General features: G+C 36.1%; 5 protein-coding genes and 1 long non-coding RNA gene across 10 annotated transcripts; 4 read left to right on the top strand and 2 right to left on the bottom strand.

Moving 5' to 3' along the window:
• The first annotated feature begins 5,374 nt into the window (after positions 1-5,374).
• LOC138128651 (putative sodium-coupled neutral amino acid transporter 11) lies at positions 5,375-14,387 on the top strand. 2 transcript variants are annotated; one of them, XM_069044862.1, is made up of 8 exons: positions 5,375-5,854; positions 5,906-5,962; positions 6,013-6,304; positions 9,154-9,406; positions 9,456-9,526; positions 9,570-9,731; positions 13,105-13,374; positions 13,427-14,387. In XM_069044862.1, exons 1-8 carry the CDS (start codon positions 5,786-5,788, stop codon positions 13,618-13,620), a joined length of 1,368 nt encoding a protein of 455 aa, XP_068900963.1. In that variant the 5' UTR covers positions 5,375-5,785; the 3' UTR covers positions 13,621-14,387. The 2 variants fall into 2 exon arrangements, with proteins under 2 accessions (XP_068900963.1, XP_068900962.1); XM_069044861.1 differs by having other exon boundaries at positions 5,379-5,854; positions 13,118-13,374.
• A 9,249-nt stretch (positions 14,388-23,636) lies between these two features.
• LOC138128530 (facilitated trehalose transporter Tret1-like) lies at positions 23,637-34,299 on the top strand. Of its 2 annotated transcripts, none has more exons than XM_069044730.1 (4): positions 23,637-23,948; positions 27,759-27,891; positions 32,778-32,963; positions 33,012-34,299. In XM_069044730.1, the coding sequence occupies exons 1-4, from the start codon at positions 23,886-23,888 to the stop codon at positions 34,100-34,102; spliced, it is 1,473 nt and encodes a 490-aa protein (XP_068900831.1). In that variant the 5' UTR covers positions 23,637-23,885; the 3' UTR covers positions 34,103-34,299. The 2 variants fall into 2 exon arrangements, with proteins under 2 accessions (XP_068900831.1, XP_068900832.1); XM_069044731.1 differs by having other exon boundaries at positions 23,638-23,942.
• Positions 34,300-39,964: 5,665 nt separating this feature from the next.
• Positions 39,965-43,734, bottom strand: LOC138128067 (endoglucanase E-4-like). 3 transcript variants are annotated; one of them, XM_069044269.1, is made up of 8 exons: positions 43,347-43,442; positions 43,231-43,286; positions 42,286-42,616; positions 41,847-42,207; positions 41,637-41,799; positions 40,514-40,678; positions 40,324-40,466; positions 39,965-40,274 (listed from the first exon to the last, which is right to left on the bottom strand). In XM_069044269.1, the coding sequence occupies exons 3-8, from the start codon at positions 42,614-42,616 to the stop codon at positions 40,046-40,048; spliced, it is 1,392 nt and encodes a 463-aa protein (XP_068900370.1). In that variant the 5' UTR covers positions 43,231-43,286; positions 43,347-43,442; the 3' UTR covers positions 39,965-40,045. The 3 variants fall into 3 exon arrangements, with proteins under 3 accessions (XP_068900370.1, XP_068900369.1, XP_068900371.1); XM_069044268.1 differs by lacking the exons at positions 43,231-43,286; positions 43,347-43,442 and adding an exon at positions 43,515-43,734; XM_069044270.1 differs by lacking the exon at positions 43,347-43,442 and having other exon boundaries at positions 43,231-43,333.
• On the top strand, positions 40,674-42,817 carry LOC138128070 (uncharacterized). The gene is made up of 2 exons (XR_011158518.1): positions 40,674-41,382; positions 41,458-42,817. It is a non-coding gene; the product is annotated as an uncharacterized lncRNA (long non-coding RNA).
• Positions 43,735-49,473: 5,739 nt separating the features above from the next.
• LOC138128069 (alpha-tocopherol transfer protein-like) lies at positions 49,474-54,966 on the bottom strand. Its single transcript, XM_069044271.1, has 5 exons — positions 54,807-54,966; positions 50,931-51,079; positions 50,416-50,575; positions 49,896-50,365; positions 49,474-49,838 (listed from the first exon to the last, which is right to left on the bottom strand). The coding sequence occupies exons 2-5, from the start codon at positions 51,070-51,072 to the stop codon at positions 49,687-49,689; spliced, it is 924 nt and encodes a 307-aa protein (XP_068900372.1). The 5' UTR covers positions 51,073-51,079; positions 54,807-54,966; the 3' UTR covers positions 49,474-49,686.
• Positions 54,967-61,743: 6,777 nt separating this feature from the next.
• On the top strand, positions 61,744-70,666 carry Orco (odorant receptor co-receptor). Its single transcript, XM_069045007.1, has 8 exons — positions 61,744-61,832; positions 64,882-65,054; positions 65,101-65,372; positions 66,669-66,832; positions 68,625-68,838; positions 69,177-69,375; positions 69,704-70,064; positions 70,112-70,666. Exons 2-8 carry the CDS (start codon positions 64,882-64,884, stop codon positions 70,160-70,162), a joined length of 1,434 nt encoding a protein of 477 aa, XP_068901108.1. The 5' UTR covers positions 61,744-61,832; the 3' UTR covers positions 70,163-70,666.
• Positions 70,667-70,929: the final 263 nt, after the last annotated feature.

Here is a 70,929-nt window from a genome sequence, read left to right as displayed (position 1 = left end):
CGAGCTACTGGCTTCATGTAGAACTCGGAAAAAATATCTAAATAATTCTATGACAAAAAATAAAATGACATTTATTTTTTGAGCTACAATTTTTTTAAATTGCTGTTAGTTTTCTACGTTGTCCTACAACCTCGTAGGTAAAATTTCGGCACATTTTAAAAATACACCCTGTATGGATAGGTCTACTGGATGTCCTGCAGTAACCACACCAGATATTTTTGAAAAGGACTAGATCGTTCAAAGAAATAAAAACATTTCCGTGCGCAGATCTGAATGAACAATGAACCTTTTTCCTTTTTTCCCCAAAATTAATTGTCTTCAATCTGGGACTTTCCTATGAATCTCTAAGAAAAATCCTAAAGAAAAATTCACATTTACACTCTTACAAAAATTTCATTTTTTTATTGATTAGGCTTGGTTTCACCTTCCCGGTTTTGTTAACTCAGTATTAATATCAGTATCAGTATTATTCATTTACGGATATAATGAATAGAAGATGACTCACAAAGTCTAGTTTTGTAATTTGAAATGTAAAATGTGGTAATTCGAATAAATTAATTATTAATTAAATTAATAAATTAAGGGACCCAGGATTTCCTCACCATACTGTTGACATGACAGAAATAAATGAGACATCACGTGAAAATGTCTATATTAAATCGAAGGAAGTAATTATGAAACAGTCTGTCCTTAAAAAAATACAATTCATGTTATTTTTGAAATGTAGCGTAATGTGATAAAAATCTACACAACAGATTGCACCTGGTACGGTTCAGTGATTCAACGCAACTACGTTTCATTAAAAAATGACATTCAACGTGTAATGAAACGTAAAAATGTAATAAACATGTCATGTAAAGGTTGAGAGTGTTGATTTGTCAAACAGACGCCTCACGCTTCTCTTCTCTAACATCTTGCATTTCCAATCACATTTCTTCTAGGTCTGTTACACAAAACAGACTAACTTACCAATGAATTTTTATCTCTTCCCTCTGGTTATAATCTGCCCCGACTTTTGTTTGCTCTTTTATACGACTAAATCCACAACAAAAAGCTTTTAAGGTTTTCATTTCTCTTTGATTAAACCTCCCTGCTATTTTTAGTTCGCCACAAAACATTGCTCTGTGTTCTGAGAGACCAAATTGGTAAAAATGTTTGTACGTGCCACTTGTATCAAGTTACATAAGAGATTTGCCGTGCATTGATTTCAATGAAGCGGAATAGATAAACATCTTTGCGGATGTTAATGTGTTTGCTGTCGCTCAATTAGTGTTCTCGTCTGACATCTTCACGTTAGACAGACTGTTTAAATTCAAACAGAATCAAACAATTCAGAACTTGCGTTAGAGATACGAGCACCGAATGACAATCAGAGGTGCATACGTGACCTGAACCCAGACTCAGACCTGCGAGAAATAGCAATGTGTTTGTTATTTAATGGCCTAACACGAGATATATCTTGGTAAAAATACGGTTGGGATCCTCGCCTCCGGCTCAGACGCCCAACTTCCGTACTCGCGATTAAATGCACTACTTTGCTCAATTGTACTGAAAATAGCTATTAAATGAAATTGAAGGGTGTTGCGGTTGCCGAATAGATGTTTTGAGTCAGGAATGTACTATGGTATCTGCGAAGAATTTCATGTAATTGTCGCAATTAGGAAACTCTGAATACAAGAGTGTACGTCGGGTTGCATAAACACGCAAAGAAAATTGCAAATTAGTATTTTCTTTGCAAATTTGATTCATTTATTAGCTTCAATGTTCCAAGATTTCGTCGCCGGTATGTTTGCTTCCTGTAAGTGCGTCGTTAAGTAACGATCAAAAAAAAGATTTCGCAATACTTGCACAAAATTGACGACAATCAAATTATTAGATTGTTTTGTTTGTTTAGGAAAGAATAAATGCAATAAAGTGCATGCACGTGGTCAAATTACTGTAATTTCGATTTTGCTGCAGTCACAAAGGTCGTTTTTAATCGCACATGATGTGCAACTAAACTAATAATTTGTGTATTGGGTGGTTGGGGCACAAGTTTGGATTATTTCGAGCATACCAAAGAATTTTCCATAACGATAAAAAGTAAACTTTTGTTTAAAAATGTAGTGAAATCGTTGAAATCTGGTTTTTAGTGAGTTGAGTGTTGAAAGTGCACTGTCAGTAATACAGATTTGTATAATTGCTTGACTATGTAATGCATCATAAATGTTAATTCGTTGGTTTGGTGTTCTAATGATAAGAATATTTTTGTTATTAAAATAATAAAGGGAAAAGTAAGAAGCGTTAGGGCAAAAGGATAAATCCTCCACACTGGTTATGATAATATAAATGAAACAGAGAAGATCGGTAAAGAGTAATGTGAAAATTTTCTTTATTGGCATGCCCAAATGTGAAAATAAGGAAACGTTTTGGAAGATCTGAATTATGTTTAATTTTTTTCTATGACATTTATTTTAATCAAGTCTTTACAACTTGTTCTTTTCGTGAGATTCCAGAAAAAAAATCCGTCTTTCTAAGTAACTACGTAACTGATAAGACAGGTGACAAAAATAATAATAAACATTTATTATTAATTCGCAAATAAAATAATAAAAATATGCAATTCATTTGAAAAAATTCAAGAGAAATAAATTATTAAAGAATGAGCTTCTTTTTCTTTATTGATATTACATCCTGTTTGTGTGAATTAAACCAGGTTTATAGTCATTGTACATTAAATAAATAGGTACACAAAACTCAATAAGGTATAAGCATAACAGAAAAAAAATAAAATGTAGAGAAAAAATAATGGAAAAACAAGGAAAGCAACGAATAACAAGTCATAAGTATCAAGTGAAAATGAAATAAAAAGGGTATTGAGTAGATTTAAAAATAATTATGGGAAAAATTGAAATCTTATATCTACGAAAGAAAATCTAAATTTGAACGGATAAAACACCGATTTCTGTTAGTCCTACGTGAAAATCACTCGAATATTTTTTGTAGCTTATTAAATTCTAAACAAATTTATTCATATGTAAAATTCGGGTAGGACTGATTGATTAAATGGATAATAACAATTAAGGATAAATTAGTGAAATTAAAACTTGCGCCTTCAAATATTCATAAACCAAAATCTTGTGATACCTAATCGTGTTTAACTTGTCTGTAGTAATTTTTAAAAATGGTTTTTATAATCGAAATTATTACATTTTTTAAAAAATATCTAGGTTTGAGTGCTTTTAACTTGCAAGATATTTGACATAATTTATTAATCGTGATTTCAATTCTTAATGGATTCTTGATGCCTTTTTGAATTTGGAGTCGTAACAAAAAATTCCCAGAAAAAAATCTCATAAGGGTGATTTCATGGGACATCATATGTAAGAGTCAATTTTATAAAATATGATATACAAGGGTGTATTTTTAAAATGTGCCGAAATTTTACCTAGGAGGTTGTGGGACAACGTAGAAGACTAAAAGAAATTTAAAAATTTTATTTTTTGGCATAGTTTTTTTTAATATATTTTCCGCGTTCTACATGAAGCCAGAAGCTCGTAGTTAAAATTTTGCAGATCCATTCTGGGTCACTTGTATAAAGTGCAAAAGTAATTTATCTTCTTTGTTTATAGTTTTTATTTATATTTATAGTGGCATTATTAAGTTTAGGGCTTCAGTTATTATTTCGTCAAATTTTGGAAAACATTTTGAAATTTTTAAAACCCATTATTTTAAAAATCTGTCAAAAAGATTGATTATCTTTAAACCGCTAAAATAATGGAAATATTTTATCTTAAAAAATCCATTTCTTTTAAATATCCCATGAAGTTTATCTTAAAAAGTTAATTAAAAAATGAATCAAAATAAAGATAAAATAATTTATAGATAAAGATGATGATTATAAGTCAGTCAAATAACCCAAGACGACGAAAAATTAATTAAATCGATAAGAATTAAATATAATTAGTTGAATGAAATTTTGAGGTATTTAATTTTCATTAATTACAATCATGTAATATCTAATAGGCTATAATTTGTCTGTAGTAATGTTTTTAAAGAGTTTTTTTAATCGAAATTATAATGAAAAATGTATGACGTTATTAATTAATACAAAGACAATTTTTTTTCCATGATCATTGAATTTCAGTGGTCTTTGCTTACTGAAAATAGTGAGCAAAGATGGCAATTGAATCACTAGTGAGGAAAAAATATTTTCTCACTAGTGAGCAAAGTGAATGTTTTGCGAGTTTGTCGATAGAGGGCGCCAAATATGTTCTACTGAAAGTTTTTTTAATCTGTTTTTAAAATACTTTCTGAATATTAATAACTAAAGTTTGTCTTATTTTTTGCTTATTTAAATTTTTAACTAGTTTCTAACTCTCAATTTTTTGATTAAAAAAATGCTTTATTGTCTGTCAACAAGGCTCATTATCTCTAAAATGTTAAAATAATGGAAATATTTCATCTCCAAAAAAATCCATTTCTGCAACTAAGTATTCCATAAAGTTTATCTTAACAAGATAATTAACAAAATGCTCCAAGTTTATATTTTTAAATTTGAATTTTCGTTTTCAAATATGGAGATACATAAAAGACTCACTCAACTGATTTTTCAGTTACTTTTAAAATTCTAGTCAATTTTTAGAATGTCAGCAAATACAAAGTGATCAAAACGAAAACAAATCACAGCAGGCGTTGCAAATTATCGGTTATGTCGTAGCGGAATCCTGTGCAAATAAGCGTTCAATGCATGGGTGTGAACAATTTGTGGTCTCAAACGCTACTTAAGTCATACCTGATGAATTTTCTGATAATGAAGAAAATTTATAAAATAAACAAGAGCACATTTTACATTCGTAAGAATGGGTAACTTACCAGCTTTATTGGCAAACGCGACGCCACTGGTAAGCAGATTTTTCGATGAAATGTCAAAGAAACGTCAGTTTTAAAGCAACGGTGTTGATGTGGCAGATGGGTTTTACCATTGAAGATAAAGCATTAATTATTTAGAATTACTTAATTAATAATAGATTTTTCGAGAACTAGGCAACCAATAAAACGGCTGTGCATAGCAAGTACATATACATATGTGTGCGATTAAGCTAAGACAGACGTTTCGATAAAACAAATGATGAGGTAGTACCTACTCTTGATTTGTTGATTTTGTTGATTTCTTGTTGATTACTCTGTATAACTTACATGATTCCCATTTAGCTTAATAATAAAAATTCAAAAACGATGAGTTATTTCTTTCAGCTCAATTTACCAACTTATCTCATGTATTTAACGATAACGCGAAGAAATATTTACAAAATGTTATCGATATCATAATAAATCACTGCATTGATCTTTAGTCTTTGTTAATTTAAAAACTAAAATAGTCCTCTTGTTGCGCTCAGCTAATTGTTCTGTTGTTTTTTTTTATTTGTGCTTTGTCTATTTTGGGCAAGAATGGTGTGATTAACGACACATTAATTCCCTTTCAGTCCCGGATGATCCCAATGAGGTCATCCCGAATGGTCCGTTTCCTTTTTATGCGTTATAAAATATTAACGAATTTCCTGTTACCAAACAACAAAACTTTTATGGAGGAAAATCTGGTGTGGTCGTAGTGCGCACAATCCCCCTCCAAAAATCGATCTCCACCACCTACGTCAAATCTCCAATTTCATCCAGACAATACTTCCTTCATCCGTCCCTTTATAACATTTACAACCGATTTAACACCGCACGATGCTGGTCCTATCGTCGCCTTAAACCTTTCTCCTTCATTCCGACGATGTGGTGTTAACCGAAATCATCGAAAATGGCCGCGATGGAGAACCTAAACGAAACGAGCTACATTCTGGACAGGCGAACGTACAGCGAAGACAGAGTGAGACCCGTCTCGAACCCTCTTTAAATTGTTTCATTCCTGTTCTTGCAGGGGAGCAGCATTGATTCCAACGAGAATGCCTTCGACGACATGAAGCAACTGATAAACGTGAGTTGACGTGATTTAGAAGGACCATTTGGGGATTTTCTACCTTTCAGGAGGAAGAAAGTGGGAACAAGTCCAGCTTGCCGTGGGCGAGTTTCAATTTCATCAATTCCATCATCGGGAGTGGAGTGATCGGCATTCCGTATGCCTTCCACGAAGCTGGATTTTTTTTCGGTGTCTTTCTCTTGGTCTTTGTCGCTTACATAACGGATTACTCACTGATTCTGATGGTGAAGAGTGGACACATCAGCGGGAAGTTTTCCTACCAAGGGATCATGGAAGCTGCTTTTGGCAGACCGGGGTACATCTTGCTGGGGGTCTTGCAGTTCTTTTATCCCTTCATTGGTGAGTTGGTGCTGAAGTGATGCTTTAAATGTGTTAAAATCCTTGGGCAACAATCATTTTTGTTGTTTTTGTACTGTGGTATGAATTATAGATGTGTAACATTGGACGTAATGTAGAACCTTGAGTGACTCCACGAGCAACAACTGACGGAACCCCGTTCAATGTTAGTCCCTGTGTACTAAAGAATTATTATTGAGAGTCATAAAATATCAAGACCATTAAAGAATAAAACTGTTTAGTGGGTTGTAAATTATGAGAAATATCTAGAATTGATTATTTTATAAACTTCCTTGGCTGGTGTCCATGTCTTGAGAAAATGAAATTTGTCAAAGGCTTGTTTTGGCATTGCGTCAATTTTGAGTGTTCACATAGATCAAACGGTAAATATGTGAACTGTTGTTGGATAAATATTTGAAGAAGATCGTTAATTGGTTCAAACTGGAATTTTTGTTGATCCAGTTGTTTAAATAATTTATCTGTAATAGTTCTAATAGGAGGTATTTAGAACGTCAAATTAGCTTAAAAGTGCAATTTCTTTGAAAACGGTATTGTTGTTAAATTATGAATATATTATTTTAAAATTTAATTTTTTTCCGACGATTTTTGAAAAAAAAATTAATCTGACATCTTGCACATATTTTGACTTTTTTTAAATGAAATGTGTGTCTTGTGATGTTTCTTAAAATTTGTTTCCATTAATGACTAGCTTTTGCCTGCGATTTTGCGAGGCGACCTCACCATACAGCAATATACTGTACTTAACACAGATTTATCATTACTGCGCAGCTCCTTGAGGTCATATCGTGATGAAACCAAGTGTAGGACACAACTGAGAATTTTGTTTTTCTAAAAAACTTTTTTTGAAAAAAATTTGTTTGTTAGTTTTTGAGTTAAGTGGATTCAAACAAACAACCAGATAGACAGGCAATAAATAATTCTAAAAACTGCTTAAATGTCTTCTGTATTAGGTAAGTAACAAAAAAAATTTTGACAATTTGTTTAAATACCGAAATAACAGACAGATAATCGAATTTTCTCCGGAATAGACATTTTTGATTTTAGAACTTTGTTATTTATTATTATTAATAAAATTACACAATTAGTCTTAGTTAATATATTCATTTTTGCCAAGAGCATCTTGTTGATATTTAGATTTTTGTCATTTGATGTTTTTAGTTTGTTAGTAATAAAACATGCTGCAGACATTTTTGAACTTTGATACAATTTTGAATCAAACAGAAACGTCAACAACCAATTTAATTTTTCTAAAAATAAAAAAATCCTCGAGTATTCATTCCTAATTTAGTCCTGGATTATTGAAAAATTATTTTTTTACGTACCTACTTCCAAGCGGACGAAAAGTAACTCTTTTTTGGACGCATTTTTTCGGACGCACTTTTTCGGACGCTAAATTTAATTTTGTCCGAAAAAGTGTGTGTATCGTTTACTTCTGGTGCTTATTTAGTGCATAATAAGAAAGTAAACGTTCATATAATCGATAGCAACAGCGAAAGTGATGAAGAAATGTCTAATAAGCGGCCGCACATCGCAGATGATAATCGCAATAATTGTCTTATTGAATAGTAAATTTCTCGTTTTGTTGACAGCCGAAAAAAGATACTATAAAAAAATTGTTAAAATGTGTTAATAAATGTATCTATTTGAAAAAATTATTTTTTGCCTTATAGTTCGTACGGTCGCTTAAAATTTTAATGTGCACCTCTGCCAAAAAGTGCCTTTTGTCCTCGCCTGTTGCAAGCCTCGGCTGCGCCTCGGCTAGAAAACCCAGACTCGGACAGATATTTCCTAAAGTGTGGTATTTATTACTTAACGCAGAAAAATATAACAAACCTTCGATTTCTTAATGTGATTAAAACAAACAAATTCGTTTCGCTGAAATGAAAAATTACCAAAAATTTCACCCTTCCACAGCCGACCAATAAATTTCTTTCTCATTTTTTAAAACTGGAACAAATTATCTCTTCATCATTCTTATTTTTTATTCCTTAATATAAAAAACTTCAGACAATGAATTTTTAAACCACGTATTGACGTCACACTAATGATCCCCATTTTCCGCTTCGCAACTCTTCTTCACGTAAGCCGAAAGAAAAAATTCCGTTGGCGTCAAATCAGGTGAACATAAAGTCCAATTAAAAGCGAACTGCGTCAAAAATCTGTCTTGGCAACTTCCTTGTGGTTCTGGGCCGTGTGAGCAGTTGCTCCATCCTGTCTCATGACCTTGGTATTTTCGAAAATCTAAAAATTGACGTTCTTTGCTGATATCACGTAAAGTTTCCAAAAAAGTCAAACAAAAATTTAAAAATATTAACACAAAAAAGTTATCAAACACGCAAATAGTGAAGCGATTGATGTAAATGACAAAAATTCAAAAGATGTAAAAATGTGATCAGTTAAAATAATAAAAATAAGAGACAGTCTAGAATCTAGATGCAGTTAATTTAATTATCAAGTTGTTTTTTTATTTTTCGTTTAATTCTTCTCATTATTTTTTTTTATTTTATTTTTATTTTTTACAATATCTATATATTTTTTCCATTTCCATGTTGTCCATATTTTCTTTATTTCCTTCTTTCTGCTGCGATATCCATCCTGTTGCAATATTTTTTCCTACATTTGATTCTTTTCTTTACTTTTCTTTCTTTATTTCTTTATTCTATGGACATATTTCTTCTGTCTTATTTCTGATGCCGTTCTTGAATTCTAAATTTACTTTGCTATCCAAAAACCTCTGTAACCAAAAGCTAATATTTCGCAATTTTTTTTTTTTTTTAAAAGCTCTGTAACCAAAGCTCACATTTCGCCATTTTGTTTTTGTTTTTTTGCAGCAATGGTCTCATACAACGTCGTGGTAGGCGACACCGTAACCAAAGTAATAATAAGACTAACCGGCATTTCCCAAGACTCGGTATTCGCAAAACGCCACATAATCGTCCTGATCGCGACCCTCTTGATCACAGTCCCCCTCTGTCTCTACCGAAAAATTTCGAAATTGGCGAAAATCTCCTTCATCAGTCTCGTCTGCATCGGCTTCATCCTCTTCTCGATCCTCATCCGAATCGGAACGATGAGCGAGATTGTGTAAGTTGCACCATCGCCTCCTCGCCTTGTACCAGTGAAAACATTTCAGGCCCCACCACCCCAACGCTTGGGCATTTTTCAACAAGGACGTCATCCCGGCAATTGGAATCATGGCTTTCGGTGAGTACTCGTTTTCCGGAAATCCCCAAAGACATTTGTTTAGCTTTCATGTGCCACCACAACACCTTCCTCATCTACGGCTCGATGGAAAACGCCACCGAGAAGAGATGGGAGATCGTGACGCACATCTCCATCTTGACCAGCCTCGTGGTGGCCCTCTTGTTCGGCATCGCTGGGTATGCCACCTTTACGGCGTTCTCCCAGGGTGAGTCACCAAACATACCATAAATCCAAGTCCATTCTCGTAAACACTACAAATTCGGGAGAATAACTTTTTGACGAGACCAGACGTGATGGGTTTTGCAACTCTCGAGCAAAGGCGAAGTTGCGTCTTTAATGAATAAATTTAAAGGTTGTTGATTAAAGTGCTTGACGTGCGTGATTGATGGAGGCTGAGTGGTGCCGACCCTCTGGGAAATTAATCGCAATGAGGGAGTGCGCTCTCAATTTTCCGTCAAAGGTTATGAAAAATGAAGTCTAGCTGGCAATTGATAAATTGGCGAGGTTTTTTTTAAACACCGCGTAGGACGTCGCGGTAGAACTCAACGTAAATGAATGTGGGATTCTAGTTGGCGTTGAAAGTTTGCCGACTTTTTCACCAGAAATCGAGGAAGAGACAACAAAACAGGACTTCGAAAGAAGAAATGCGGTTAAGTTGACTTTGTGTTGACAGCTTGTGAATACTTGACAGTTTGCGATTAGTATTTCATGAATTTAAACTAAATTATATTTAAATTCCATCTGCGATCTTACACTCTTTTATAGACAGTCTGCAGAACTGTACAACGTCTCACTCTACAAGTTTGACCTTGAAAGACAGATTATCCACAACATGTATGTCATCCGTACATCGCCCAATAAGATCTTTTCAACTGCATCTACTTCTGGATTACCAAATTGTTTTCAAAAGTTCTCTTGCGCCCACAAAGAGAAACAAATTTTTATTAGAAAGAACCATTCCTGCAGTCTTAAACCATTTGTTGTTGTGGTTATTGTGGCCATCTTTCGGTAGAATCAAACGGTTTAGCTGAAGGTTAATTTAGTATTCATTGAGTGAAAAAAAATGAAAATTTTAAATTTGTGGATTGAATTTAAATAAAACAATTGTTATTGTGTCTTTGTATATTTACATTTAAATTAATAATATAGAAATAACCTTTAGGTGTGGATAAAGGAAACGGACAGCTCCAGTTCGTATTAATTATTAATGAACAGTAATGTATTCGCGAGCGCACCTGTAAAAATCTTAAACAAATTACAAAGTTGTTAAGTGAAACACTTGTATAATTATGTGTTTATTACTTTTGCATTGTTCATTGCCGGTTGCGCAGAAAGTAACTCCACGCATTCTCGACAGGAGAAGGATTTTGTGATTGAACCAATTGATGAATTTAATTTGTTAAATAAATTCAATTGTCATTTGATTAATGTAAGTTAATAGCGACAAACAAAATTAATTAAACGAATTAAGTGTGGAATATTTTGTTGGAAAACAAGTTCTGGACAAAATGAATATATTGTGAGAAACAAATTGGATAAATAATATTGTGTAATGAAATGTGTCTTGAAGTAATTGGTAAAGTGTTAAATCAGTGTCAGAACTTGACGGCAACATTTTGAAAGAACTAGAAAGTGATTCTGGAATGAATGGGACATTTTCATTTTTTTTTATAATGTAGAAACGAGACATTAAGTAGGAAGTGGAACTTCTGAAAAAAAATTTGAAGTTTAAAAAAATGAAATTATGCAAATCCTGCTTCCCGTTTTTGTTCTGAACACTCTGCTCTCTCATTGACCGGCCAATGAGCGGGCTTCGTTTGTGCCGCGTTTGATCCCAACTTTCCGATAAATAGGTGACGCCGGCCGAAATTCGTTCACTTTCGTTCACGCTCTTAACGTGTTCGTTTCGTTCACTCCTCTCTTCTACCTCTACAAAAAAGACTGCAGCTCCGTAAAAGCGAGCTGGACAAAAAGACAATGCTCTTCTTCAAGACCACGTGCAAAGGTTACAAACATTTTAGAGAAAGATAACTCTAACCCCTGCTGTTAACTTGCATGAGAAAACTCCTGGCAACTTTGGGTATTTACAAAACTTGCGGAGTTGTTCCTCAACTCCAAGAGGGCAAAAGACACTCAAAAAATAAACATTTCTATTTTTTTGTAATCTGGAAACGAGGCTTCAAGCTTAATAGAGCGAATAGAATTTTTGGAGAATTTGGACTTTAGAAAAAAATAAAATTAAGCAAATCGGGTTGGACAAAATTTTTGTTTGACACCAAAATCAAAAAACATACAGTTCTATTCATTTTCTCTCTAAAACGAACTCTCCAAATGTGTTTTGGAATTTTTTTGGAAACTTATTTTTCGGAACTCCACCTGTTCCAGCAGGGTAGACTTTTTCCAGCAGCAGTTTCGGCTGTTGTCATTTTCTTAATTTGAAATCTCCAAATCTCCAGCGCTCTCTGTTAACTATCAACAAAGAAATTCTTGTGCCACTTTTTGTGTTACTCTTTGCAACGCAAAAAACTGCATTTCATTTTTTTTTCGATGCTTTGCGACTGCAAAAATATTTTCCGAAAGTGCACCTGTCGCTGCAGCATGTGGGCTTCCTCATTGAAGCTGTTGTCATTTTTCCAATTTGCAATCTGGGTCAAAGCATATGGCAGAGTGTCATTCACAGTCTAGCCTCCGCTTCGATCCGCATTGAATATTTATCGATCGCTTTTTTCCATTTTTCCAAATGAGACCATGAAAGGTGCAAAGAAAATTTTATGCAACAGAAACAAATCAAGCGATGACAAACTGGAAATTTTCTACAAGATGGTGCTTGCTCTCATCGTTATATGAGCTTTGGGGAGCCCTTGCTGGAGATTAATCAATCGCAAAATCACACCGAAAAGACAAACAATAGCTATTTTCAGTACAAGTGAGCAAAGTAGTGCATTTAATCACGAGGACGGAAGTTGGGCGTCCGAGCCGTAGGCGAGGGTCCCAACCGAACAAGTGATTAAATGCTCATGCGTGTTGAATCTGATTTTTCCATGATTTTTCCAGAAGTTTATCCCAAGCAATTTCACGTTTTTTCGTCAGTTGAAATCTTGAATAAATAACAGGTTAAAAATTTAAACAAATAAAAAATAAGACAAGCTTTAGTTATTTATTAATATTCAGAAAGTATTTTAAAAACAGATTAAAAAAAAATTCAGTACACATATTTGGCACCCTCTATCGACAAACTCGCAAAACATTCACTTTGCTCACTAGTGAGAAAATATTTTTTCCTCACTAGTGATTCAATTGCCATCTTTGCTCACTATTTTCATGGAAAAACAAATTTTTCAATTTTCTTCATCGATTAGTACCACAGATACATTTTAACATCTCTTCCAAGAAGATTCAATTTTCAACGCTGCTAACAAAACAAATTTGATTTGGACTAGCGTGTGAACATGTGCCACAAATCGCAATTAGCTTAATTCCATTTGATGATGATGCGCTGCACTTTGTCCACTCGTGACTTCTGTCAACAATGACCTTGCAGTTTTTGGCTTTACGTCACTCTTCCTAGTCTAGTCTAGTTTCTGTTGCCAGGCGACTTACTGGAGAACTACTGCTGGGCCGACGACTTGATGAACTTCAGCCGGCTCCTCTTCAGCGTCCAGATCCTGCTGACCTACCCCATCGAATGCTTCGTGACGCGCGAGGTCATCACCAACTCCTTCCTTCGAAAAGACCCCAACGTACCGATATCCGAACGAACGCACTATCTCATCACTTTGGCCATCGTCGGCACCACCTACTTCATTTCGATATCCACCGACTGCTTGGGGGTGGTCCTCGAACTGAACGTAAGTCCAGGCACCACCTCCGCTCTTATTTCATCACGTTTCGTCCCTCCAGGGTGTCCTGGCAGCCGTGCCTTTGGCTTACGTCCTGCCGGCCGTCAGCTACCTCCAGCTGGAAGAAGGACACGTGCTGTCCGTGAAGAAGCTTCCGGCGTTGGTCGTGGTCCTCTTCGGAATCACCGTCGCGTTCCTGGGGGTGGTCTTCCTCATCGTGGACTTCAACGAAGTGGACACCTGCTCCCACGGTAAAGTAATGGATTATTGCTTTAACAACGTGACGAACACCTCGATCTATTGAGGAGTGGAGCGCGGGGTCGCCCCCCAAACAATCAAAATTTATTAAGGAAATGCAATCAAAAGTTAGGAGAAAATCAGTGAGCTTACATTGTAAAGTGACATTATTTTTAATAAAGTTGTTTTGACGGGGGAAGTCCCGCGACAGCAGGTTCTTCCCCCGAACTTACGAAAATAGAGTTTAATAACTATTGTTGCCAAATATTTTGTGATCTTGCTCTATACTATAATCTATCTCTACTGTAGCTGATATTTGCTGATTTATTGTATAAAGTGAGATAATTAGTAAATAAAGTCAGCCATATTTATTTACTAAGACTTTACGAACGTTCAAGTTTCTAGATCTATTTACCACTGTCGTATACAGAGTGTGCCATTTAATATGGGATCATTTTACGCATGTAACGTTGTGCCAAAAATTAAAAATATTGTTATCGACAGCAGAATCGCTCACTTTCAGTTTGGAGTGAAGTCGACGTCGAACGACTGATCTTGTACGAGGTGCGGGTTTGTGGGAAGTGACGGCAAATTGTTTTGTTAAACCGTTGATTAAAATCTCATTATTGTCGCCGTCGCTGCGCACAAATTACCACCGTCTGGTTGATTTTTTGATGTACTTTGACGCACTGTTTCGCCAGTTTTTTGACTTCATTGCACCGATGTGATGTGTTTTTCTGTGACTTGTAGATACAGACAAGAAATAAATGTTATATATTTCATTAGTGGCGAGTTTTAATTGAATCCATGGATCTGCAGCGCAGATACGAGTGAAAATATTTCACAGAAAATTATCATGTAAAAGGGGAATGAAACAGAGATTCTCGTTGAGTCCTGGTCTTTTTGGAGTAAATGTAGAAAGTACAAAAAGGTTTAGATTAAAGGGTTTATGGAGAGAAGGAAAAAAATTAAATTTAACGGAAAAAATAAATAGAACACAGGATTATGTATAAAAAATATTCTGCTGTAAGGGTTAAAATTCTTGTGGAAGCTTCTCTTTGGTCTTCCCTTTACAAAAAAGACGTTTCACAGATGAATTGGTGCTTATTTAAGCATGGTGGAAGTTCTCAAATACATTTTCCTCTTAATTAAATCTAAGGGTACTAAAGAAAAATACATAACTTGCAAATCGGTTCATCAGATCTTATTGTACAGGGTGATTTTGAAAGTTGTGCAGATATTTTAATCACTAGCTACGGGCTTCATGTAGAACTCGGAAAAAATATTTAAAAAATTCTATGTCAAAAAATAAAATGACATTAATTTTTTTTAATTGCTTTTAGTTTTCTGCGTTGTCTTACAACCTCATAGGTAAAATTTCGGCACATTTTAAAAATACACCCTGTATATAATGTTTTATAAAATGTACGCCAATGCGAAGTAACCTATAGGAAATATGCTTTAAAACAAGGAAACCGCATTGGTGTACGTTTTATAAAATATGATATACAGGGTGTATTTTTAAAATGTGGCGAAATTTTACCTACGAGGTTGTTTGACAACGTAGAAGACTAAAAGCAATTAAAAAAAATTGTAGGTCAAAAAATAAATGTCATTTTATTTTTTGACAGAATTTTTAAAATATTTTTTCCGAGTTCCACATGAAGCCAGTAGCTCGTGACTAAAATATCTGCACAACTTTCAAAATCATCCTGTATATTTCTATGGAAGGAAATACTTTAGCAATTGTTTAAATAATTTATTATAGTTATAAGAATGTTTAGACGAAATTTTGTTTTTTTAATCAGTTTTTAGAGGTGTTGGAATCTCTCATGGGCTGTGACCTTGGAAATATCTGCGCGAAGGCGGAGCGCTAAACCAGTGAAAAATCTGTAAATGAAAACTGCAAACGTCGACCACTTCCAAGAGAAGAAGAGAAGAGAGACGAAACTAACGTAACGAAAAACAATGTTTTCCGGTTGGTTTGTGCTTTGTACCGATATTCATCGTTTGGGCAGATATGACTCATAGTCCATGAGAAAATCCAACACCTCTACTTAGCTACTGATCTGTGAGTGGAATATTTCACAGCTCAAGCGTCAGACAGAAATTTTGTGCTCTACAAATGAAAAAAAAAAATCAAATAGTAATTATTATCATTATTCAGCGAAGACGATTGCGATGCTTGTTCTTTTAAAATTATGTAAATTGCAATTTTGTCAACCTTTGTATCATTTAAATGACCATCTTCATACATGCTTTGTATTTAAATCGTGAACATATTTTTCAGCAGTGCACTGCTTTCGTGTTACATCAGATTGGCGTTTAATATCTTGATTATCTTTTAATTATATTACCACAATTTTTCAGAGTCACCTATTATTATACGTCAGTGCTAATTCGCATTTGTTGCATCTGTTGCATGATTCAGTAGGAGTTGGTACCTAGTACCATAAATATAATATTTTAGAGTCAAAACTATTAGATCCACCAGAAGTTAATTACGAGTAAAATAAATTCATCGTGTTATTACGATCTTTACTAATAGTTATTTGAGTACCAAGGCCAAAAAGTGGATCTCTTTCTTCCGAGTCTGAGTTTTTTGGCCGAGGCGCAGCCGAGGCTTGAAAACAGGCGAGGACAAAAGGCACTTAAGGCACAGGTGCACGAGACCGCACGAACTTCAAAACAAAAGACATTATTGAAAAAATTGTATCTACCATTTTCAAATACATACATTTATTAGCACATATTAACAATTTTTTTATAGTATTTGTTATCAGCTTGCCAACAAGAAATTTACTATTTGCAATACAATTACTTATTTACATAATTAATGGTGACAGGACAATTATCGGTTTTGTCGGTTTGGTTGTTAACTTACTAAACAGACCAATAGACGGCGCCACGGTTCAGCGTTCGAAAAAGTGCGTCCGAAAAAAACAAATACATGTATTTTTTATGAGTTATGACGAAATCGCTTTTTAATCAAGCAATCTATATTTTTGTGTCTTCACAATCAATTCTTTGCTCCTGCTTATATGTATTAGCAAGAAGACGCTACAGTTTTAGAGAGCGTGTTCCCGTTCAGAACCCACATCCATTTTTTTCGATCCAGTCCATCAGTCTCTTCTCCTCTGCATTTTCCTCCTTGTCTTTGGATTTTCTTTTCCCATCCCCCCTCTCCTCTTCTCGTTACAGTCCCCTCCCTAGAGTCACGTCTTCTTTGTTGTCTTCATCTCTTTACTGTATATTATCATTATTTTCCACCATTTATTGCCTGTATGAACTTTTCTTTCCATGCATCGTTCTTCTTCTCCAATTTCTTGTCGCTTTTCTTTAATCCCCAATTTCAGCCCTGATATTATTCCCCCGGTAGCTCTTCCCTTTTTCTTCTCTCTTTTTGCACCTTTTGCTTTCCATTTGTACTCTTTCGGTAGCGACTTTCCCTTTTATGCTTCTTTTCCAGTTTCCGTTTTCTCTGTCCATCTACCTTTTCATTTACCTTCTCTTTATACCTTTTCTCGTCGGTTCGTCTTTTCTTCTTCTCTCCTTCTTCTAAAATGTTTTCTTCAGTTTCTCTTCTCTCTCATCTCATATATGTAAACCATTCCCCGTTTATCTGTGTCTTCCTGTATTCTATTGTCACCCTTCTCCCCCTATCTCTCTCTTCTCTAGATACCTCTCTTAACTTCTTTTTTCTTTTCCTTTCTTCGTTTGTCATCTATGTAATCCTCTCACCTTTTCTTTCCTTAAACTTACTCTTATTTAGCATAATGTTCTTCTTCTTCTGCTCCCAACTTTCTATTTTTGCCAGCATCATCTTATCTTATGAGAGTCATATACAAATTTGCAAAAAACTGTGGTCGAGACGTGAGTCACTTGTTCTAGAAGAGAAAAGTGTCTTGAACTGTTCGTTGGTTAATGAATTTGTTTAGGATAATCTTTTCCAGAGCAGCGGTTCTCAAAATGTGAACCTGCGATGAAGGTTAAAACAAACTCTCCTTTGCTCTTATTTCCTGACGTGTCATCTTTCTCCCATCTATCTTCCCCCAACTCTTTCTTGAAGAAAAGTATGTCTTTTAAATAAAATATGACACAAAACACACTAAGAGATTGGAAAGAAAGAAATGCGTTAACCCCGGGATATGTACACACATGACCAATCAACTTGCATTCTTGCGGACAAAGCTATCAATTCCTTTGTCCTTGTGCATCGTCTTCAATGTTATCTCTATGACGCACCCGTCTTGTTTGAAGACGAGACTTGACATTCTTCCGAAAATTTTATCGTGATTAAACAAATGTAGAAACATCACGTCGATACTATAAACAAATGTGTCCAAACAAACCTTCGATGCGAAGAGAATAACTCGCCACTTGTCTCAACTTCTCGACCCACCCCTGTAGACAAGCGCAAACATTTGCGCAACCCGCCCCAAATGCAATAGTTTTTCGAGACCACAAAAGAGGTCAGCACGAGCGCAAAATCTCCAAAGAAAATTATGCCAGTTGCCACTTGCACTAATCTGTAAAAAAATGTTGTGGCGCCGTTTCGGCGCGTTGCCGCTTGTCACAGCGCGCCGCTCTGTCGCACATTGATTTTGCGCCGTTGTTTTGTCAGAATATCGCCAAAACTATTCAGGACTGTACACCAGAGCAGACACTTGCGTAACCCGCCGTAGGTGTTATTGTTCATCGAGACCACCGAAAGAGGTCACCACGAGCGCCTGTAGAAAACATTCTGCCAATTGCCAGTTGCACTAATCGTCTGCCGAAATCTAAGAAGACTGTTGTGGCGCTGTTTCGGCGTGTCGCAGCGATCTTTTGTCACGCGCCGCTACGTCGCCCGTTCATTTTGGGGCATTGTTTTGTCGGAAGAGCGCCAAAACTGTTGAGAACTGTACACCAGACCAGACACTTGTGTAACCTGCTGTAGGTGTAATTGTTCCACCGAAAGAGGTCACCACGAGCGCTGAAAAATCGCCAAAATAATTGTGTCAATTTTCAGTTGCAATAATTTCTCGAAATATGCGAGGATGTTGTGTTGCGGCGCCGTTTCGTCGCATCGTCGGTTGTCACAGCGCTCTTCAGTTGCGCGCCGCTCTGTCGCGCGCTTATTTTGCGCGTCAGAACTGTTGAGAAAACTCACAGCAGAGCAGACGCTTGTGCAACCCGCCGTAGGTGTCATTGTTCTTGCGGACCATTGAAAGAGGTCGGCACTCGCGCGCCGCTGACTGGAAAATCGGCAAAAAAATCCAACCAATTGGCAATAGCACTAATACTCTGTCGAAATATGAGAAAACTGTTTCGGCGACAGTTTAAGTCGATTATTGAGCAATGTTATGCGGTCCGGTGGGCGTACCGTCGACCATAACACAACTCTTAAAACACATTTGTTAAAATGGGTCAATAACGGTACAGTCTGCAATAATCCGTTAATTGGTGGGTAAAGATCAAGAACAATGTCACTCCGACCCGATTCGGTCCCCTCGACCGGAAAATCCGGAAAAGCCGCCGGAACCGCAAGGCCCTCGGATCCGACCAGATGGAAGAAATTCGGCGTCGTCACCTGAATTATTGTGTGTGACAAGTCGACATTGAACCGGTCCGATTGAAAAATCGTTCTATTGACCTTAGCCGATCCGTCTAGATTACATTTTCATTTCCACTTTCATAAATTTTAAATTAACCACACATAATACAGACAAGTGCATTGAGTCCTTGCGGCTGTAATTAGATTTCTGATGGTGTGATGGAGGGTCAGTCGATAACTCCGATTGGGTCGGCCGGTTTAATTAGTTTTTTTTTTTTTGGAAAAAATCTGATTGGATTTCGTAACGTAATTGGATCGGCGATGATTTATGGGGGCACCGGAGTCGCCAAAACACACAGTCATCTATGTAAATATTGTTATTAGAGGCGACTTTTTACGTGGCATTGTTCGACTTTTTAAGCTGCCTTAAATAATTGCTAAGTAAGTCATCAGCCAGTCAAAACGCATTTCCGCCTTACACACTCACGTGATTTATTGTCTTGATCAATTAATTTTCTTGATATTTGGATTTCTTCTGGTATCCGACAGCACCTACCTTGTCGAGTTTTTTCTGCCATTTTCACCCATTTGTCACACCATCCACCTTGCGCGGTTTTTCTAAAAGTCATGGTGTTTCCTGCATCGCTCGTTTCCCTTTGTCTTTTTAAATTTTACAAATTATTTTTTACGCCCTTCCGCCTCTCATTGTCTCTTTTTTGTTGGCAACGCAACAACTATTTGAATGACATAATGGAAAACACCTTGCGCAAACTTTCCTATGAATGAATAAATTTCTCTTTAATTGACTTGCCAGCTCAAAACAAAATCTTTTAACACGTGTAAAATGCATAATGTTACTTCTCGGGTATTTTCTAATCTGCACTTCGATTATCTAAACCAAAACAAACTAAATCGTCCTCCTGACGGTCCCGATTTGGATCCAGGCGACCGCTAGTGGATCAACAAGAAGCTGAGTGGCGACGAAGAGCATTTTCAAAGACAAATATACGAGGTGTGTGGTGAAATATTTTTTCAAATATTTTATCACGTGAATTAGATCGAAATCTTGCTGCGTATAAAGTTGGACCATATGAGTTTACATAAAAAAATCAACCGTGTAATTCTATAAAATTGATTCTAGGTTAGTAATATAAGACAAGTTCAATGCTTCACTTTACTTTCATAAAACAGAATTAAATTTTTCATTAAGCCGAGACCTGCAACGTAAATTGATTGTTAAAAAATTGTGAAGTAATTGTCAACAGGTTTTTGTGATAATTACAGTAATGACTGACAAATTAACTGAATTTGATTAATTATATTGTGTTAAATTCTTTTAGAGGAGAAGCTGACAGAGGACATTTTTAATAGAAAATCAATTTTGAGGTTAAATTAGGAATTAAATTAAATTTGTAGAAAAAATTAATTACATATACAGGGTGTATCTAAAATGCGTGCGTTAGTTTTAACACGTGGTAGAGCTTGTTAAATGAAACGTTTTTTCTATTTGAATTTTTTATGAAAAAGCGTTACAAATTGATTTAAATTTTGGAATAAATTAGTCAACAAAATATATACCCGCGAAAATTTTCGTTTGGTAAAAATTGGGGAGTAAAAAATCTTTGAAAAAGAATTTTGCAAAATATTATCGAGAAAAGTTTCATGAATTGGTGAGATCTTCCACTGGTTAAAATTAACACACGTATTTCAGATACACCCTGTATACTAAATTAAGACATTTTAATTAATTTTATTACTGAATATAACCAATTAATTAAAAGATACATTTTTGAATATTTGTGACGATGTCTCAATGGAAAAGTGAATAAGGCTATAAGATATAATAAAAAAATTAATTATACACTATTGGGTGATTCAAAATGATTGTGGCCAAGTATGGCAACTATGTACGAAAATTTATGTGGCAACTGGGTGGATGAGGTAGAGTTGTCATTTGTATGACATTTCATAAGCGTGCATTTAATTTTTTTTGATATCATTACACATTGATTTGACAGTTTTCAAAATTGCGCGACAATGAACTGTCAAAGAAATATCAACTCTACCCTACCTACACAGTTGCCACATAAATTTTCGTACATAGTTGCCATACTTGGCCACAATCATTTTGAATCACCCAATATGTGCAGAAATTAATTTTATTAGTGAATTTAATTAATTAATTAAAAGACACATTTTTGAATATTTGTGACAATGTCTCAACGGAAAAATGAATAAGGCTACAAGATTTAATAAAAAAAAAATGTTAAAATTATTGACCTTCAAATACTTTAATTTCTTTAATTCCTTTTATGCTTTATGTTTTATTTAATTCTGCAATAAGAACAGCTTTATTTATTTTGAACGTTTTTAAAAATTTTTAAATGATTTATTGCATTGAAGGATTTTACTTTGTTGTTCTTTTTTGTACGAGTAGTTTGACCGTCAAATTAAAAATTCGAATTCTTCACTTTTGAAGAATGCAAAATAAACTTACTTCAAATTGGAGTTATTTCCGGTTAAATCAAAAATATAACAAAAGTGAGAAAAAAGTCGAAATATTTCTTTAATTTTATTTCCATTTTGAACAGCCGTTATGAAAACACTGCGATAATTCGATCAGTGAAGTTAAGCAATGCAGGATGCGGTCAGCGTTTGGATGGGTGACCGCCAAAGGAAAGCAATTATTATCATTAACACATAGAAATATCCCTTGTAATAAATAAATCCGGCCTAGATGCCGTACCGCTTTTTGAGAATAGTAATACTTTACGTTAATCTACGTTGACATACATATTTTATAAAAAAATATTTTCTTGAGAAATCGCCAACAGAGTGATAATTATAATTTTTAGGTAATTCGAAATTATACCCAGTGATCTAAAAAAATTGAATAGGGGTAAAAGATAAATATAAAAAGGTGAATACATAATGAAATTATTTTATTTTCAAAAAAGTATTCATTTTTCATTAGTTTCGTTTTCCAAATTTATTCCTTTCTCTTGAAGTTTTTATTTCTATATGTTCATTTTTTGTTTGTTTTATTATTATGTACAAGACAATTTTGCAGACTAACACAAATTTACCTCTTATTATCTTATTGCTTTAATTATCTTACTATAAAAATTTTATTAAAATAGGAAGAATATAGAAAATACAGAGAAAAAGTAAAAAAAGCTGGTGAAAAATATGATAAAATATTTTTAGACCCAGGTAAAGCATTATCCACAAGCTTTTGATTGCAGCAACAATAAAAAACATTTCATAGTAGTAATAACAATAACTTTTTAAATTGGTCCAAACAAATGACAAAGGGTCTAATTAAAAACAAAACAGGTGATTTGCCCCTCAAAATGGCAGACTTGGAAATATTTGTTACGTCAAAACGTAATGCAGATCAGAGTGACTGATGTGTACATTTAAATTTAGACTAATGTCGCTGTTTAAATATAACTTAATTAAATAATGTAGAGATAAATAGGAAGAAATAATTATAAATTTAATTTAGATAAGGCAGAAGAAAATAAGCGCTCGTCTTTTATCGTTTAATAACCCAAATCCACACACTTTGATGTCGCAAACACTCTTTGGTCAAATTTTGTAACTGTCGATAGCAATACAAGCAGTTAAAAGTGCTATACTGCTTCATCGTGGCGCCGTTTCGTCGCGTCGCTGCTTTGTCGCCGCGCTCATTTTGCTCAAAACTGTTCAAAATTGACAAAACTACATTAGCACTACAGATCATTCAAAACACTTTCATCTGTGAAAAACTGAAAAACTGCAAAAAACTCAACTGTCAAATTTGACATTGTTAAAAATTTGATCGTTTTTCTTATTGACAAATATTTTGCAAATTCTCACAAAGGAAGAAAGGAAATGAATTCAAAAAAAAGGAAGAATCTTAAGTTATGCGACCTTAAGAGTGCATAAATAATGCATAAATAATAGAATGCAATCACTTATTGTTACAAACTGATGACAGAACAATAAAACTTGCAGCAGAACGACTTTTGGACCAACACATCTGTAGACGGTTTTTCCCTACGTTTCGATCACCTTCACCCATCTTCAGTAGCCAGAATCGGTGGGGCAACCGTCAGACAGACAGGCGTAATTTTTTTTTTGGAGCAAACATAACCCTTGAAATGTGACAGTTTGCTAAAGGCACCGCAACTTAAATTTCCAACCGCAAATGTCAATGACTCGACCCACTTGGCAAGGTCCCTCGCATTTTTGCGAAACGCCCTGTATACCTCTCCAAACAACGAATCCAATTGCCACGGCCGCCTCGCCAAAAGAAAAGTGTAAGTCGACTTGACCGGAAGCGACATCAGCGCCAGCCGGAAATGTCAGAGCGATCGTTTAAATCAGCGCGGCGAAAAAACGCCGACGCAAACGAGCGTTTTTGGAAAAACGCGCTCCCGACGGAAACGGCTGACGCGCGTCAACGGGTGGGGATCGCCTCCCCGTTTATAACCCCAAGATGTGACCGGGAGATATAGTCAAGTGTGCTGCGGAGACGAGCTGACTCACGCGCCTATCGATAAGGAGAGGGAGAGTGGCAATCGCGCCACCGTTCTTCGAATCTGACAGTGTATCTCGACGCTCGATTGTTTTCGATTTGGCTGCCAACTATGTGAAGCGTCGCCGGTTTGCGACTTTTTGCATTTGTTTCCTATTGTGACTGTGATATTTTCGTGTACGTAGTGATGGATTTTTTGGGGGTTTGACCAATTGGACCTGCGAGATGAGGGTCTTGCCCAAGTTAGTGCACAAATTTTGGGAGCACGGAGCCGGTCGGACGGTGAGTGTGAGTCAAAAAGCGAAAGTGCGAAAAGTGTTTTCCAAAGCATTTAAAATTCAAATTTGCGGTTGCAATTTTTTGTTTACTTATCGGAGGAAATTAGAGCGGCGATGTTATTTTGCGTTTATTTTTAACCAGCAGCGCATTTCGTTTCTAGTTGCGTTTTGAATTGTTTTGCGGTGCCGGTTGATGTTGCATTTTCACACGCTCGGATTGTTTTTTGCGTTGTTTCCTTCATTCATTAATCATTTCTAGATCGATCTTGGCTGGGGGAAATTTTAAAAAATAAAAGTGTTTCGTTTTTGGAATTTTTTTTTTCAAAAATATTTTTATTGTATTTATGAAGTAAATTAAGCAAAAACATCATAGTGTTGGGTATTTTGGGTGTTTAGTATTTTTACATTGTTATACAGGGAGGTCCGGATTTGTAGCGGACAGTCAAAATTAGTGTCAAGTAACCGTCATTACGTTAAATGTGTTGTAAAAAAAGTGTTATTTCTTACGCTGTAAGTAGTTATTTGTGAGAAGTGACAAATTTTCCAAAAAAGTTAATAAATGATATTGAAAAGATATATTTTTTTAATCAAATGTCTTTTGAATGTTTCAAAATTCTTATGTAGATCACCTTTAGAGCGAAAGTAAAATAGAAATAAAAGTAAAAAAGCAAAAGGATTAGTAACAAGAATTTAAAAATTCGAAAAAAAATTGTAGTTATTATTTGTTAAATATTATTTGACAAATTTGAATATTTTCCAACAAAAAAAATATTGCCTGTGACGTTTCAGATTTTTTGCAATTGTTAATAAAATAACTCGGAATTTGATCATACCTCTTGGTTTTGAAAAATTAATACATTTATATTTTGTTTTCAAAATGATTTTACTTAAAAAATTAAAATTCAAGCACTTTTCATAAGATAAAAATTTTAATAGCTCTTTAAAACAGGACATTTTGTACTGTTCAGGTTTGGAAAAATCTAAAATCAAAAATCTCTCTTAACAATGATCAAAATTAAATTGCTTTTTTTCAAATTCATTTATTTTCCAAAATTTGTTTCCTCATTTCTCCCACAAAATTTTGATTCTTTGTGTATCTTTACTTGCACAGAATTCTCTAGATCAGGACAAGTTTTATGACAAAAAAAATATCCCAGCCCCTCCACCATTTTGTACCAAACAATAACAATTTTTATCTTCAAGCGGTAGAAAATCTGTATAGAAGCGGGCGGAGTGTTTTTTTTTGTAATTGAAACACTTCAAATCCAAGGAGTTGAAATGTACACAGATTCGAGTCAGGTCATTTGGAGCGTTTCTCACGATTTATTTATCAATAATTACACGAAATATTTAATAATTAAATTATCCTTATTAAAAAAAGGCTGTAAAAAAGCGAAAAAACGAAATTATTACCCAATATTTAACAGGTGCCACTGTGGTACAACACGAGTCGCCCATGTGCACGAATGACAGATGTCAAAATCAAAAATAGCAAGATGGCCGTTCAACGTTAAAAAGTAAACTTTCGATTTTTTAGACTTTACTAATATTATTGAGCCGTCAAGTACCAACTAAAATTTGAAAACTGTAATACTGATGTAACTGCAGCAAAAGAAAATAAATGAGTTCACACCAGATTTTTTTTTGGTCCGCTTGAAAATAAAATAGAGTCTATTGTTTAGTGTGGAAGGTCTTTTTGTGCTTCACCCAGTTGTCAACCTCAACTTCGTCTCGGTCTCAATCTCTGGGCTTAGCACAAAAAGCCTCACTTCTACTCTTAATGTGATAATTTTTGGGGGGCTTCGAGCAGTTGATTTAAAAGCCACTTAAATAATCCTGAACAATTTGTAAGAAATATACTGAGAATTGCTTTCCGACAAGTTACAATAAAATCAAGAAAAATAATTTTACAAGTTGTTTGCGATGAAAGAACAATTTTATACACATTAGTAATAACAATATTCATGAACACAGCAGATTAAAACGTTACATTTTGTTATTTATTATGGTGGTCTTGACTATTTTAAATTCTCAAAAAAAAATTAAACAGAAATAAATTCGAAAGGGTAGATTGGTAATTAATTGTTTTTTTAAATGCCTTTCTGGTATAATTATTTTATTTCAATTTCGAATATTTCCTTTGAAAAAATATCAAGCCTCAAATTTATCTATTTCTTTTTCCACTGATGCTGTAAACTGTTCTGAAAAAAAAATATTTCATTGGAGTTTTCATGACAAAATAATAACTGATTACTTCTATCAATATTTTTCCTGTTTCATTTTTTAAATGATGAATAGTTTTAAGAATCAAGAGAAACTTTACCCTATTTACTTAGAGAACTTTCCTAAAAAGCAAATAGTTATTGATATATCAGGTGTTCATTCATGTATCCTCAAAGTTGGCGTTGAAGAGTCGATTGTGAACGCACCACTCGTCAGTCTGCAGAGTAAAAACACAAACAACGCAAAATGTGAGGTTAGAGTTAAACAGCTGATCCATGGTGCGATCAAAATCGACTCTTCACGCCTACTTCGAGGATAAATAAATGAACACCCGATAGATGGTGATTTCTTAAAGAAATTTACCTCTCAAGTTTTTTGTACAAATAAAACTAAAACAAAAATTCTTTTGTAGCTTTAGATACGTTCAAGTTTAATATTTTACAATTTTATAATATTTTGAAATTTAAAGTAACTAGGAAAAGTTCTCCAAAACTTATTTTGAAAAAATCACCAAAACAGTTCAGTTGAAGATTTTCTCAAAACAGGTAAATCTTTTTTTAAGAAAATCAAGACAACATTTGAACAAATAAAAAATAAATCTCAAGAAATTTCAAATTTTATAAATAATAAATTTTTTAGTGTCAAAACAAATAAAAATGGAACAAAAATTATTCACAGTTTTCTTAATAATAACAGAAGTAAATTATTATTTGGTAACAATAAAATCCTGCATGAGAATTGGTTCTTTACGTATAACAGGGGATTTCTTTACAAGAAGCAAGAGTCAAGATTTTTTAACTTGGATGAAGAATAAAAAGAAATTTTTGGGATATTTACTGTTACAGTTTTGCATTAACATTCCAGAAAAACCAAAATTTAGAAAGTTATGTTATTTATTAATGAATAGTTAATAGATAATGGTAATTTTGGTGTAATTTGGATTTTTTTGAAATTTGGATCAAAAATTATATTATTTTTTGAATCATAATAATCAAATAAAAGCCTGCAGTGGATTCAATTTGGGCGAAATCTGCCATTTAACTGTCCAGATTTAACTTGTTCAAACGTACGCAGTGCTCCGCATTGGGACCACTTCTATTTCGCCTCGCACGTCGCAAATCAAGTGGGCGCTGTCAAATCGCTCCTAAAAGTCCAATCAGCTCCCGATCACTGCGACACGAAATCAGCATCGATCATCAAAGCACAACATCAGCCGACGCCGACCGTAAGATCAAGGACACGTTCCGTTTTTTCCCTTTCGATATTTTTTACGACCCGTCCGATTTGCATGAGCCGAGCTCAAGGTGGCGGCGTGGAAATCCACAAGACCGCGGCGCGGTCGCACCGCGCCAGAAAGAAAGTTGCTTGTCCGAACGTTATGTAAAGAAATGGACACCGTCATCCGTCAAACGAGCCGCATCCGGAGATTAGGCCGCAATTACGCTCAATTTTCGTGACACAAACGAGGACACAATTGGCGAGCGGCGGTCAAGATCAAGGCGGCGCGCGATGCCCTTTTGTCGCCCAGTTGGGCGCCGCAGCCCGTCGATCCTCGCCCCCTTTTGGGCGGTAACTCAACAGAGCTGGTTTGTTCCAGGCCCTCGCCGCCTTCTGCGCCCATTCGGTGTCGATCTCCATCGGGATCTGCCAAGGATACAGCGCCATCCTGATCCCGCAGCTGAACTCGTCCTACGGGATCCACGTCGACTCGGAGGAGAGCTCCTGGCTGGGTGAGTGCGTTTATGCAAATCTTGTTGGCGAGGAAAAGGGAGTGGTGGCCTTAACATTGTCCTAGAGCGGGAGCGAGATCAACGACCTTCTGCTTTTGGGAAAAAAATTTGCTAAGCGCGGAGGCGCTTTGGGACCGGTGTGTCCCGTGGCCTTGGCGGTTTTCGGTGCAATTTAGCTCCGCGGCCCAGAATCGACTGTAACAGGCGCAATTTACACGAAAGAGATGTCAAGGTGAATTTCGACAAGGCGCTGATTGGTGATGAATTTTATGTTTGGGTCTAAACACCAGCGAAGGATTGTTGGGTTACATTATTTGGGATTAAACTTCACACTTTTACAAATTTCGCTCTCAGAGGGTTAACTCTTCTTTGGCATTAAACAATCACAAAAACCAACACAAACTGTCAAAGTTTTGTCCCTAGCTCAGATTTAGATTTTTTCAAGAATGTTTTTATTTTGATTTTTGAATTTAACACTCTGGATTCGTATTTTTGCAATTTTGAAAAAATACATCTTAGAAAGGGACATTTTGACCAAGATGTTTTTGAAATTTTGAAAACATGCAACACGCTTTGAGGAGCTCAAAAATTTTATGTGTAATACGAAATTTTTCTTCGTGCTTTAAATACAAGCAAAGATGCTATATGTTTGGGGAATCACCCGGTACATTCAAAATTTCGTTTTCTATTTAATTTGTGTTTAACATTGTTTCGGTTTTTCACGAATTCGGGAGTGATTTTCAATGATTTGTATGTTTTGAATCGCTGACTACATAATGACCCTTTCACAGAATATGCTAATCCGGAGCAACCTTTGAATTAATTGTCATTAAAACTGAATTAATTTTTAAATTCAAATTTGCAACTCGTTTTGAGCACAACAGATTTACGACGTACGCGAGTACAGTCGACGCCAAAGCATTGTGGCAAAATTTGAGACAGACTGTCAAAAAAAAAAAAAATTTGGACAAATTTTGAGAAATTTTTGGAAAACATTGTGAAAGGAACAATATAACAAAGACCAGGTTTTTAGAGTGATGAAGAAGATGCAAGACCTTTTCTGTAGACCCAGACCAAGAGGTCAAAATTTTTGCTTTCGTTTTCTCGATACACTAGAATATTAGAGGACAAATAAAATTCATTTTTCTCTAAAGGGTTAGTTTTAATGGGGTCTCGGTTATACTATGAGTTGGCATCCTTTGTTTCAAAGCTTCATTGAACCTTGTCCTGGTTCATTGAGGCTCTCTAACAACTCAGCAACATTCTTTCATCTGTTCCATTTTCTGTTCATTCTAAACTAGATTTCGAGATCTTGAAAATTTTCAAAAAAATACTATGTTTCAAACTAAATTCTTGCAATTTTCAAAAATATTTGTACACCATGAAGACAGCATAAATAAAATTACTCTGGTCCCTTTGCGTCTTTCAGGTCAGAATTTGATTTTTTTAAATTATACACACATTTTGAAATATTTAGTCCAGTCAAAAAAAAATTTGTTGCTTCAATTCCAAGAGTAAAACAATTGTGACTTGGACAGATCGGTTCATGAGACTCTATTGTACGGAAAATTGTTTAAACAATTTATAAAAATTGTTAAAGCTAGGAATTAAGTTTACCTCTGTGGGGAAAACTACATTTTTTCAAAATTTTCCAAAATTTTCAAATTTTAAGACTATTCTTCTGAACCAAAATACTGAAGGGTTCCTAGATTATGGGTTAACCCATAAAACCCAGAAAAGCCAATCACAAGTCAGGTGTGACAGATTTGGAAATTTTTCACATTTTTGAAAATACAAATTTTGGAAAATTGGTCATAACAAGCTTCAAAAGTACATTTTTTTTAAGAAAATCTGGCAAATATCGTGCTCCTGAAGTTTGCAAAGTATGGGTACACAATTAAAATCGTAGTATTTTTACGAAATTTTCCAAAATTTTCAAATTTTGAGACTATTCTTCTGAACCGAGATACTGAACGGTTCCTAGACTATGGTTTAATAGACAAAACCCAGAAAAACCAATCATAAGTCAGCTGTTCCCGATTTGGAAAATTTTCACATTTTTGAAATTACAAATTTTAGAAAATTGTGGACAGCAAGCTTCAAAAATACATTTTTTTTGAAAGAAAATCTGGCAAATATCGTGCTCGTGAAGTTTGCAAAGTGTGGATACACAATTAAAATCGTAGTATTTTTACAAAATTTTCTAAAATTTTCAAATTTTGAGACTATTCTTCTGAACCAAAATTCTGAACGGTTCCTAGACTACGGTTTAACACATAAAACCCAGAAAACCCAAACACAAGTCACCGATTTGAAAATTTTTCACATTTTTAAAATTAAAAATTTTGGAAAATTGTGCACTGCAAGCTTCAAAAGCACATTTTTTTTAAGAAAATCTGGCAAATATCGTGCTCGTGACGATTGCAAAGTGTGAAAGCACAATTAAAATAGTAGTATTTTTTCAAAATTTTCCAAATTTTTCAAATTTTGAGACTATGCTTCTGAACCGAGATACTGAACCGTTCCTAGACTATGGTTTAATGGACAAAACCCAGAAAAATCAATCACAAGTCAGCTGTTCCCGATTTGGAAATTTTTCACATTTTTGAAATTACAAATTTCAGACAATTGTGGACAGCAAGCTTCAAAAAAATTTTTTTTTTGAAAGAAAATCTGACAAATGTGCTCGTGAAGTTTGCAAAGTGTGATACACAATTAAAATCGCAGTATTTTTTCAAAATTTTCCAAAATTTTCGAATTTTGAAACTATTCTTCCGAACCGGACAAACCCCGGACAGACCGACTGGACAAAACCCAGAAAAATCAATTACAAGTTAGCTGTTCCCGATTTGAAAATTTTTCACATTTTTGAAAATTTTGGAAGATTGTGGACAGCAAGCTTCAAAAATGCAAAATCTGGCAAATATCGTGCTCGTGAAGTTGCAAAGGGTGAATAAACAACATTTCATATAAAAGAATGAGGGTGACCGTATTGTAGCTGTTCTAGTTGCGACGTGAGAGGCGTTCAAAAGCGCGCCGCGAAATACTCCAATTTCACGTGATCTACAGTTTGGGAGGTTAATAGAAAAAAATCTGAAACGGACGAAAAAAATTCGCATAATATCCAGATATTACAAAGAATTTTGAGTGCTAATTAGAATCGTTTTGGATTGTTAATAATAAAATAAATTTACCATTTACTGCAAAATTATTATGATTATATTTAATTTCTCTAAATGTGCAGCAGGTGCGCGTACCGCAGCGCTCTGCATTTGGACCTCTTCTATTTCACTTAGTATATTGTTTTTCAAGTGGGCGCTCTGCCATTTCTTAAAATTTGCTTCTTAAATCGAATATTGTTGCTCAATCGAAAATTTCGTAATTCTCAAAAATAAGTATTTGTGTATTGTAAAAAATTATTAAAAAAATTCCTTTCTGATCAGAATTCAAAATTTTTAATACATAGCTATTTTCAATACAAGTGAGCAAAGTAGTGCATTTAATCACAAGTACGGAAGTTGGGCGTCTGAGCCGAAGGCGAGGACCCCAACCGTACGAGTGATTAAATGCACGTTTGCTCATGCGTGTTGAATCTGATTTTTTCCATAAAATAGAGTCGCGGAATTGGTTATACATTTAAATAAATCAAAAATAAGACAAGTTTTAGTTACTACTATTCAGAAAGTATTTTAAAAACAGATTAAAAAAACTTTCAGTACAATATATCCACAAACTCTCAAAACATTCACTTTGCTCACTAGTGAGAAAATATTATTTCCTCACTAGTGATTCAATTGCCATCTTTGCTAACAATTTTCAGTGAGCAAAAACCACTAAAACCCAATGATCATGGAAAAAAACAATGTTTTCGTCGAAAATATCAAGTTGTGCGAATTTTTTGAAGCAATTTGCGATTACTAAACACCCTTTCGTAATAGTTTTCACACGTTTAATTCTAACATTGTTATACAATTGTTTAGTACATCCTTTTCATAATTGTAGGAAAGATCTTAGTACCATTAGCAAGAAAGAATCGATGAACTCGTTCGTTACATAAAATAAGACACATTTTTGAATTTGCTTTTGTTGCACAACGAAGCAAAAAGAGAATTTCAACTCTGACACAGTTTATCAAAAATGATGAAAAACTCAATCAGAATTAATTAGTAGTTCTGCAACGAAACGGATAAAATTATGAATGTATTGCAACAGCGAATCAATTTGGTTGATTTATGTGAGAGTCACCTGATAAATCGGTTCGTTTGAAACGAGTTCAAAGCCGATCAAAGCAAATAATTTCGGATTTGATTTTGGAAAAATGCGAAACATCCGACGAGCCCGCTGAGAATATTTTTTGGTGTCAAAGTCAAAGTGCATTCCAGAAGCGACCGAGCACCCAAATGAAAAAAGCTGAGGTCACTTCCTCTAAAACCAATCACGCTCGATTTTCGCAGAATTTTAATTGCCACGATAATCAGCCATTGATTCTTTTATCGCTAATAATTTTGACCTACTCAGAAACGACCAATGCCATTGCACCTCATTATTCATTCACACTGCTTGACAAAATCGCCAAATAAAAGTAAAAACCATTTGAATGAAATGTCGCAAGCCAAGGTCTTGGACCGTTTACTACAAGCCACACAACAGTTACCGCCGAAAGGGTAACGAACGGCCACCATTCCCGCCAGAGCTGAACCCTCCAGCGGACCTCGTCCGTTTTAGGAAGTTGCGAGTGCGACCTCGCCTCGCTTCCGATAATTCAAAAATCGGAAGCAATAATTAAGCGCTTAATTGATTTCTGAGGCATTTCGTTTTAGTGCACAATCCATTGTCAATGTCACTATTGTAGTCGAGACCTTGGCTATTTTCTCACGTTTTTGCAGCCAGCCTGGGTGCCATAACGAATCCGATAGGCTCGATTCTGTCCGGCGTGGTGGCCGAGTACTTCGGGAGGAAGAGATCCATCCAGATAAGCAGCGTCCCCTTCATTTTGGGCTGGCTGTGCATAGGTCTGGCCGACAACATCCACCTGCTGTACGTGGGGCGGCTGGTCACGGGGGTGGCAGCAGGTACTACTCCTCTCCCTCCATTCCCGCTCTACTGTTCGCTTCTTCCAGGCATGTCTTCGGCGTGCTACACCTACGTCAGCGAAGTCTCCACTCCCGAGAACCGCGGGATCTTCCAGACCCTGGGCCCCATCTGCGCCTCCTTCGGGATCCTGCTCACCTACACTCTCGGCTACTTCCTCAACTGGGCCACGGTGGCCTTCCTCAGCGTCGTCTTCAGCATCTTCACGTTGATCGCCGTCGAGTTCCTTCCGGAGAGTCCCGCGTACCTGATCAAGACCGGAAACAACTCCCAAAGCTTTGCTAGTTACTTGTGGTTCCGAAGAAACGTGGCTGTGGCCCAGCAGGAAGTGTTGCAACACTCCTCGGGAGAGAAGAGTGTCCGCCGCTCCACCAAAGAAGTGTACATGAGCGCGGCCACCATCAAACCGTTCCTCATCCTCGTCACGCTCTTCTTCCTCCAGGAGCTCTCCGGGATCTACACCATCCTCTTCTACGCCGTCAACTTCTTCGAAGAGACCGACCTCAACATGAACAACTACGTCTCGTCCATCATGGTCGGCGTGATCCGCTTCATCATGTCCATCATCACCGCGGTACTCGTCAACAGGTTCGGCCGCAGAGTCCTTTGCATGTCTTCCAGCGCCGGCATGACCATCACCATGCTGGTCATGGTGGTCTTCTTCAAGTACTACGAGGTCCACACCGAAGAAACCCGCATCTTCCCGCTCCTCCCCCTCGTCTGCGTCATCTTCAACGTGATGTTCAGCATGGTGGGGATGCTCCCGATCCCTTGGATCCTGGTCGGCGAGCTCTTCCCTTTAGAAGTACGCTCGATCATGAGCGGCGTCGTGATCTGCATCGCCCAGTGCTTCATCTTCATCTTCGTCAAGATCTACCCCGACATGATCAGCTTCTTGAACTTCAGCGGTACTTTGGGTACTTTCCTCGCCGCCTCGGTCGTGGCTCTGGTCTTCTGCAAGTACGTCCTGCCGGAAACCAAAAACAAGTCGCTGCAAGAGATCGAGGACTGCTTCAAGAATCGCAAGAGCGGGGGGCTGGAAGGGTACGACAATAGGGGGTTTGTTTTGAATCCTGAGAGCTTCAAGACTGATGAGATTTTCACGGTGCAGGTTCACTAAGTTCTTGTTGAGACAGTTTTTCAAGCAGGGTTGTAGATAGGACAGATTAGGTTGGCGAAAACAGGTGCAATTTCTAGTTTTGAACAGTTCTATGTTTGAAACTTGTTGATTTAGTTCTTATAGAACCAAAGGTGATTGTACAGAAGATGTTGTATTTTTGTATATATTTGACAAATAAAAACGTATTTATTACTAAAGTGGCGTTGAGTTTATTTAACAACACACGAAGTACCATTTGGTGCCGAAAGGAACGGATCAAAAAAGTACTAAACAAAATAAAAGTGATGTAAAAGAACCAAACAAAAAATTGTTGACTAAAACAAATTCAAAACAGTCTTATGCTTTCTCTTGTTTTGGATGAAAAAATAGTGAAAGAGAAAACGGTACTACCTCCGCGTTTTCTTGAAATCTACATCGAGGAAGTCCTAAAACCACGTCAATGTTTAAATAGCTATTGAATTGTTAGTTTATTGGAAATGTGTGTACTTAGAAAGTTGTTCTATTTTTGTCCAAATCTAGCAAATATTTTGTTTACTTAACGTCCTTTCATTCTCTTGGGTGATAATTAACGTGATAATCTCTACACAGTACTCATGACTGGTATTCCGCAATGAAATTCTTCAGGTGGTACCGCGTCCTCGTCAAACTTACACATTATTTATCTTGACCAGGGACGTCGTTTTATAAGTCATAAAATAAAAATATGATAATTTATGATTAGCATAAAAGACAATGAAGCAGGATAAAATAAAAAAGCTTGTGTAAAAAGAACAGATTTTGTTATATTGTTTCTTGTTATAATAGACGTCACAAACTGAACATTCTTCTTTTATGAAGATGATGAAGTTCCGTTTTTGTCAGATTTCAAGTTCTAGAATAGATCCGAAATCATTAGGAAATCTGGTACAAAGTTTTTATGTGCGTAAAAGAAGTAGATATATAAAATGTTTTGGACAAGGAGACCTAAAGGTGTTTTTCTTCAGTTCTAAATAATTTTTGAAAAGGATTCAGTAGTTGGCATAAAGAAGTACTTCCTTTCACCGATCGAAGAAAACCTCGCCAAAACTTTTAGAAGATTTCATCTCACACCTGAAGAAGTATCATCATTGGAGGTACAAGATTAAAAACTGTTCTTTGCATTTGAAATAGTTCTTGGTTCATAAAGAGATTACGAGAGTTGTGAAGAAATTTCTTTTGGTTTCTTTATTTTTTCTAATACATCACCATGGCTTTTATCAAGAGTTTTGCAAGAGATGCCATCAAGAGAAACCACTTGGAAGATTTAGAAAACTGTTCTTCTTTGAATTTAAAATTTTTCTTGGTTATCCAAAAGTTCTGTTATGAAAATTTTTAGATGATTTTAACAACTAGAAGTAGACTCTTTTCCTACTCTTCATTCAAAAGGAAAATAAGAGAATCAAAAGTACCATCCAGTACTAGCTTGGTAAGTTCAGGAAGTATCTTGTGAAAATACATTTTTTATGATATATCTGTTTTAAACCCATTTTGAAGATCATTCTACGTTCGTGGTTCAAAGTTAGAATCTTAATCTTCTTATGGAAGCTTCTTGAAATGATCTCAGTAATAAATTGTTGTTAACGTTATTGCCTGATGATTATTTATAAGTTCTCTGACAGTAATGAGAGATGGTTCTCCTATTTCTTCTATTTCTTCTCAAATGCATTGTTGTCAGCCAAGTCGTACCCTGATTCAAAATATCCTAACGTTCGAATTATTTGTGATTCTTTTTTTTGAGAATCCTTTGATGATTTATTCTGTTAGGTTCCTCTTATCAGAAAAAGGAAATTGTTCAAGAATATTGTAAAGCTGCGAAGAGCAATCTAGACGCGTTCAAAAGAGTCTCAAAGCAGCACCTAGTCACAACGATGACGTCATCGATTTCGATAAAGTGGGAAGCACCGAGGCCTACCTGGAATGTTCGAGACAGTACCGGCATCCGGAAATAAAAGGAGAGCTAAGATTGTGATTAACAAGCGTTAATGCAAGAGCGCGAATTTCAATTTAATTTTCTGTAGTGAGAAGTTAATGTTCATTTAGTGTAAATTGTTAATCAACAATAAAGTGATTGTTATTGTTTTCTACAAGTTTTTTCAAAACGACAAATCAGAATAAACGTTACAGCATAATAAATGTATAACATAAAAATAATTAAAAAGTACGAAAAGATACATTTTGTTAACTAAAACAATCATAATGAAAAATTCCAGAGATAGTAAAATACTTTTCGGCTTCCCCAACCATGAAACTGTGTCAATTTACGTAACTGCGATTTACTGACGGATGCTGTAAATATCTGGGGGAGTGCGGTAGCACCCGCGGTTAATTTTCTCTTTTTACACTACTTTAAAATTAAAGTGTTCATATTTTACTTTAGTGTAAAAAAACATATTTTTCTTCCAACATTCATAACAAATTGTTTACGCAATGATAAGAAACCATGAATTATTTTAAGGTAGAAGATTAGGTAGACTGACGAACCTACTAAACAGACACTCGCCTTTGCCTCGTGACTGAAACGTAGTTGTCGCGCTGTAAAATACGCCTACCGCACTATAATGTAAATAACTACATATGTATAATGTTGTCGTTAAAAGTATTAAAGATAAAATGAAAATAATGTATGTGCATTCCCAGTCTGGAAATTAATGTTTTAAAGCATACAAAAAAAATTACAATAAATTAACGTAAACCTTATTAAAATGGCATTGTTCTTGGACACTCTAAATTAGTAATATAACAATATAAATAACAAATAAAACGATTTTGTTCAGTAATTAGTTGTAAGAAAAACATTAAAATATATTACTTATAAAGAACCGTTTAATAATTAATTTGTTTTTATTACATACGGAAACGGAAACAAAAAACAAATAAAGCATTTAAATTTTAGGAAATGAGGGTTAATGAATTACATTTGTAAAACACAAGAACGACTATAACAATAACAATTAACATCCTACGTCCTATTTTTTGAAATATTATTTCATCACAATGACAATACCTTTTGAGAAAAATAGAGTTGACATTGTGACATACTGAGGGTCAATTGAATTGTCGATTAAACCTTAAAAAGAAATCAAACAAATAAATAAAATAAATGAGGATAACCTCAAATAACAATACAGGCAGTTGAAATTATTTGTTGTACTACAAGTCCAAGCTGTAGAGGGGCACCATCTTGTTGAATTAAAAAAGTTGTCTTGAAACTTCCTCCAAAGGTGCCTAGTGACGTTAAAACAATTTACATTCAAAAAATGAAGAAATTAAAGTGAGAATTGATTTGAAAATCATCTTTGACGTTTAGGATTCCTCCGGGAAGAAAAGTGTAAGTCAGGAGGTAACACAACAGCACGCCACTTAGATTAGAATTGAAAGAGTAATAAGCGAGGATAACTCGCTACAGCGCAACAAATTTATTGGTAGTGCGTAGCGCCCTGACGTCACATCGTGACGAGACCAAGTGTAGAACACAACCAGAGATTTTCTCTTCCTGACAAGCTTAGTTTGAGGAAAATCGATTTGTTGGTTTTTGAGTTAAGTGGATTTAAACAAAGATTCAGACAGACAAATTTTAAAAATTGCTAAAATGTTTTCGGTATCACGTGAGGAATCCAAAACGTTCACAAACTGGTTTAAATATCGAAGCAATAGATATACACTCCAATTTTATTTTTATTTTTTTGTTTTATTAAATTTATTATTCAATTTTTATGTTTTGTTTACGTTACTTTTCAAAGTTGCTAAACTCAGATTTAAGATGGCATTTAAGAAAAATCTCTTTAAACCAAACAACCTCTCTTAAGGTCATTTACACACAAGTTCTTATTCAACTTGTACAGATGATCATGTACCCACACACTCATGTCAAGTGAAACGAGTATCAATAGCTATCAGTAGTTTCTAAACAAGTTCAATTACAATGACCATTGTATGACTTAAGTCAACATTTACTTAATCAAAGCCAAATTTTACGTCTCTAAAAAAGTAAAAGCAGTTTACAAAAGTACCTAACCCGCAGATTATTTTAATTACAAAACTAAAAGCGCAAATTTAAAGTGAACAAGCCAAGTTCCAAGTACTTGGTTTGGAGGTTTTGCTTTTTTTGCGATTTCAGAGAAATTTCGTATTTAGCACAAAACGTGTCACACAACTGTATAATTTTTTTCGGATTACGTCCGTAATCCACTCGATTATTTCCACTCGTTCAGACAATGACTAGTTCTTAGATCTTCAAAGAACTTTCTCTGCGACAATTTCCTCCGTCCTAACTAGATTTTAATAATCAGTTTCTGTTCGCAACAATCCGGATGAGACACGGTTGTCTAATCGTGTTCTTTTTTAACACCTAAAAAATTGTGCGGAAACGCAATTAAACTACTGGTTGGGGCTGGTGATGTTTATTTCAAAAATGTAAAATAAAATATTATTCTTTGCGAAATGTTTTATTTGACAGCTTGGAAAACAAACCTATGATATTTTTAATTTTATATTTAAGATGCTTAAACAAATCGTCTTTTATTTTTTATTCGACACTGTCAGAATTTGAGAATTTTCTCCTGTGTAAACGGATTTTGATAAATGTCACAATTTGTCAAAACGAAACGTCAAGCTAATTTTAAAGATTTTAAACGATTTGGAGCCTTGAAGGGGCTCGTCGAACAAAAAAATGTGTTTCACTCGCGTTTTAAACTGGCCCACTCATACCAAAAAAAGACCAATTTACACACGAACTCGTTAAATAAACTACTATGTATTTCAGAAATCAAAATGATAAAAAAATAAAAAAAATAAGTAGCCAAGATCATCACAACGAAAAGCAGTCATAAAGTACTTTCACTTGGAGTGTAAACTTGGTTGCATAACATTTACGTTTTTCGTTTAACAATTGTCTAACAATATATGGCAAAGCATCCAACATTTAAATGTACATTTGCATTTACCCAGTAGTTCTATTATTATCCACTTATATCTAGAATAACTAAAATTTATCAGCCTACTTAGTACCGTGAGATCATTTAAATTTATAATTAAAGGAGGCAATGACTATTAAGTTAGATTGGCAACACTGTCGACAACTTGATCTGAATTGTCAAAGTGACGTTTTAAAATTCAATACAAAATATGAAACGGCGAGTCAACAGTTGTATTCAAGCCGGGGGAGAACCTTAGAACATTTTCCACAGTGACCCAGAACTCGCTCCTCAGAGCAAAAAGGAGAAATCTCCAAAAAAAGGACAAATACATAATCCCAAAGAACATTTTTTCTAACTTGAATGGTATTCAATAAAAGAACATATGCTTCCTGGTGTATTTGGATGCTTTGATTCTCTCCCTTCTTTCTTGCTTGTCTGTGTCTTTGTCCCTTTCACTCAGCTGTGTATTCATCCATCTTCCTTCTGCTCTTAATCTGTTTGTTTTAGCATTTTACAAAAATTTCATTCGTTTTGTGTTCATTTAAATTTCTCCTCAAAGTTGGTGTTGAAGAGTCGATTGTGAACGCAACACGGATTATCTGTTTAAATCTAACCTCACTTTTTTCACTGTTTGTGTTATTACTCTGCAGACTGACGAGTGGAATCGGCAATTCCTCGTAACAGACATAACAAAGCGTCAATATCATACGAACGTATTTGATGTTGACGTAACTGACCTTGTTGCTTCTTAAGTATTTTCTAATTGAACGAATTAATGCTTTTTTTAACTGTAACAGTTTAAATACCTTTTTGTTTCAATTAATGCGTCATGCATGACAAATAGGTAGCAAATTCTTGCAAAAGTACTTTATTCTTGCCACAGCATGAGCGCTTCAAAATTCACAAACTGTCACAAAACTGTCAGAACTAAAACTTCATTTTCAATTTTATTAAAAACACGCACAATACCTATATTACAAACGGACCTACAATATCACATTAACACACTTCAACCCTCGCTCTTTCGCTTCTCGCAGTGGATGAGTCCAGCGAGCGCACTCTGAAACCCCGCGTTGTAATCCAGCGTGACCTCGTTGTAGAGAAACTCCTCTCTGACATCTTCGTAGTGGTCGTTTTGGTCTGGCCCGCTGACCAAAGCCCCGTACAAGATCTGCGGATTCGGTCCTTTCCAAGTGAACTGCTTCCACCCGCACGGCTCTGGCAAATCTGGACAGGAACTGGAAATTTCATTCGAGTAAAGCGCATCCAGAGACTCAAGTCTCGTACCTGGCGGAGTGATGGGGCTGTTTGGGGTAGTCTTGGCCGAAGCCCACCACGAAACTCCGACCTTTCGATCCTAAAATGTAGTCGATTTGTTCTTTGGCAAAGTTGATGTAGCTAGTTTCGGATATGTTCAAGCTGAGGGCCGCCTGCAAAACAGCGTGAGGAGAAGAGTGGTGGCGTGATTGGTCAATACCTGGAGACAGATGAAGGCGGCGTTGGCGGCGTGGGAGAGAGTCCCGGATTTGTCTATGAAGACTAGGCCTAGAGGGGTGCGGGTCTGGTCGTTGATTGAGTAGTCGCAGAAGTTCTTGATGGTTGTGATGTACTCGAGTCTGAGGGTTTGCTCAGCGAGGAGGAGCTACAAGACGAAAATTGCACTGGTCTGTACATGATACAGGAGACAAATCGATGCTCGTTAATTAGAGATTCATAGCTTTGTCAGCTGAGCGAGCAGAAACGTTTTAAACGATTTATGAGTAGGTATTGCAAACCAAACACCGAGGGTCATAAATTCACATAATGTGGAATATATTGAAGGGTTGGTTCAAAAGCTCCCACATTACGCCCACTTCTGATACAATCTGTCACTGTTGACAAAACAATATGACAGAGATTAAGCTCGTAGCAAATTTAATGGAAATGAAATTTGTAGAATACTTCCCAAGAACCTTTAATTGTTATTGTTAAAGATCGTTAATGAAGGAGTAACAATCAGTTGAGAAAATCGTCAACACGTCAACATCCCAAAGAAGAAGAACCGCGATTTATTCTTACTTAGTAACAATAATTCACAGATTTCGTTATTGTCTAGAACGCCTAAACTCCGACATATTTAGATTTGAATTCAAATTTCGGCGGGAAAACATTAAAAAGCAACATCAAATTTGATTGGCTGTAAGGAACAAATTCCAAGTTCGATGAACTGATTGGACGTTTGGTCAAGATGGCGACCATGGAGAAACTGGAGCAGTTTGTAATAAATTAATAAATAGAACGCTGATGGGCTGATGTCTTTAATTAGCTCTCGACAGCAGAGTGTGTTCAGAGGATTTAACTTTCAAGGTAATACTTCTCATTGTTTTTCAAATATAATTTGAAAATTTACAATTATCGTTGTTTTTTTCTTTTTCGTTAAAGCAACGAGGCAGGTTACTTTTTTTGACAGATTATAGTTTAGAAATCGAGTAAAACACTGTTCTACCGTTTTAAACCGTACGGTTTGTTTGTTAACTGTCTCCATTATAAATCGTTTTGGATGACGTCATCACAAGTCACCAACCATTGTGTTCAGCTGGTGACATGTTGAGTCTTCTCACCTGAATCCCTGCCACTTTCTTGTTGTAAAAGAACTCGTTGGGCCTGTCCTTGATCCTGAACTTGGAGTAGAAATTCTCCGCCTGCTCTATATACTTGACTTCCTTGGTGACCTTGTACAACCACACCGCCGCCCAAGTCAACTCATCTCCATACCCTGAAGACCTACAAATATCTCAATCTCCCGGTCCTCGCCCCGTTCTCCCACTTACTCATAGTACGCCTTCGCCCCCGGAATGGCGTCGTGGTAGAGTCCCCGGTGCGTAGTCGCGAACTCGTACAGCTGCACCGCGTGCTTGAGCAGCTCCTCCGAGTAGGTCCGGTTCTTGTGTTTGAAGAGGAGACTGGCGGCGGCGAGCGCCGCCGACGCTTCCCCGGCCAGGTCGGAGCCCGGATGGTCCACGTCGATCTTGTAGGCGGGCCTCGTCATGTTCAAGTCTTCGGGGCGGCCCCAGAAGGTGTGGTCCATGGCGAAGTCGCCCACTTGGCCGTAAAACTCGAAGGGGGAGATGTGGCACTTGATGAAGTAGTCGGTGGCCCACTTGACGGCATCCAGGCCGTGGTCGCGTTGACCTTGAAAGCTGTCATTCGATCACTGGGTATGTGGGGACGAGACGGGGCGAGTGGGGGTAGAAAACTGCGAAAATGTACCTGTTTCGGCGTAGGCGTCGTCGAAGGAGAGCATCCCCCAGGCGAGGATCGTGGTGGTGAAGGCCATGGTGAAGGAGAACTTGACGAAGTCGCTGGCGTCGTAGTAGCCCCCGCTGAGGTCCTCGCCGTGGAGGCCCTTGTCGTCGAGGGCGGAGTCTCGCCGCCAACTCACGCGGTTCGACTCAGGCAACCGGCCGGATCTTTGCGCTTCGTAGAAGAGGAGGGACAGCTTGAGGGCGGTGCGGTAGTCGGGGGCGAACGGTGCCATCGACTGACAGGTCGTGCTGGTGGCGGCGGTGAAGAGTAGTACCAAGAAGTTGATATTAGGCATCTGGAAGTTTGACAATCTACAATTTATACGTCAATGGTTGATTCAAATTGATCAAGTCTTTTACCACAATCGATAACGAAAGCTTGATGGGGGAGTATTTGTCTATCAATTCGGCTTTGATGAGTCTGTTCGGGCTTATTTCGATTGTAATTAGAGTGATATATAAAATATTTGACGTTTGTGACAAATGTCAAAATATTCCATAGACATAAATAAATCGAGATTGTCACAATTTCCCTGCAATTATTGCACTTTACGAGACGAAATTCCGACTGCGTGGATGCACAGAAGAATGTAAATTTCCGAAGAATTATGATGTCCAATACCGTAAAACAATTCGACTCGTTTTTACCCAGAAATCAAATACATTTTTGATTTGAACGTTGCGGTTTTTACAATCGTGCAAAACGTTTGAGTGATGCAACAAACTTTTCCAAGACATGTGAGCCGACGTTGATAGCATATTTCGCGCCGCATTATGCAGATAAGTTCGAAATTCGTAGTAAATTTGACATTGGTGACAGTTCTCTTCGAGATGTTCGCGTGAGCGCCGCTCGATGTCGCGGCCGCCTGCGTCGTTTGCTTGTTTCGTTCCCAATTAATCGAATTCTCACCTGTTGTCCGTGCGAATTATCCGCAGAAAAAACGCAGCCGGATGCAGAAGACGCCTCTTGAATAACAAACCAATAAATTACAAATCGACATTCGCATAACAATAATTATCACTCACAGACGACTGGGATGAGATGGAATTACATAAAGCGTCGATATTGAATTTCAAATGATTTCCAGCTAAACGTTACGCAATTGGGAAAACAATGAAATTTTCGACGTCCGTTGCACCCGCCCCCACTCTTTGGCGGCCGCGTTTGGCGCGGAGGTCGCGTTTCGCACTCACCCTGTATCGTGGGCTATAGGGCTTCAGTGTGGGGATGTTGGCATGATGCGCTGCTGGGATCTGGCATTTGAGAACTGGAGCGGTGACACACTGAGGGGACACTTGTCGACAAAGCGTTTCACTTTTGGAGCGCGACGGAACGTCTTGAGGCGAGCGGGTCGACTGAATGGCGATGGTCTCGCAGCCTTTCACTTTTTAAACAATGTTGCAGACTACAATGTGATGTCGAAGTTGACGTCGTTGCGGTTCGACCGGAATTTTTATTTGTGGAGGTGGCGCTTTCGGAAATTCGCCGCTGGGGCAAAGCGAAAACGTCGCTTTACTACCAAATTTGGGACACATAATCTGAATACATTTCAAGTGATACAATGAGTAATAAAAATGAAAAAATAAATAAAAACTACTTCGTAAATGGTACCAAGGTGCATTTTGTTCGAGATTTCAATTGGTTCTCAGTTATTATAAAATAAGAACTTACAGAATAAATAAAAATACATTTTTCAGTCATTCGTCGAGCTGTATAATTATGGAATAGCACATTCTTCAATGAGCGTATAATGATGGGATGGCAATTATTCAAGAGGATGAAAATTCCAACACGAGCCGTAGGCGAGTGGTGGAATCATCCGAGTGAACAATAGCCATTATACACGAGTTGAAGACTAAACCTTCTCCACGACCATACCAAGAAGAAACAATCTTTGAAAATTGAATTTAATTTAATCTTTAATATTTGACAATTAAAATTGTGCCTAACTATCACGGGGCGTGGAATTGATATAATTCTTTCATTGAATATGCAACAAGAATGTATTAATTCTTTAATAGTCGTGGAGAAAAACCAATTTAATTAGCTCTTGCCGGTTACGAAGAAAGAATAATAGTTTATGGAGAAAGTCACATATTTTCAATTGTTTTTAAATTGTTATAAAATTGATACTGACAGAAAGAATAAAAAATACCTTTTTCCATGATCATTGAATTTCAGTGGGTCTTTGCTCACTGAAAATAGTGAACAAAGAAAGCAATTGAAGCACTAGTGAGGAAAAAATATTTTCTCACTAGTGAGCAAAGTAACTGGAAGTTTTTCGCGCCCCCTTGTAAGCCTCTGCGTCTATTGTCAAACACGCAATTGTCATCACAATGACCAACATTTGCACTGCCAACATACGAAAAAAGTCTCAACCTTTTTTGGTCACTTATTTAAAACGTTTTGTAATGCGAAGAGTGTCCGGTCAAACTGGGTCATCAAAACATTGCACCTTAAAACAATATTATTCTTACTCTTTAACTCGAGATGGATGACTAATTCGTTTACGTACACAACATTGTTTAATATTTGTTACTGCATTTGCATGTTCTTGGTTAGTAAATTATTTTTTCACAATAAGGAACACAGTCCAGATATCTGTTTACACTGTGAAACATATTCCGCTATTATCGCATCCATCAGCCTCCGAGGGACAATCTAATTAGCAGAAACTGACAACGGAAGCTGGGTTAAGTTCATTGACAAATTTCTAACAAGTGGTTTGATGTTACATGTTTGAATCTATCACTCGGGAGCATCCTATTTCTGATAGCGTTGTGGTACGCATATCAATTTTGATAATCGCTTGTTATAACTATCCTGGTCTTAATTAAAAGACAGATGAGACATAATAGAGTTCAAATATGCCCAACTAATTAATTAAACTGTGTTCAATACTTCCGGCAGTACCGGAAAGAGTACTCCTTTTTCCATCCCCAGCATGACTCGGTACTACCTGTACTACTTCTTCGTGGCCACTGGTGATACACCATGATATGACACATAACCTTTCTTCGCATTCCACATCGACCCTCGAAGGTACCATTTCCCAGCCTTCCCTGAGCATCCGCTGCGCACCTTTACCTAGTCCCCTGATGAAATAATTATTTTTCCATTGACTTTCACTCTTTTTGTCGATTGCATCAGTTCCAATTGAAATTCCTCACCATAATCATCACGCACCAAGATACGAATAAAAACTGAATCCGGATCGTCGGATAGAGGTCAGTAAATTCACTAGAACGTTCCAATTGCCGTTTCTGGTCGAGTGGTGTCAGCATTTGTATTCACCTCGTACCTAGTTACCTTGTGGGGAATCTCGCTGGCACCGTCTTCAAGTACTATCATTTTGTTCTTGTAACGTGATCATGGGTGACGACAGTTGCTAATGAATTATGGTCATTAGTCAATTATTACTTGTCTAAAGGAGTCAAGTCCATTGTGTTGGTCTTGCAGGTGGTACCTGTTCAGCACCACAAGCACACAATTTTGATTTCTATTTATTTCACGGTCTGGTTCGTTTCTATGGCGTACCCTGTTTGGATTTATTTTGAAGATTCTGCAAAGCAAACCTTGGACTTGAAGCTATGCTTATTGATTTTATTGTTTACTCGGGGATTACCGTTCAGAATAAAATGGTACCGCTAAGACGTTTTGTTTTTGATTAATTTTCACAACGAAATTTTAGCTGAACGTTTTTTCAGTGTAGCAAAATCAAATACGTAAAATACAAAAGGAAATGAAGTACTAGGACATAGATAAACGGAAAAATACGAATAAATATAATTCACATTACGGTAATAGCTTTTTAGTTGTTCACACCAGAAAAACCCAAGAGATAAGATGGCGTTGACCAGTGGCGGCGGAAAATAAGACACAGTGCCGTAGGTGCTTCGGAGTAGAAGAAAAAGAATTATTGAAATCACCAACGGGGGAAAAAAGAACAATCTAGGAGAAAGAAGACAATAAAAGTATGAGATTTTAAAAAATAAGAAAAGGAAGTTAATTTAACTGACAAGTTAATCCTACAGTCCAGAGGAGTGCCCAGTTGCATTAATTCCAAAAGAAGTGTGGTGTCACACGAGTCGCCCATGTGCACGGTTGACAGATGTCAAAATCAAAAATAACAAGATGGCCGTTTAACCTTAAAAAGTAAACTTTACACTAATTATATTAAAAAGAGTTATTGTCAGTTTGAATAAATAAATGAGTTCATGTCCGATTTTTTTTTGGAATCAGCTAATAAACAGATAAAATAATATACAGGGTGTCTCAAAATTCGCGTTCCGAATTATTTTCCACAATCATCTACATCATAAATAAAAATAAACACTGAACTTTTCAGCCTATATTTGAAGAAAACGCAGTCCAAAGAATACACCTTCAGACGAATGTATCTTTGTGGAGGGAGTCCCGATTTTTTTTTATTTCCATATATGGACCACTGAAGTGATCCCCTACAACGCTCTAAATTCGGAATTCGCGAATTTTGAGACACCCTGTATAACATTCAGAGTCTTTTTGTGCTTCACCCAGTTGCCTCCGGGCTTAGCACAAAAGACTCACTTCTACTCTTAATGATATAATCTACGATTTTTACAAACAAGTACACGAACTGACACACCAAAATTGTGTAGTGTAATTGACTTTAATGGATATTATTTGTTGTTGCGATGTGACAGTTACAATGTCGGTGCACTGTACAATAGTGAAAGCTCAACGTTATAAAACTAACGAAGACATTTTTTAAAAGGTGCATTCAATTGAGTACTGTATTTTTGTCCTTTTGCAATTAAGTGTTTTATGATCAACAATGAAAGCTAATTATCTATACCTGTCGCCAATACAATTCCATCAATAAAACTATTTATTTGCAACTGAATCTAATTTATATGATAATACACAATTCACATTACGTCAACCTTGATGCTTTTCGTGACAGTTGTCCAGATGTTTTAACTATTGCACTGAAATTACCATATGCGGAGTGCATATTGCTTCGATGGTCAAGGTTTACATCTAAATGTAAATTCCGGCGACGGTGATTTCCGGGGCTCATCAGTTTCCCAGATTTTATTCTACTGGAAAACATTTAAAATTTAAAACAAGCAAACCCATCTTCTGAAGAACACATAATTTTTTATAAAATGCTATATCCTCAAAATTCCTTGTTTCGTCGAAACCCAAAACATGTTGTGTCACTTCTTCTTTTAGAGCTCTCTCGAAAATGCGTATCGACAGACGTATTGTGTTTCCAATTAATTTTTGATTGTTTTGTGGTTTGCAAGTTGAATTTACTCGTATTTTTAGTATCAAAATATTAGCAAATGATTATTATTTCCAAAGAATGTTGCGAAATGTTTGATCGAAGAGAAGTTCAAAGAGCAACAGCGAAAAACATGTCTGTCAAGTGGCACGCATTTTTATTCACTGCGAGTCAATATTGACACAAATGAGTTATATTTTTTATAATCGCACCACTCTCAATTTTTCCCATTCATACGTTTTTTCATATAACACTTATTATTTCGCATCTTACTTCGAACTGTCTCTGTCATTTCCATTTTCACTTTAAAATGGATTTAAACATTGTGGTAACAAAAACAGAAAGTATTAGACAATCTATTATTAAAACTAATGACTCTTGTGTTATTTGTGATAATTTATTTAAGCTTCAAAAATCGAACAATCTGACTCAAACAATGTCGACGAGCAGCGAAATTATTTCATCGATAAATTAAGAATTACCTCGATTATAACTCAAATATTCTAGTTATTACTGTTGGAGATAATGATTTGATATAACGTCACTGCACACGTTTGCCCCTCCCCTTGTAAAATCAAGATGAAACTTTATTATTATTACTGAAGACAATAAAGTAAAGTTTAGTGTTGTGCAGATATCGGCTGGAGCATCAGGTAGAGCTGTTGGATTTTCTCATGGGCTATGAGTCATATCTGCGCATCGGTCTCAAGCAGGAGCTACAAACCGACCGGAAAACATGGCCATTCGTTACGTTAGTTTCCTCTCTCTCTCGTCTATTTGCATGTAAAGTAGTCGACGTTTTCATTTGACATCTTCGCGCAGATATTTCCAAGGTCACAGCCCATGAGAGAATCCAACACCTCTAACAATGACGTATCGTATAGTTCACAAGAGTACCCGCGGCTTTGCCCGCAAATTTCAGAATGTTTTAAAATTATGTTTCTACTTTCATGTATTGCTATAAACGCAATAATTTCAATATGAAGTTTGTCTTTTTACGAAGAATAATTAAAACTTTACTGTAGACTACTTTTTTCTCCGACTATATAAACAAAAAGATCAATGCGATAAGAAACTAACACTATGATCATTTACCAATTCATGAAAATACGCCAACATAACACTTTTATTTTCAGTTGTAACCTTATTTAGATCTTCCTATTGTTTGATTGTCTCGTTTGATTTCAGATACCTGCCTTTTGATTTTTCCAGTATTAAGCTATTTGAAGCTTGTTCTGCTTCATTTAAGACATCTTCCGGTAAAACACAATCATTCAAACACATTTTGCGAAATTGCTACTTTTATAAACAACCAAATGTAACTATGACACCTGAACATATCATGCAAACGCGATTTCCAACTCGAAAAAACTTTTTTTGTGCTTAACAGGCTTAAAAATGATAATAGGGGTTGTTTTTTGTGGGTGTCGAAGGTGACGATATACTCAGAGGATGAAATAGAGGTGAAGCGGCGAAGGTGAGGGTATTTACAACTCGAAAAAACTCTCTTTTTTTCTTAACAGGGTTGAAAATGGTAGTAGGGGTTGGTTTTTGTAAAATTAAAGTAGACAGTAATTTTCTTCTTGTTTTGAAGATCAAGTGTACAAAATTTCATCAAGATCGGAGTAAAACTGTAGATTTGCATACAAAATATACAAACAAACAGACATTCAGTTTAGATTACCAATGTTTCCACCAAGCAATGATAATTCCCTGGAAAGTATTATTTTTTATAATTTGCTCCACGTCTATTTTTTTCTGTGAAAAAAAAGTCATCAGAAGACTTTAGAATCAGTTACAAATGTTAATATTATTGTACAATTTTTTTAATTTGTTATTTGGACAATTTTATATTTTTTTAAATTTTAATAATGAAACTCAGCTAGAAAAGAGTCAGTTTTATTGATACAAAAACGGGTACAAAAACTGGAACTTGACTGTGTAAACGACACAAAAGGACAATATAACAGAAAAAAAAATGACTAAGTTTACATCGTACCTAATAATGCCAAAAAATAGATCGATTTGATTGTGAACGTGCCAAAAATAAAGAATTTTTACTTTGGTCCCACGAAAGATCTATTCTGACCCATCATCTAGTCGATGGTCAATTGTCTAAAACTACCATCCAGACCGAAGAGGTCCTCGTAGTTGGTGGGCTTGCCTGGACGCTTGGACTCGTCGGCTTTGATGCTCTCTTGTTCTTTGAACCAAGGGGTGTACTCTGCCAGAGTCTTCATCCATTGAGCTGCAAAAGGAAATCGTTGTTATTATCGGAGAAAAATTATGTGAACACTGTGTATACCGTTGAAATCGTCAATCTTGCCAGCTGTGCCGCCGTACTCCTCTGGCAGGATGTCCTTCGGGACGAACTTGTACAAGGACTCCATGTCCGAATGGATGTGGATGCGGTTGCGGATCTTCTCCTTGATGAAGGGCTTCACCCAGTTAATGATGGTGTCGACGATGGGCGACGCGTTCACCACGTGCACCTCCTTCAGCTTGACCGGGTAGGCTTCTTGGACGCACACCAGGAACTTCTTGACGATGGTGGGCGTGATCTTCGAGAAGTGATTAACGGAGGCGACGCTGGCGTCCAAAATGAAGACATCTCCGGCGACTCCGACCTCCTCGGCGGCGAGCCGCACGTCCCCGATCATGAGCGCGATCTTCATGACGTCGGCGATGTTGGGCGTCTCGAAGTCCTTGATGGCGGCGCGCATGATGGTGACGCGTTTGCCGTCGGGGGTCAGGCCCGGGAGGGGCGGACCTTGCCTGCAACAACCAAATGAAGAGACTAACCAGCCGCCAGGGGGGAAGCTTACGCGATCTTGGAAATCTCCTGGAGCTCGGAGCGCGAGATGTCGCGGTTGGTGAAGAACTCGGGGATGGCGGCGCGCATCGTGAAGTACATGTCCAGCTTGCGCTTGCACTTTTCCAAGGAAAACTTGCAGCCGCGCAGGAAGGTCATGATGCGCTGCTCATCTACAAAAGATTTTCATTCGTGGAGAATTGATAACAAGGTGCGAATGAAGTTGATTTTAGTGAGAGAATTGATAAGAAAGTGTGGACGAGATGCTCAAAATCGCTAATTGGCTTTGTTATGTGCAACGCAATTAGGCGATGAAGAAAGTTTGAATGTGATTGTTACGTCACTCGGTTTCTACAACAAATTGAAGAGTTTCGTCACAGTGTGTTATTCAAACACACTTCCTCAGGACTTGAGCAAACCGAAAGCAAAGCAATCGCAAATAAATACTTTTGACTCGTTCCTCGTCCATTTTGAATGTCTCGACATTCCTACCTCATTCCAACTTTGTTATCTTTGCTTCCGGCTTACCCCAAGTGTCAGGCAGATGTGGCTGCTTCTGGAGCCAGTCCTTGATGGCCTGGAGGTCGCTGTCTCTAGTGTTGACATCTTCGTTGAGTTCTTTTCTGATGTGGATCTGGAGTTCGGGGCTGGGCTGGACCAGAAGCGACATGGTGTTCCTGCAAGGATCTTCGGAATCAGACAGGGATCGATTAAACCCCATAAAAAATAAACGTGTCTTCTATTAATGCATAATTGATTGGAATATAGCCTGGCTCGTTACTGTGAATAATTCAGGGGCTACACCTCTGGACACGTCACGTTACAATTTTTTCCGCCGCTGCTGAAGAGCAAAAGTGCTAACAGGCTTGCACAATAATCGCATTGCGTGACGCAGCGTTCTTCTGTTTTTCTTCGATTACGCAACCGTTTTTTCGGGGAAACCGAATCTCTGCTCCGGTTTGTGGGTTTAGAAAGTCATAGAAACTACGATTATTAGGCGAATGAGTCAGATAATGGGTGTACAGGGTGGCCCTGGAAAATACGCCGGAAGCGACGGGGAAATCGGTACCGTTTCGTAAGATGTGTGAAACGACGCTTTACCAGCGTACAGAGCGGCTCAAGATTTTATCTATTACAGTGTTTGTAAAAAGTAATATAAAGTCTATTAAAAATTGCAAAAAATCAGTTTAAAAAAAATTACAAAAACCTGAGTCTTCGTTTCATTGATAAACTGTTTTTACGATAATCTTCTGTTACTAGATATTATAATCATCATCCTTATTATTACTATTGTTATAATTATCAAGAGAATCTAAGGAATCAGTTTGTTTGAGAACCGCTGAAAAATTTCAAATTTGGCGCGCAGTTTTGACGTACCACCAACTTAAATGTCAAGATTTTCTCCCAGGTGATTTGCAAGACGCCGAGTACTTCTTCGTAGCTGCTTTTCAATTTCGTGAAGAATTTCTTCTTCTGCAACTAAATTGGGATCTTCTCGTGATCGTGCTTATTGATTTCGAAACACCCGAAATCGCGAAGATGCTGCACAACGTTTACAAAGGTTCGTGCACTGGGAAATCTCTGACCGTAGATTTGTCATAGATCAAAACCATATTAGTTTTCTTCAGGTTGGTGAGAACCATTTGTGATTTAAATTGAGGTTAAGATTGAGGTTCTTGTCAAAGTGACTTAATTTTGAATTAAATGACAACAAAAAAGTCTATTATGATTTTTTTTGACACCTTTTTTCATAAAATTTAGTGACTCCCAAACTTTTTTTGAAAAACTTTTAGCCTCTTTTTCTGGAAAAATATCAACATTTGTATAAGATATTATTGGTTCAATCGTTACGTATTGTGGAGTTCTACCACTCGTTAAAATATCTGCATAACTTTCAAAGTCACCCTGTATAATATTTATATAATTGTACAGTAATAAATACAATATTAAAAATTGTGCATTTTTTTAGAAACACCTAGCATATAAAATGAACTCTCTTGAAAAACAAAAACAAATCATATACAGAGTTGCTTCGTTGAACATTAAACTAGACCAGTTTTTTTAAATATACCGAAAGTTTTTTGAGCTTTTTATTAGTTTTTTGAGAATATACCTTTAATTACTTTTTTCAAATATCTAAATCCCATTCATTTCAACTATTGAAATTAAAAAAAAAAAAAAAACTGCAAGGTTACTTGAATTGCAGGATAATCTTTGTTTTTGTGTCACTGTTATTATAAAAAAAAAAAAAAAAATATTATTTATTTCAAAATCTCCACTTTTCAATTTTCCTAATACAATAATAAAAATTACAATAGGTAAGTAATAATTAAATGTAATTAAATTAATTAAATCCGGCCTGAATGCCGTGTCTCCGGATGTGTGGTGGGTCGGAACATATTTAATTACATTTGGATTTTTATTTAAAAAATGTAAAAAATAAAATGGAGATAATTTCTCCCAGTTTTTGGTTTTGACTTTTTGTACTTAAGTCAAAATGTATCGTTTTTTTAGCACCCAGTATACTATTAAATTTGTTAAAAAGTATAACCCATTTCTCATCATTTATTTGTTATTTCTGTTTAGATTTGTTCGGTTTAGCAAAAAAAAAGAGGCAGAAAATGTCCAAATTTTTTATAAAGCATATACGGGGTGGGTGAAAAAATGATAAGCAATTTAGAAGTGTTTTGGGATTACTGCAACAGATTTGATTCGATTATAATTTTAAAAATAAATGCAAGGGATTATTATATTTTTCCAAAAATGAAAGTGGCAAAACAGTTTGCTATTTTTAAAAATTGCTAATTATTTTTTATTTTGTAAAAATAATTAAACATCTGTTTTAATATAATATTATTGTTATTGTGCATTTTCTGTTAATAAACCAATGCGGTGCTTTGAACATAACAGCTTTATCTTTTTAATAATAATTATTATACAGTGTGTCCAAAAAGTCTAGAAACACCCAAATGAAAACGTAACGCAAAATTTTTGAAAAAAATCTAGACCCGTCAATTAGTGTTTTAAAAAGATTCTGCTGATGTTTTCTTTTTGGTCTTTTCGATGACCTTGAAAAAGTTATGTTATAAAAAAAAATTTGATTTTTTTCAGAAAATTTCTTACGTAAATTGATTTTTTTTGAGTGTCGGGTAGTAAAATTGCGACGTTACCATTTAGAAAAAATTCTGATGACATAATAATTCTTTCAAGGTCATCAAAAACAGCAAACCGATACCATCAACAGAAAACTTTTTGAAGACACTAGTTCACCTGTTTTTGCGTTTTTCTCGAGCATTTTTTTATTTGGGTGTGTCCAGACTTTTTGGACACACTGGAGAAATATGTACAGTAAAATGTCTCAATAGCGGCCACAAAAATTTCTTGTGAAAATGTCCGCTATAGGGAGGTGGCCGTTATTTAGATTGAAGAATAAATAAACCACGTCGGTTCTGGGATCTTCAAAACTGGCCGTTTTTCAGAGGTGGCCGAAAATAGAGGGTTTATTTATAACGTATTTATAACGATGTGCATAATAAGAATAATAATTACTATACATATAATATACATAATTATTTTTTAATAATTAATAACTAACAAAATTAGAATGTTTAATAACAATTATTATAAAATAATAATTATTATTAAACATCCTAATTTTCAACTTTCTTACGTTACAAAAAGAGTCATCAGGATTACGTTTTGCCTCACTTTTGGAAATTATTTTTGTAATTTTTTTCAAAATACATATTTGCAATAAATTTTATTACATACCTAGTTAGAATTTTTTTTGCGAACTTTATGTGTGAAGAGCTGACATTAATACACGTAACACTTTTTGTCACAATGAATCTTTTGAAAATTTTGAAAAACATTATCAAAAAGGTACTTGTTATGAAGATCTTGCTCCAGTTGCGGTATTGTACGGAGTGAACTAGAAACATTTTGCAAAAAAAAATCTGGATGGTACGTTTATTTCGCAATGTGAAAATTGATTTGTCGTTTTTGGAAAAAAGAAAAATTTTTCACGGTGTTTTAGCCTCATTGATTCAGCTAAATAATTAACACTCGGTCTGCTATCGAGAAATAAATAATCCGACCCATTGCGACTCACCGTCCCCTTCACCCCTTTCGAGGCCACCTATCAATATTAAACGGTTCGACGATTTACTCTACATCAAATATGAATGTCTATCGAACTCCATTATTACCAAAGTTAACAAGTCAATTTAGCAACAGACCCGATGAATCACCGTCTTTTAGAATGTGACCCAGTTGTCCCGATCACCCGATCTGCGTCCGATTGATCTTCCGCAGACCATCCCGGAATCGAGGTCGAAGAAAGCGCCGAACTCGCAGTTGCGTAACGTGCAATATCGGAACAAGTTCGCGACGAGTCTGACTCACCTGATTGGTTCCGAAAAGGGCTCTGCAGAAATTTTAAGGGGGTGGAACACTTAGTGAGACACACTGGATCGTATTTGTGTGCGTCCGAGTCGAAGACTACAACGTGAAAGCCGCAAAAGAGCCAGTCTTATAGCAAAAGAGTGTTCCAGTGTTAAGCACAGAATGGGCCAATGGTCCGTTATCGCGCGCCGACTTAACCAATGGGGGCGCGCTCACGTGACCGTCTTTTGTACTTTCTCCGTCATATGTTTTATTAATAATTTTGTTAATGAGTCGGACTGTTGTTTGTTGGTACCGTGACGGGCTGTTGAATTTTTATGTTTTGGATTGGACCGGTCTGGTGTGGCGCTGTTGCTCAATTTGCCGATGTGACGGTTTCGTTGTTTTGCTTAATTGGAATTGTTGCGTCGGGAAGTGTTGACGAAGCGAATTTGATCAGTTCTTGGTGTGGCTCCAAATTAAACCGGGTCAAAGTCGGCTTGGCACCTAAAAAAATCTAACGCACTGGACCACCCTGTATTTAATAAGTGTAGTGAAGTCGAACGCTGGGCCACTTTTTATCCATTCAAATCGTTGTCAAATACTCTCACGTCTGTGGTTTTAGTTCTCAATAAATCACCAAAACAATATACACAGTGTCTCGACTACAATTCAAAACCCATTTTTTGTTTCCATCTGTACACTCAACCCCCCAAACATTCTAACTACGCTTTTAAATTGTTTCATCTGACGCAAAAGTCACATTTGTACCACAACTCATCGTTTCATTGATCATTACAAAAATAATCCTCTTGGTTCACTCAGTATACTTTGTTCTAAAAATGTAATTAATTCTTACCTCGTCTGCTTTTTCTGTTCGTTCCTAGACTTAATTTTGTTCCTCTCTGTAATTAATCGATAATTGATTGTTGCTTTTTCCCCTCTGTGACTGCAAATTACCGTTTCGATACAATTTAGATTGGATACAAATCAGGAAATTATGCGGATGATGAAAGTTCTACAATATTAATTTATTTTAAGTAGCTGTGTTATGTAAGGCTTCACAATGTGTTGTTTTGATAAAAGAATTCGAAAAAATGAATAAATATAAATATAAAATGATGTACAGGGTGTCCAAAAAAAACGAATCCATAGCCTAATAAAATCACATATAAACCTAAGGGCTTCAAGGCTAAACTCTTGTCCTTTTCTTACTTAATTTTTTTTAATTTTTAATTAGTTAAAAATACATATATTTTTTTTCTCATTCAAAACAAGTACATATCGGGTGTTCATTTGAATGTATCCTCAATGAAGAGTCGATCGTGAACGCACCACGGACTACAGGGATCAGCTGTGTGAATCTAACCTCACTTTTTGCGTTGTTTTGCATTGTGGTGCGTTCACAATCGACTCTTCAACGCCAACTTGGAGAAGAAATTTCAATGAAACCCGATCTATTATTGGAAAATACAGTGAAAATGTGTAAGCTTAAGGAAAATCTGTCCCAACTGTGTTCTAAGCAAGTGCTTTTCCTTAGAAATCCATTTTTGCTCTCTCCCATTGTCATGTTCCCGCATTGACGTTGTTAATTGTTCAAACAAGAGCCTCACTCTCCTTCCTCTCTCCGTCTCCGTTCCTCGGCCTCGTCTTCATCGGCACTTGCGAAATCCGTTAATTCTGGCCATTTCCTCGGCACGAGAGCTCGAACCTAACAGAAACTGAACTAAATCCATTTATAAATATGGTAACAGACATAAAGCCACTCTACCGAAACGTTTGCTTTATTCTGAATGCACACACAAATTTAATTAGATTATTTCTCATTTTACGGCGATGACTAAACCCCGCCAAGAGAAAAAGAGGAAAACGGAGCTTGCATTGCTAATGGACTTCCTCGTCCACCTCATGATTGTTGCTTCTTTTTCATTTCTTCGCGATTGTTAATTTGCGCCATCGATCGACTAGGCCCGCGATTTTTCCTAATTGGGAGAATTCGAAATTTAATTAGCGGACGATTAAATTTTCATTAGACGAAATCGCGTGAATTATTTATCGTTGGCTTAATTGCATTTATCATTCGACAAGATTCGCTAAATGTGGAGGAAGTGGCGCGTTGGCTGACTCCTGGTGCGGAAAAGAGTCCAGCGAAGGTCACCGAAATCGGTCGCAGGATAATCGAGTGAAAAATCGAAAGTGGGAATGAAAATTAATTTTCTAACGAGGGGAACGGGCAGGGACTTAATGAATTAATTAAACGGGGAACGACGGATTTTATAATTAGGTGTTTCAGCTGGTACCAACATTGCGACGAGGCTTGTTCGAGGAAAAGGAAAATTTTCAAATCGCTTACTTTTATTCACTGTAGCTGTACCGTCAAATATCATTACATATTTAATAGTGAGTTAAGTAATTTAGCAGTTTTGTAATAAACTGATATCAATCTTAAAAGCGTTATTAAAAACTTGTGAAAACACCATTGAAATACGTTCGGTAGTTTCTATGTTATAAGTGCCCAAGTGATACATATGTAAATACAACTTTTACTTTTTGTAATGTTTTAAGATATCGCGGAATTGCAGTCTTAATTTTTACAAAACCAGAAGAAATCAAGAGGAGCCAAGTCCTCTAAACAATTAATTGTTGCTTTTGCAGTGTGGGCAGTAGCTCAAACTTGTTGGAAACAGCCGTTTGTTAGTTCTGTTAATCCAGTTGATTTATAAATGATTTAAGGAGTGCTGGGAATCTTTGGGGGAAATAATTCGCCTTCAGGACATTGCAACCCAAACACTAATTTTAGCTAGAAGCAATGGTCGCTTAGTGGGGATTATACGCTGCCCAAGTTGTATAATTTTGAGAGGTGAAACCAAGCCTCATCAGTAAAAAAAATAGTGTCTTGCGTGTCATTATTAAGTAAATTGTTCGTGGCTAAAGTAGATTCTCGGGGAAAATCGGGAGTTGTCCTTACGACGATATGATTTCTGCTTGCTGAAAAAGTAAGCCGAAATGCCACCTTCCGTGTTTTTGGCATTTTCCCGCCATATATTTTTTGAATAACATGTTCCATATCATACTTCTTACATTCTTTTTTTAACAACAAATCCAATTACGCGGCTTTAGCGTCTTCGATGATGTCTTGAGGACGAGACAGCGAGAATATAATAAATTGTGTATAAAACGTAACCTTGGTAACGGCAAGTGTGCTTACTCTGATGCTCTAACTTCGTGAAAGTTTAAATTAAATTTTCAAGATTCTTTCTGAAAAATAAAAAGAAACAATCATTAGTACAGCTCTGGAGCAAAGTTTCGTCCCTTCCTTGGGTAGGTGATTGGTTTTACTGGAAGAGCAAATGATACAGTTTCCTCTTTTGTTGTGCAAATAATTATTTCCTCTTCCACCACTTTTTACAATATCATTACGTAAACTACATCACGAGGAGCTTTTAAACATTCACAAGATTCTCGAAATATCACACAATATTAAAATTAATTAGTTGTAGCTTTATTAATTTCTCGTGATATTACATTTTGATTAGATTTATTAAGTAAAATATTAATTAGTACATTATTAATAATTACAACGTTTTCTGTGCTTCATGGTACCAAAAATTTTTCTGTTTTTTTAATTTCCTTTTTAAATATTATTATTATTAATCTCAAACTTTAATAATTTCCTTACACCAAATACACTTTTTTCCTTCATCCTATCAAAGAGAATAATCGAGACGCGTCTAGAAGTATTCCCAGTCTGCAGGTGACGTCACCAGTTGCAATGGCGTAAAGCACTGAGGCCTACCCGGAATGTTCCATATAGGGCGGCCTCGAAAAACGGTAAAGCGCATCCCAAATAAATTATAACGAATTATTGGTGAGCAAAGGTGATGATTATGATTAACAAGCGTTAGTTGGAGAGTGAGAAATTAATTTTAATTTTCTGTAGTGTGAAGTTAACGTTGTTAAATACAAAATATTAGTCGTTATTGATATTTGAATCAACGAATCCACAGCAGAGTAAACATTACAATACATTATTATCTAGTTATGAATAAAATAACTACAAACTACAGTACAAGTAATTTTAGGTTTATTTTTCTACTGCCTGTTATAAAACGTATAATAAATTGCATTCTCCTGTCAAATTACTATCCTCGATTCTACAAACATGTCTATTAGTTGTTGCGACTAGTCCAGTGATGTCACAGCTTTTATTGATTGTTGATTAAATATGAATAGCGAAAGTTGGACATTTATTTGAGAATTTCTAACTTTACGTTGATTGAAGGATGGAAAATCGATTCACAAATGTTTGCACCGGATACGGAATCGTCGGTGTTCCACAAAGTTAGCAACAATCTTGGTAAGATAAGCAAATTAGAGAAATGCTTAGCGTATCAAGATTATTGTAGAATTATGCGAAGGTACTGGGGAATGTATTCACTGACATATGTATGTGCGTATGTTTGTACGTACGTGCGTATGTACGTATACAGGGTATTTCACGAATGATAATGAGTCCGGCGGAGTTGAAAATGCAACCCACAATACATTTGCAAAGTAAACCTGGATATTGTCCGCGCCCATATCCAGCTTAACTTTGCAAATGTATTGTGGGTTGCATTTTCAGTTCTGTCGGGCTCATTATCACATGCGATATACCCTGTATATATGTGCGTATGTGTGTAAAGTTGATTTAATTAAACTTTAAAATATACAACTTAGTTGATCAATAAAGTAATATATCTTGTGTAAGAATTAAAAAGTACTTAAGTAAATATTTATGGGGGATTTATCGTATGATGGATTGAATCCCCAGATACTAATGGATCAGCTGCAAAACATTATCGAGAGATATTACCCAATAAAAGAGTCCTAACAGAAAAACATCTGCGCTCAGCAGAGCCGAACGAAGGATATACTCGTAATAGATTGCTTATGAGCATTTGTGGTAAAAACACCCCCTTTCACCATCTGGAATCGTATTTATTATCACAACTTTTTCAGAAGACTTCAAAGATAAAATAGTCCCTTAGATATTCAATTCATCAACGATGTTTTGCTCTCCCTAAAGAATGAAACGAATTTAGTTCCAGACAGTTTGTCCCAAATACGAGAACGTCTAATTTTCATCCGAGTGGGCCACGACGGTTAATGTGTCGAAAAAAATTAATCAATGACAATGGAAATTTAATGAATCATGAATAGTTGACCCAGTTTGTTGTGATGGTGCTCTTTGGATTCGAATTATTACAAGAAATTTTTATTCTTATTTGTGTTACAAATTGCGCAATGCGCTGTTGCGTATTTAATGTGGAAATTTTTCTCGAGTGGGAATTGCAACAGTATCTTACGCTCAGATTCATTTTGTAATCTCATTAAACTGAACAGAAGAATTCACGAATAAAAAAAAATGTGGATTTTGTTTTTTTTGTTTCTTAACGCTTCAAACGCGAAAATTTATAATTTGTTTCTTGTCGTTGTCTTTTATTGAATTATTTTTAATCCGTTTCCTTCTTTTCTAAAATATCTGTATTTATTTTGAAACCAGTACAACGAACGATGGTCGCATCGTTACTCGTGGAGTCCCTCAAAGTACTATGTTTGGTCCAATATTATGTTATAGTTATTTACACTACGAGAGAGGAAGGTAAAGCTTTTGTTCACGCGAACTGCATGTTATTTTTCATTAAACCAAATTGCAATTATGCGTGAGCGAAAGATAGTGAGCGAAAGTGAACCTTCACCCACTGGTAACCATGGATACAGACTCACTTTCTAGGGAGGTATCGAACAAAATACATTTATATCCCCCATTTCTTTTTTCTGAAGACACTTTCACCATAATCTGTGATGCCTAAATATAACTCTGCTTCAATTCTATCCAAATCTGCTCAGCGATTGCATAGATTGCCTATTTGTTCAATTCATCAGACATTAGAAGAAACTTCTTCTGTATCATGCTTCACAATTCTTTTGGTGTGCAATAAATGGATGATGCTTCTCTGCTTAGTGATTGCATTGAGTGACCCTTTCTTCAATTTTTGTCCTGGTTTGTAGACCCTTCGGCAATGGAAGGTACTTTTAAGCAATGAAGAAATTTCTTTTGGACCAAAACATAGTTAAGAATTGTATCATGCTTCAAAACTCCTATTTGCAGTTCTTTCTTCTCTGCTTGGTGATTGATCCTTTCTTCAATTCTCGTACCGGGTTACAGACCCATAAGTCGTTAGAAGATAATTCTAAGTAACGAAAGAATTTCTTCTGGAAGAATACATGTCTAAGAACTGTATCATGCTTCAAAACTCCTTTTGAATTTATTGAAATCTATTCTTCCAATCGGATTTCATCAAGAAGAAAATTGTCTTCTTTCATTTCTGTCTTTGCAAGGTCTGTCAATAAATGCACCGAAACTGCTGCTATCACTTTTTCTTCGCCGAGTCGTGTCAATAAAGCTCTTCTGGAGTCACCAATGAAGATTCTCCATATTGTTGAAGAGTCCAAGAGATGTCAAAGACATTTCATTTATCTCCTTTAGCGCTACCCCTGTTGTTGTAACCTTGATCCCTCCCTTGACGCCTCGTTCAAATCACTGTGACACTCTTGCGCCGAATACAGGCGTCCCAAATAAGTTCAAATATACAGAGCGTCCCCTAAACACCGACCTCGACCCGACATCGTCTTCATCGATCCGCCATAAACTCGAAGCCTTATCATTAAATACCCTCTCCATTAGACAAGAATAATAAATTAAATCAATTGATGACAAATCGTCGACTCACCCCACCACATCGACCCTCATCCCCCATGAATATTTCAAGATCTGTCTCTGTAAATTACAGAGAAGAATCATATCGGATGGGTGTATTCCCAACCGCACGTGACCACAACTGTCCAATGGGGTGGTAGCCATCTCGTCTATTGGTCCACGATTTCGGAAAATCGAGTACCCTCACTGCCACCGTGGCCTTCTGACTTTCATTTCAGTCGGTGTTGGCGGTTGATGCGAAGAACTTTCTGATGTGGGTGTGAAGAGATTTCAGTGCATTCAAGGTGATTGTTTGTTGAGTCACGATTTGTCAAGTTGGCACTGCATGTGGACGTTAGGGGAAGGTTGTTTTATGACGTGAAAGGGACGTTGTTGGGAGCGTCGAAAATATGTCAGTGGAAATGGCCAAAAATTGTGTTCATAAAACAAACATATACATTTTGTTTGTGTACTTTGTCTTCATATCGGATCAAAATTAGGTTGAAAATACGTTACGAAGTAACCTGTCGGAAACCATTCGATACTGACATATAATCGACGTTGTTTAGAGATCTTAAAGTAAGATATTGAGACAACAAAGGATTTTTAGTTTGTTTTATCTTTCCTATGTTCTGCTAAAAATTAGTTGACGAAGCGTTAGAAAGTAACGTTTTAGTAACGAAAATAAGATGTTCACAGAAGCGGTTGAAATTTGGTTGAATTTTATCTATAAAACAACATATGTATTAAGAAAACTAAAACTGGGTTAAAGTAGAATTAACGAATGCATTTTACAAACATAAATAAGTCCTGTCCTGTCCCTACTTGCCCAGAGAAATTTTTCGCAGGATTTTGTGTATTTTTTGGAAAATATCTTCAGAAAATCATTTCTGAAAAGTATTTTGTACATACTACTAAATATATTCGGTGGTACAGCATTCAGGCCGGACTAAGTTTCAGTGCATTGAAAATACAAATTGTATGCAAACATCATTTTATCGTCTATTTGGTACAATTATTTTACCTCTTATGTTTAGAACCGTAAAAACCACTTTATTTATAATTTTAGACGAATGATTTTAAATTTGAAGGTTAGGTTATAAAATTTTAATTTAATGCTAGTGGAGAGAACAACCAAAATAATAAAAACTTTTTTATCCCAGTTGAAACTGGTGTAATAGGCAAATTTTATATGTATGTATGTATTACTTGTGCACTCATAACTAAAAAATTACTGTATAGATTTTGATAAGGTCTTCACTGATAGTTAGAGTATTTCTTTAGCTAAAGTTTCAATTCATAAAACATTCACCAGCTTGGGAGGGGGCTAAGTGGTAACGAAGAATGTGAATCTAGTGGGAAAAATGGTGTAGCAAGCAGAGTGGTAGCTTGGCAATGGCGTCTAAAGCATAGTTTAGAGTTTTAATGTTTCGACAAATTTTGACAGCATAGAGATCATAGAAATCAGAATGAGATCTACAGGGGCGAAGTCGGGTTTGAATTGGGCATAAAGAAAATTAGCTAGAAGAAATAGAAGATCTCTTTTCTTTTCATTGATTTAATGGCAGAATATGCTACCAAAGTAGGAGTTATTATATCTATGATTATTATTGAAATTGTAGTCGTTTCTCAGAGTAATTATTTCTAATCGATTCGATCCAATATTTAATAATAAATCACCCAAGTATTCAAAAAAAATAATAAAAGATTCAATAACTTTGTTAAACAACATTTTGTTTTGTTAAAATATTATTTTAAACATTTTCCAACAATCAGTAACATTTTTAAATTCTATCGGGTGTTCATTTAAGTTTCGCCTCAAAGTAGGCGTTGAAGAGTCGATTGTGAACGCACCACTCGTCAGTCTGTAGAGTAAAAACACAAAAAAGTGACGTTAGATGCGAACAGCTGATTCGTGACTTGTAATCCATGGTGCGTTCACAATCGACTCTTCAACGCCTACTTTGAGGCGAAATTTAAATAAACACCCGATATATTCTAAAATATATTAATGAGTGTAATAATAATTGTGTTTATGCAAGAACGAAAAATGTTTGAGAATGTCATTAATTAATTTAATTATTGTTCCCGCGGTTTTCACGAAATCTCGCAGTTGACCTCGTGGATGCTATAATTAATTACCGCTAATGATTTAATTAATTTCTGTGATCTCACGCTTTTGGTGGCATTTTGCTTTTGATCTGGTAGCGAATTAAATCCGCTAATTCAATTAAATTTATTGGACAGATCAAGCAAATGATCGAGATCAATTAAATTAATGAAATCATCAAATCGGCGAGATGAGAGTAATAATTAAATTTAAAGCACGAGATCTTCGACATCAGTTCCGAAAAAGATTGTGCGATTAATTAAATTTGCGATATTGATTAGAATTAAATTAAATAGGCATCTACGAGATCAACCGCCAGATATTGCGAAAAACGCGAGATCAATTAAATTAATTAACGTGGATTAATTAATCAAATTAGATTCGACTGAGGTTAAAAATTGAAAAATTGAAAATTAAATTAAATTATGTACAGTCCGGTATTTCTTGTAATATTTTGTACGAAAAATAGCATAATTGAAGTTAGAAAAAAAAATTGTCGCCGATTAAAGGGGGAAAATGTTTATTTATAATAATTATTTTAGGTGCCCTTAATGAAAACGGTAATTTTTCGTTCTCAAAAACGGACGAAAATTAATTCTTTTTCGGATGCTGAACCGTAGCGCCATCTGTTGGTGTGTTTAGTAAGTTAACAACGAAACCAACAAATAACAATGTCACCATAGATTATGTAAATAAGCAATTGTATTGCAAATAGTAAATTTCTCGTTTTGTTTTTCAAAAAAATTGTTAATACGTATTAATAGATTTATCTATTTGAAAAAGGTAGATACAAAATAAATTTTAAATTTTTCAAATGATGTCTTTTGCTTTGTAGTTTAATTTAATGTGCACCTCTGTCTTTTGTCATGGCCCGTTTTCAAGCCTCGGCTGCGCCTCGGCCAGAAAATTTAGACTCGGACGAAAAAGATGCACTTTTTGGCTTTGGTACACAAATAACTATTTTAACCTTCTACTGTGATGACTGATGAGCATTTTATTTTTTATTTACTAGCATTTTTACACAGTTTTTCATCAATGATTAATTTGCTTTGAATGCAATATACATTTTATTTCTGAATTTTTTTATTATCTTCTACCTTGCACTTTCTTGTTTTGCCTTCGATTGCTCACTTTTTCTTCTATTTCCCATGCCCCTTTTCATTTCCAAAGTTGTCTTTTCTCACTCTCATTTTCCTATGATAATTTTTCACCAACAATAAAAAATATGAATCTTCCTTTTTCAGATGATGAAATTCAAAGTCTCCGGCCTCGTGGCCGACCTCATGCCCAACATCAGACTGATCCAAGCGTCCGGCCACTTCATGCTGAACTACCACGCCGACAACTCCGGAGCTGTCCACACCCTCCGGCTAGGCTACTGCATAATGCATCTGATTTTCATGCTCCTGCAATACGGGTAAGCTTCGCTCTTCTTATGCAGACGCGTTCTGACCTGATTCCAGCTGCAACTTCGTCAATCTGATCTTCGAACGGGGCGACGTCAACGATTTGGCCGCTAACACCATCACCGTCCTCTTCTTCACCCACTGCATCACCAAGTTCGTGTACTTCGCGGCGAGGTCAAAGCTGTTTTACAGGACTTTGGGGATCTGGAACCAGCCCAACAGTCATCCGTTGTTCGTCGAGTCGAACAACCGGTACCACGCTCTGGCGCTGAAGAAGATGAGGAGGTTGCTCTATATCATCATTATTTGGACGTCCTTCAGTGCGATAGGTATTGTACACATTCTCAAATTATTCCGAAACTGGTGGAGCTTTTGGTGATGATACGCTCATAATATCAGCAAAAATGTCTGTTTTTTCTTTCTTTTGTATTTTTAGTAGAGCCATATTTCGCCATATTTTCAAAGACATCTTTTTTTCTGCATTTGTTAGTAAAGCGTTCATTAATGATGTCTTATTACGATATCTTCAAAAATGTCTTTTTTAAATTTTAGATTTGTTAGTAAAATCTTTGATATCTTCAGAAGTGTCTATTTTTGCATTTCTTAGTAAAGCCTTTGATAATAATATCTCATTATAATATCTCATTGTGATATCTTCAGAAATATCTTTTCTTAGTAAAGCCTTTGGTAATAATATCTCATTACGATATCTTCAGAAATGTCTCTTTTTTTGACATTTGTTAGTAGAACCTTTGGGAATGAGATCTCATTATAATATCTAACTGAGATATCTCATTATATCATTATAATATCTTCAGAAGTGTCTATTTTTGCATTTCTTAGTAAAACCTTTGATAATAATATCTCATTATAATATCTCATTACGATATCTTCAGAAAGGTCTCTTTTTCTTTTACGTTTGTTAGTAGAACCTTTGGGAATGAGATCTCATTATAATATCCCAATGTGATATCTCATTATAATATCTCATTGTGATATCTTTACAAATATCTTTTCTTAGTAAAGCCTTTGGTAATAATATCTCATTACTATATCTTCAGAAAGGTCTCTTTTTCTTTTACGTTTGTTAGTAGAACCTTTGGGAATGAGATCTCATTATAATATCTCAATGTGATATCTCATTACGATATCTAATTACGATATCTCATTATGATATCTCGTTATAATATATTCAGAAATATCTTTTTTTGCATTTCTTATTAAAGGCTTTGGTAATAATATCTCATTACGATATCTTTTTCTTTTACGTTTGTTAGTAGAATCTTTGGGAATGAGATCTCATTATAATATCTCATTGTGATATCTCATTATATTTTCAAAAATGTCTTCTTTATTTGTTAGCAGAGCCTTTGGTATTGATAAACTTATCATACTTTCAAAGATGCCGCTTTTCTTTTCATTTTTTCTTTTTTTCCTTTCACCAATATATTTTTAATAAAAATCAAGTTTAAACTGTTTTTGCTTGTGCATTTTTGTAAACATTTATTTACCCAGTTGAACTAGATTTACCATTAACTTTCTTCGAGACTTGGGGGGGTTGTGCAAGGTTCCACTGTAAGACCGCTGTTCTTGACTTATATTCTTCTTTGTCGATTGCGGTTTAGCTTGGACTTCTATCACTTTCGTTGGGGACAGTGTCCACAACATCAAAGATCCTGACAATGAGAATATGACCATCACTGAAGAAATTCCAAGGTTGTTGGTGAAGGCTTGGTACCCGTGGAACGCCATGTCAGGAATGCCGTATTATATTACTCTAGTATTCCAGGTGAGTTTGACACATTTTTCATGTCTTTAAACCGCCAAAAAAGTAGAAAGTCTTTTTGTGCTTCGCCCAGTTCCCAACCTTGACTTCGTCTCGGTTTTCAGTCTCTGGGCTTAGCACAAAGAAACTCACTTCTACTCTTAATGATATAATCTATAATTTTATCTTTGTTAATTTTCATAATAAGTATTGTAGAAATAAGATGAGATAGAGAACTAAAAAACTAATGACAAAAAATAGAAAGGAGATGAAAACAAACAAAACATGTTTTTCTCCATTTCCACTCTTAAATATTACATTCTATACTTTTCGTTTTTCTTTTATAACTTGTACATTTTACATTATTCTTTTATTTTTTCTGCTTTATTGGTGATATATTTCCTTTATTAACCCTGTTTTCACGTTCTTTTTAAAAATGTTTATATTCCTTTTCTGTCCAATTATTTTTAGTAGCTGGTGATTATTTTTTAAAAAATCGTTAATGTATTTATTTTAATGGTCTTAGCTTTTTGATACCAAGAAATTTCTCAATTAACATTTGTTTTCTCTTTTTTCTTCTAAGTTTTTGCACCATAATTTTTATCCAATTTTTGGATTGACATTTTTGGAATTTTTCAGTGTATTTTAATATTTCGTATCTCTTTTGTATTTTAACTTTGTTTATATTTCATTGTCATCTAATTTTTTAATCTACTTGTTTTAATTGTGTTCCTCTATTTTTAATACCAAAAAGATTTTGACCTCAACTGACATTTCTAATTTTCTTTTGTGTTCAGATTTTTCACTTATTGTTTCATTTTGATTTTTAATTCAACTTTAATCTCGTATTTGCATTTTCAGATTTGGTCTTTTCTTCAGATTCTTGAGTTTCTTTTTATATTTTGAATTTGTGTTTATTTCTACTTTTTTAACCACATTTTTTATTAATAACATAATTACATAACATTTTTGTTTATTTAAATAACATTTTTAATTTACAATGCGAAAATTTCCGATAATAATGCGGAATCTGGAAAAGTGCCCCGAATGCTTGCAGCGTTTCCACGTTGAATGGCAAGGGAAATCCTCTCAAAAAGGAATTTCTTAGATTTTGAATCCCCTGATTCCGCGATAAGTCGGTCTCCGATGACATTAATAAAATCTATTGTTTCTTTGCACCAAGGGCCTAAGGTTTCAAAGGCTAAACCTTTAAATATGTAGTTTGACGAAATAATTGAACGATATTTGTTATGTTTGCGTTTGCAAGCCATTTCAGCGGCAAAACCTGAGACTTCAGATGTTTTCAATACGTAACTGTCTGCAAGTGTATCTACGACAGTAACGTCCCAAACCAAAGGTTGACCTTTATTCCACGGTACTAAAGTCATCCCATCATTATTTAAATTGATTTCTCTGCTGTTTTAAACACAAAACAATTATTATCTCACATTTCTTATTTCCATTTCCATTCTACTTTCTCATTTTTGTCTTTCATCTCAATTTCTTATATCAACATTTATCTAATTTTTAGTTTTCAAATTTTTCTTCCCTTTTGACTCCTTTTACATTTTACATTTTTTCTTCTTTATACCATCATTTTTATTCAGTGTTTACTTTCTAAATTTATCTTGTTTGTAAACTGTCTCTGCTTTACATAATTATTGTTGTTATTTTCATATTTTTTACAATCAATTTATTTAGTCAGTGATTTTATTTTTCTTTGGTCTTATTCTTTGTTTTCAGCGTTTTTTAATTTTATTTACATTCTTCAGTCCACCACGTACAAAGCTCCACCTTCATTCTTAACTTTCCACAGGTCTATTACGTCTTTTTCGCACTGTCCCACGCGAATCTCTTGGACAGCCTCTTCTGTTCATGGTTGATATTCGCCTGCGAACAACTGCAACACCTGAAGGAAATCATGAAGCCTCTGATGGAGCTTTCGGCGTCCTTGGACACTTACGTGCCCAAGAGTGCCGACTTGTTCCGAGCCCCGAGCGCCACATCCCAAGACAATCTCATCGAAAATGGTAAACCAAAAAATTTTCGAAAAAATGCAAACACACCAAAAGTGATTTCGGAAAAAGAACGTGACCAACGAGAAGATCAACATCTTGGTCCTCTAATTACACGAATTTATTTTTTGAAAAATTATTTGACTCAAAAACAAAAATTTTGGATTTCAAGAGTGATTCTCTGGATAACTTTCAAGTTTAAAAACTCTGTGATCTGATTCTGATTTGAAAACTTCTTAACCCAACGCGGTATTTTTTTCTCCGAATTTTGAAAATTTTCTAAAATCAAAAACCTCCCACTGCATTCTGTCAAAATTTGACTTAGCTTACTTAAGCCACCGTTTAAATTGCAGACTACAACACCAAGAACGAAGACCTGAAAGGCGTGTACAGCACCCGCCAAGAACTCGGCGGGCACTTCCGCGGCGGCGCCTTGCAGAACTTCGGCGGTGTCGGCGGCGGCGTCGGTCCCAACGGCCTCACCAAGAAGCAAGAACTGATGGTGCGGTCGGCCATCAAGTACTGGGTAGAGCGACACAAACACGTCGTCAGGTAGATCGATAACTTTACATTTTTATAACCGTGGGAAGAACAACGGACGCCTCGCTCCTTTTAGAACCATTAAAAATGCAACAAGTATTGATTGATTTTTCTATCAGCGATCGAGGACTAATTAATTATTAAAACGCGACGTTTTAAACCCATATTCGTCGATTTTAATTTTTAACAGGGCGAGGGGCGTGCTCTGGGGTTTGTTGGACTCAGGGTGAACCAAAAATGACCTCGCGGTCACCCCTGAAGAGCGAAAAGTATTCATTTATTTCAAATGTCAATGTTGCAAAATTTGCTGTCAAAAATTTTAGTGATTTGTGTTTGTCAGGTTGGTCACTGCTATCGGTGACGCTTACGGCGTGGCCCTCCTCCTGCACATGTTGACCTCAACAATCATGCTGACCCTGTTGGCGTATCAAGCGACCAAGATCACGGGGGTGGACAAGTACGCCGCCACCGTGATCGGCTACCTCCTCTTCGCCCTGGCCCAAGTGTTTCACTTCTGCATCTTCGGCAACCGCCTCATCGAGGAGAGCTCTTCTGTGATGGAGGCCGCCTACAGCTGCCACTGGTACGACGGCTCCGAAGAAGCCAAGACCTTCGTCCAGATCGTCTGTCAGCAATGTCAAAAGGCCATGTCCATCTCGGGGGCTAAATTCTTCACGATCTCTCTGGATCTGTTCGCTTCGGTACGTCGACCGCTCGATCTGGTGACTTTCTGACCGTTGGGTTGCAGGTCCTTGGCGCTGTCGTCACCTACTTCATGGTGCTGGTCCAGCTCAAGTAGACGTTCTGTTTTTTATCGACGGCCAGAGGCGCTCATTTTCTTTCGATTATTCAGAGTAACAGTCGGTATGAGTTCCTCTTGACTCGGCACACTCGATTTTGTTACAATATAGGTTAGGTTGGCACGGGGCCACGTGACATTCCAGTGGCACTCAAACTGACTTTTTATATGACCTTGTGATAATTGACTAGTTAAAGTTTTGGAGCATTATCGATGTTATTGACTAAGCTAAGTTTAATGTTAACAATTTTTGAGGTTAGGTCTGCACCTCCAATCAACTTTTCTCGAAAGAGTGCACCGATCCCAGCATTCATAAGTGTCTTAAAATTAATCAATCAGAACGTAGTATGGAGACGATTTGACACTTCTTCAAGTACCTGACGACGGCGTGATGACAATTAGACTAGTGATATTTTTTCGACGGGGGAATACAATAACGCTCTAGCTAGTCCTAGTTATATTTTAACTGATTAACTGAATTTACTGATATAATAAAGTTTGATGTACAAGCTTTTGTGTTTTTTTTTGCCCCGGGCCTACTCGATCGAGTTTAAATTTTATCATGGGCGTTAAGTGGATCTCTTTTGTTTCGATAAATGGCGTCTAATGGAAGGATGGTAATGTCATTAGACGCGTAAAAAAATCGCGGCGGCCTGCTTGATCGCGCCGTGTCAGGCGAATCGATACGTCCCAGTTGGCCCAGGAATCGTGCAAATCCAGCGCCATCTAGAGGCGCCGCGGGCGACGCTGCCGTAAACAATCATCTC

This window comes from Tenebrio molitor, chromosome 4, assembly GCF_963966145.1.
Source record: "Tenebrio molitor chromosome 4, icTenMoli1.1, whole genome shotgun sequence".
Taxonomy (NCBI): domain Eukaryota; kingdom Metazoa; phylum Arthropoda; class Insecta; order Coleoptera; family Tenebrionidae; genus Tenebrio; species Tenebrio molitor.
This window is presented reverse-complemented; position numbering and strand designations above follow the sequence as displayed.

Coding starts and splice junctions, on each gene's coding strand:
- LOC138128651 (XM_069044861.1), top strand. CDS start 5,786: ATGGCCGCGATGGAGAACCTAAACGAAACGAGCTACATTCTGGACAGG. Junction 5,855..5,905: donor GAACGTACAGCGAAGACAGA/GTGAGACCCGTC, acceptor CTGTTCTTGCAG/GGGAGCAGCATTGATTCCAA. Junction 9,732..13,117: donor CTTTACGGCGTTCTCCCAGG/GTGAGTCACCAA, acceptor TTCTGTTGCCAG/GCGACTTACTGGAGAACTAC.
- LOC138128530 (XM_069044730.1), top strand. CDS start 23,886: ATGAGGGTCTTGCCCAAGTTAGTGCACAAATTTTGGGAGCACGGAGCC. Junction 23,949..27,758: donor GAGCCGGTCGGACGGTGAGT/GTGAGTCAAAAA, acceptor GGTTTGTTCCAG/GCCCTCGCCGCCTTCTGCGC. Junction 27,892..32,777: donor GGAGGAGAGCTCCTGGCTGG/GTGAGTGCGTTT, acceptor ACGTTTTTGCAG/CCAGCCTGGGTGCCATAACG.
- LOC138128067 (XM_069044268.1), bottom strand. CDS start 42,616: ATGCCTAATATCAACTTCTTGGTACTACTCTTCACCGCCGCCACCAGC. Junction 42,208..42,285: donor CGACGCCTACGCCGAAACAG/GTACATTTTCGC, acceptor ACAGCTTTCAAG/GTCAACGCGACCACGGCCTG. Junction 40,679..41,636: donor AGAAAGTGGCAGGGATTCAG/GTGAGAAGACTC, acceptor TTCGTCTTGTAG/CTCCTCCTCGCTGAGCAAAC.
- LOC138128069 (XM_069044271.1), bottom strand. CDS start 51,072: ATGTCGCTTCTGGTCCAGCCCAGCCCCGAACTCCAGATCCACATCAGA. Junction 50,366..50,415: donor CAGGAGATTTCCAAGATCGC/GTAAGCTTCCCC, acceptor TGGTTGTTGCAG/GCAAGGTCCGCCCCTCCCGG. Junction 49,839..49,895: donor CAAGATTGACGATTTCAACG/GTATACACAGTG, acceptor TTCCTTTTGCAG/CTCAATGGATGAAGACTCTG.
- Orco (XM_069045007.1), top strand. CDS start 64,882: ATGATGAAATTCAAAGTCTCCGGCCTCGTGGCCGACCTCATGCCCAAC. Junction 65,373..66,668: donor GACGTCCTTCAGTGCGATAG/GTATTGTACACA, acceptor ATTGCGGTTTAG/CTTGGACTTCTATCACTTTC. Junction 69,376..69,703: donor CGACACAAACACGTCGTCAG/GTAGATCGATAA, acceptor TGTGTTTGTCAG/GTTGGTCACTGCTATCGGTG.